The sequence below is a fragment of the Trichosurus vulpecula genome, chromosome X, assembly GCF_011100635.1.
Source record: "Trichosurus vulpecula isolate mTriVul1 chromosome X, mTriVul1.pri, whole genome shotgun sequence".
Lineage (NCBI taxonomy): Eukaryota > Metazoa > Chordata > Mammalia > Diprotodontia > Phalangeridae > Trichosurus > Trichosurus vulpecula.
Window position 1 is genome coordinate 52,942,597 of NC_050582.1, and position 63,914 is coordinate 53,006,510.

Genomic DNA, 63,914 nt, shown 5'->3' on the forward strand with positions numbered 1-63,914 from the left:
TTTCCACCATTCTGTGATTGAGTAACAATTGAGTAAGCTGTGGGATGTACACCAGGATGCCTGGAAGCATGATAATGCCGTAGGATTTTATGAAGTCTTATCTTGTCCATGGCTAAAAATCCTCTGTGACTTAAAGGGCTTTATGAGAATCTGATAAAATAAATCGCTATAAGCCAAAGAAAGGAATGGTAGAAACGAGCAGAAATAAGAAATGCTGGTGTCTGTGTGTAAGGAGGGAGGTGGACAGAGGCTAGGCAGAGGAAGGAAAGGCACAGTGAGACTTGGTTTATTGAGGAAAAAAAATAATAAAGCATAAAAGTAACCCCCTAAGTTAGATACTTGTTCAACTAGAGTTAAAAGGTAAGGAAATAAAAAGGCTTTTTATTTCATCATTTTTTCTTCTGCAGAGACTGAGGTATAGGTGGTTCAGGAAAGGTGAGGTGTAACAGGATGGATGTTTATTGAGACAACTGGAGTTCAAATACTGGTTCTTAATTACCTTTTCTGGCCTTTTTCAGTATCTTCTTTTTCAAAGTGAGGGAAGAGAACTAGATGGCTCTAGACTAGGTGTTCTTAACTTTTCTTGTGTCATGAACCCTTTTCGAGTCTGGTGAAGCCTCTAGACCCCTTCTCTAGGCAGCTAGGTGGTACAGTGGTTAGAGTACTGAGCCTGGAATGACGAGCTGAATTCAAATCTGGCCTCAGACACCAGCTAGTGTGACCCTGGACAAGTCATTTAATGTCTGTCTGCCTCAGTTTTTTTACCTGAAAAATGGGGAGAATAATAGCACCTACTTTCCCGGGCTGTGGTGAGGATGAAATGAAATAATGCTTATAAAATGCTTAGCACAGTGCCTGACACTTAGTAGGTGCTTAATAAATTAGTATATTCTTCCTTCCTTCTTCTCTCCCTCCCTTCCTTCCTTCCTTCCTTCCTTCCTTCCTTCCTTCTCAGATTAATGGTTGCAAATGCACAAAATAAAAAAATAGATTACAAAGAAAACCAAAGGTTAATGAAAATAGATGCAACTGTGTTTTGCCCCCATCTAAGTTTATGGACCACATTAAAGCTCTCAGTGGGCCCTAGACTGAAATTCAAGACCTATGATCATCTGTGTGACCCTAGATCTCAGGGTGACCCTTGAGGTTGGTCCTGTCCAGCTAAGGCCCAGGATCCTATGAGTGTAAGTACTATTGAAGAACATGGTGGAACTGAACCAGTTGGTTTCTAAGGCCCTTCCAGCTCTAGTCCTAGGGTTTGATGACTAAGGTTTTCTAACGTCTCTTCCAGCTCTAAATGTAACGCTCATTGCCATATTGGTGTTCAGTTGTCTCAGTCATGTCTGACCCTTTGTGACTCCATTTGGGGTTTTCTTTGCAAAGACACTGGAATGGTTTGCCATTTCCTTCTCTTGCTCATTTTACAGATGAGGAAACTGAGGCAAACAAGGTTAAGTGACTTGTCCAGGATCACACAGCTAGTAAGTGTCTGAGGGTGGATTTGAACTCAGGAAGATGAGTCTTCCTGGTTCCCAGCCCTGTGCTCTATCTATTGTGTCACTTAGATGCCCCTTCTCATAGCATAATAGGCCAAATATATCCATTGTCATTAATCATCGAACTCCAACAAAGTGCCCAGAATCAGGTTTTTCATTACGTATAAAAAAGAGGGCTGACGGTCAAGTCTTCACCCTTCTCTGGGACTCAGTTTCCTCCTCTGTAAAATGCAGTAGGAGGGGTGGTTTGGTGGGATACCCTAGCTCTGATTGTCTATGATTCTCAGATGAGCTTCTGAAATAAATCAAACATTGACTGAGGCTTGGAGATGGGTGTGATGTGGAATGGTCATGAGGGGATTGGGGCTGTATTCATGAATCTAGGAGGCTCGAAACCTACATGGGGAAGGGTCAAATGAAGTCATCAGTATCATACGTGTACAGGACCCAATCTGGACCTGAGGGAGGAACCTAAAACTAATCACCAGAATCCTACTTGTGATTGATAGGACTCTTCCTTGGTTTGGTTTAGCCAATAACTAGGCTATCTGGTCCAAGCCCCTTGTTTTACAAATGAAGATGCTGAGGCTCAGAAAGGGAAAGTAACTAGCCTAAGGTCACACAGCTAATAAAGGTCTGAGGTAGAATTTGAACCCAGGCCTTCATTCACCATGTCGACTCTTAGATACATGGCCTTGCCTTCTTCTTTTATTCTGACCAATTCTTGCCAGGGCTCAGGGCCAGTCTCTCACTCCTGCAGCTTGGCTACATACAAAATATATGCACAGCTGGCTTTTGGTTTGATCTCAGTAGTGGGAGGGCTGCTCTGAGCAGGGGAGAGATCCTCCAGACAGGGAGACTGCAGCAGCTTGGCCAGGGTGGAGATCTTCAAAATGATTCGGGTGACTCTGGGAAGTCATTCCCCTCCAAGGCACAGAGTATCATTGTAAGACTGAGGGCAGAGGTAGCAGGTCCCTTCCTTGGTTTCCCCATTTCAAAGCCAACATATTTACTCCAAAAGGGTGGATGTGAGAAATCTCTCCAGAAAAAAGGAGTGCAAAGGGTCCTGCAATGTGAAGACTGTGGTCTGAATGGCTAGCGGTAGAATAGAGAAGGAATACCACTGAGGCCACAGCCTTGTTTGGAGTCACCAGACAGGGAAAAGGACAACCATCCACAACCTCTCTTTCAAGTCCCTTCTTGGCTTCTCCTCCTACCTCCCCTCACCACCAAGAAACTAGAGATGTTTCTATTGATCCCTGAGCAGTTTTTTAGAGAGCAGAGGGGTTAGGGAACATGGCTGACAGATGGAATATCTTTCTCCCTTACTATCTATATGACTTTTGACAAGTTACTTCTCTTTGGGCCTCAGTTTCAGTAAAATGAAGTGATGGGACTAGATAGTCTCAGAGGTTCCTTCTAGTTTCATATCTATGATTCTAGCTGTGTGACCTTGGACAAGTGCCTTGCTCTCCCTGGGCCTCAGTTTCCTTATCTGCAAAGTGAAGGGGTTAGACTAGATGTACTCTGAAGTCCCTCCAGCCTTGGATCTAGGGTCCTCTGTGTGACCTGGGACAAGTCACTTCTGTTCCCTGGATCTTGGTGTCCTACTCGATGAAACAGGGAGCCTGGATTAGATGAGGTGGCCTCGGAGGCCCCTGCCAGCTCAATATCTCAGATCCTATGAATGTAGGTCCTACTGAAGGACAATTCCATAGATGCGAGTTTGTGGATATGTGGTAGATAGAATAGGGACAGGCATGGTCCCTCTGGCAGATGAATGTCTTGGGATTGAAATCAGAGAGAATGATTACTGAACCCCGGGGGTCTGAAAGACAAAGAGGCCTGGACTAAATGATCTCAAAGGTTTCTTTTGGCTCTGGACAGCCGACGGCTCTACTATACTTAATCAGAAAATGGCTTCTAGTGCCCCATTAGAAATAAGTCCAGGAAGGATGAATAACTGAGCCTGACCCAGGGTAGCAATTCCTAAATTCTTATGGGCCTGGAGTTTGGTAGAGAATGGAACAGAGGGCACATGAAAGGGCTCTTCAAGGATTTCAAGTAGCCACATGGAAGATGGATTGAACTGGTTCTGTTTGGTCCCTGATGTAAAGTTACCCACAAGGAGAGAAAGCTCTTTCAGCCAGGAAGTAAATTCTCTTTTCACTGGGTAATGATGATGATGAGGAGGATGAAGAAAAATAACATTTATATAGCGCTTACTATATGCCAGGTACTATGCAATCATTTCAAGAGATCTTCAGGCCTGCCATCACAAGGCACCTTTCCCCAATTAATGACTAAGGTGGGCTGAGGCCTTGGCCCTTTTCTAGCATGGCATCATCACCAACTTCCTCCTCCTGGAGGGGAGGGAGGAGAAGGTGGCTCCCAATAGCATCTGCTTCTGATCATTCACTTACTGAAAGCTAGAATTCTGGGTTAGGAATTGGCCAGCATGCACTGGGGTTTGGAAAAAAAGGTCTGAATATCAGCTGCTACGTAGGTCTTTAAAGGCAAGGGCCTGGAAATTCATAACCTTTGCTGAGAGAATGAAATTTACAGGCATCTTTTAAGCCACTTTTTGTCTTCGAGCCTGAAGATGGATGGGAAGCTGCTCCCTCTGGTGGCAGAAAAATAAAAGGCAGAGGTTTGGCTTCTGTAATACAGGTGAGCATTTGTGACAAAAAGGGTCCCTTTCTCCTCCATTCCTCCTCCCAGCACACACACATACATACACACACACACACACACACACACACACACACTCACATACACACAGATACACTATATAAAAAGGACCATTAAGGAGGAAGTCCTCAGAGATACAGGAGCTCAGTAATCAATGTCATTGTTGAGAAGGGAGGAAATCAACAAAATCCAACATTTATTGAGCATCTGTGTAACAGGTAACTGTGAGAGAGACACTCAGATGAATGATAGACTTGAACCCTGTCTTAATATCAGTGATCTAAAGCTAAAAGGGACCATCTAGTCCAAATTCCTCATCTTACAGAGGAGAAAATGAGAGTTAGGAAAGTGAAGTCACTTATCCGAAGTCTTAGAGCTAGTACTAATGTCTGATTTGAACCCAAGTTATCTTGACTCCAAGTCTATTGCTCTATTTACTACTCCATGCTACCTTCTCAGCCCTAGGAGATCAGGCTTGAGTGAGGGACACCCATGGTGCTGACATAAAGAGCCCTGACTTCAGCTTACAAGGCACTGAGGATCCATCAGAATGTTCCATCAGAATGCTGATCTGCCAGGGGATCAAAATGATCACGTTAGGAAGAGCAATCTGTTAATAGTGTTTGCATATAATCAGCCAGTGAGGCAAGGAGACCAGGTGTGTTACAGTATAGACATGCAATAACTAAGGGCCTGACCGAGGGAGGCAGGAGGAAGAATCATACCGGGAACTAAAGATCATGCCCTAAGAATAGAGGGAGTCAGCCAGAGGCACCTCGAAGGATCAAATGCCAGGGGAAATGGGGTAATGGTAATCCCCATTTGGGGTTTTCTTGGTAAAGATACTGGAGCGGTTTGCCATTTCCTTTTCCAGCTCATTTTACAGATGAGGAAACTGAGGCAAACAGGGTGAAGTGACTTGCCCAAGGTGACATAGCTAGTAAGTGTCTGCGGCTGGATTCGAACTCGGGAAGATGAGTCTTCCTGATTCCAGGCCTGGTGCTCTGTGCACTATGGTACCATCTAGCTGCCCCACGAGATCCTTAGGGGTCCTTAGGCTGTTGTAAGAATGAAGCCCCCTGATTCTGTGGAAGGAGACATTCTCACACACCATCTTCCACCATCACACTTTTAATCAGATTCCACTTTTATTCAACGATGAGCGGCCCAGCCAACAACTTCTACAAAGCAGGAGTCAGATTCTTCCTTCCTTCATTTCCCCCTGGACACTTAGCTCACCGAAGTCACACCATGTGAGAGGGAGCCTGGGGACAAGGGATTCCTGTGGAGTAATACGAAGAAGCCATCGAGAGTACTGTGTGATTGGAACAAGGGAAGTGAGATGATTCATGAGTCTTTTCCGTTGGGGGAAAAAACGCAGCAAGACAGGCTGGCCCACGTGTGCAATCAAGTCAAAGGCTGCTTTTAGACCTCCTGAAAGGGAGCCTTGAGTAAAGGGGGAGCATAATGTTGGTGGGAATGGGGAGCAGGCCAGTTTAAACCTGGAGCCCCTCAAGCAAACATTTCAGGAAGGCCCGCTTTGCCTGGGGCGTGACGGGCAGCCTTCCTTCACAGGCTCCCTTAGTTGGGCACCATCTATGTCAATGGGGGCACTAGAATCCTATAGTTAAGCATGGGATTTTTGGCAGGAGGAGGCTATGGCTTCTGAGACCATGTAGTTCAACTCCTGAATTTTTCAGATGAGGAAACTAGAGAGAGAAAAGTGACTTGGCCAAGGTTACGTAGCCAAACAAATCTGGTACTAGAACCCAAGCCTTCTGGGTTCCTTTTCCAGTCAAAGGCTCCTTCTACTAGATCAGGAGTTCTTAACCTGGGGCCAGAGACCCCCCCCAAGTGACTTATGGATAGATTCTGGGGGGTCATGAACATGGATAGGACAAGGATTACACTTTCATTTTCACTAACCTGTAACTAAAATTTTGCATTTCTTCCAGTTATTTACAACATGATTCTGAGACAGGGTCCACAGGCTACACCAGACTGCCAAATGAGTTCAGAATACAGAAAAAGTTAAAAGCTTCTCCTTGCATTAGACCATACTTACCGATTTTCTTATGATTAGCCTAGCAATTGAAGCAAAGATGATTTTTGAGTGTCTCAGTTGAAATCTAGTTAATTGAGGTTGCATGCTTCATGCTTCAATCTAATCAGAAAAAGGAACAGACTGGCAGAAGAGACTATGATGGTGGAGGCAGAATCAGCCTGGCTCTGGGAAGGTAGAGTCCCACCCACCTCTGCCACCCAAAACCAAACTAACCTTCAAACCACCCAAACCTCTCTTATAGCCAGGGTGATTACAGCTTGGGGATCCTTGGTCTTACTTTGGTGGTAACTCTTAGTGAAGTGACACTGTAAAAAAAATCTCCCATAAAAAACAAAGCATTATAGAAATTGGTATATAAATAACAAATTCAACTTGTGACTAATTTGCAGACCAACCAGATGTCCCACTTAGCTCATTAGGGCTCCAGAGACTGACTACCCATTAGCAACTATTACTTCAAGAAAACAACCCCCCATTTTGACTAATGCAGACATTAAAGTAAAATCTCTAACAGTTTTCACAGCTACAGGCACTACAGGGAGCCTGGCAGAGTGGGCAGGATGTTGGCATTGGGGATCAAAAGGAAAGACCTGGTGGTTCAAGTCGAGCCACTCTATGCCTCAGTTTCCTTATCTGTAAAGGTAGGAGGTCCCTAAGAGACCACTGTAAGACAGTGACTGGGAACATGGTCATTTGTATCTTCATGATAATGCTCATATAAGTACCCTTCTCTTCACTCATATAGCACCCTCCCCAGTTTGTGCCCTGACAATATCTCACTTTAATGCCTGAACTAGCCTTCTTTTTGGGGGGGGGGGCAAGAGGGAACTTTTTTTTAAATTTATTTTTAGTTTTCAACATTCATTTCCACAAGATTTTGAGTTACAAATTTTCTCCCCATCTCTACCCTCCCCCCCACCCCAAGATGTCATATATTCTGATTGCCCAGTTCCCCAGTCATCCCTCCCTTCTGTCACCCCACTCCCCCCCCATCCCTTTTCCCCTTACTTTCTTGTAGAGCAAGATAGATTTCTATATCCCATTGCCTGTACATCTTATTTCTCGGTTGCATGTAAAAACATTTTTTTAACACTTGTTTTTAGAACATTGAGTTCCAAATTCTTTCCCTTCTTCCCTCCCCACCCACCCTCCTTAAGAAGGCAAGCAATTCAATATAGTTATACATGTATCGTTATGCAAAACCCTTCCACAACAGTCATGTTGTGAAAGATTAACTCTATTTCCCTGCATCCTTACCCGCCCCCCATTTATTCAGTTTTTTTCCCTTGACCCTGTCTCTTTTCAAAAGTGTTTGCTTTTGCCTTCCTCCTCCCCCATCTGCCCTGGCTCCCTATTACTCCTTGAATCAAATACAGACTCTTCTCTTTGGCATTTAATGCTCTTTATAACCTGGCCCCTTCCTACTTTTCTAGTCTTACTAGATTTCACTCCCCTCTATGCACTTTCTGATCTGGTGACACTGGACTGTTTGCTGGCCCTCACATAGGACACTCCATCTCCCATCTTCCTGCCTTTGCAAACACTGGCCCCCAATGCTGGCAAACATCCACCCTCTCCGCCCACATCTTGCTTCCGCGAGCTTCCTTCTGAGAGAGGCCTTTCCAGTCCTTCCCTTCTATTCCCCAGCTACTAGTACCTTCTCTCAAATGATCTTCCACCTACTTGGTATATATCATGTATATACCCAGATTAAAATGTGAGGTCTTTGTGGGCAGGGACTATTTTTGTCTTTCTTTGTATCCCAAGCCCTTACCACAGTACCTGGTACTTAAATGCTTGCTGACTGACTATAAGACAGAAGTTAAATACCTGCTTGGATCTGTTTCCTCCTTTATAAAGTGAGAGAATTGTATTAGATAGTCTTTGAGATACATCCTAGCCCTAGCCCTGTGTGACTTTGGATGAGTCCTTTCCCCTCCTTGGGCCTCAGTTTCCTCCTCTGTAAAATGAGGGGCTTGGCCTAGATGGCCTTGGAGGTCCCTGCCAGCTCTAGCTCTGAGTTCCTATGAGTGCTGGCATACCAGTGTGGTTACATTTTTTATTTGTAATCTGCCTCCACAAACATTTGCTACATGTACTTTATGCATCCGAGGAATGATAGCTTGGCCTGAATATTTATTACCTCCTTGATTTACAATGGGGGAAGCTGGAGTTCATGGTTGGCAGTATTTCCCAAGGTAACCTTCACATCCCTCTTTTACATATGGAAAACCCAAAGTGTAGGGGAAAAATGATGGAGTGTCCTAGAATCAGCAGGAGGCTCAGCTATTTAAGGAAAAAGAGGAACCACCTGGCTACTGTGCGTTGGCACACCCAATGTGTGGCATGCATTTTCTTTTGGCAAGAGTTTCCCTGTTACGATACTTAGAAATACGGATCCTGGAGAACGCAGGCTCATGCAGCATTTTGACTGCCTAGGGATTCTGAGGCTTGGCTGGCAGTGAACCTCAGAGTCTCCATCTCTCTCTGAAACTGACACGTCCCTAGTCACTGGACCCCCACTCTGCCCTCCTACTTTCTCCCTGATGTGATCACTGATCATTCTCTGCTTTTTGACAACCCCTCTTCTCCTGTGAGGTCCGTGCATTAGCCAGGAAAAAAAAATAAGGTGGAGGGGTGGAAAAATCTTCACTCCTGGAAACTCCTGCTCAGGGCTGTGGCCAGGACAGATTGTGGCTCCTCTCAGCCAGCCCAGGCCAGGCCAGCTGGTCTACTCAGTGGGGAAAAGGGGTAGCCCTTCTGACAGGTAGCTGACAGAAAGCCTAGCTTCTTTGTCCTTCCATTTTCTGTGGGGTAGCCAACATTTTAAAGCCTGGGGTATAGGTCAGAAGTCATGGTCCTAGGTCCTAGGTCCTAAGGCAGAAGTTAGAGTCAGAAGACCTAGGTCCAAATGCTGCTTCTGATGCTTACTCCCCTCTCTGGTCTTCAGTTTCTTAATATGTAAGATGAGAGGTTAGCCTTTTGTGAATCCCTTCCAGCTGGGAGCTAGGATTATAAAGAGATCAAGGACCTCCACCGGCCTCACAGTGACTCACTATGAGCCTTCATCTGTAAGATGAGGGTTCTTTGCGACCCTAGATAGTGGATCCTATGTGTACCCTTGGGCAAAGTCACTCATTTCATCTCAATTTCCTTGTCTGTAAAATAAAGGGATTGAACCAGATGGTCTCTGAGATCCCTTCCAGCTATGACTATAAAGAAGAGGTGAAGTACGATCCCGGGTCTGTTTGCTCCTCTGTGAAATGAGAAGCAGATGCAGAGGCAGCTAGGTGGTGCAACTGATAGAGCTGTGGGCCGAGAGTCAGGAAGGACTGAGGTAAAATTTGGCTTCAGACACTTACTATGTGACCTAAAGCAAGTCAAGTTACTTAACCTCTGTTTGCCTCAGTTTTCCCCAACTGTAAAATGGGTATAACACAAGTTTGTTGTGACGGTCACGCTTTTAGTCTAGTGCCTAGCGCATAGTAGGCACTTATTACATGCTTATTCCTTTTCTGCCCCGCCCCCATGGCCTGTGAGGTCCGTTTTAGATCTAGGATCGATGTGATCCACGTGCCTCGGTTTTCTCTTCCATAAAATGGAGGAGGTCTGACTAAATGTCCGCCGGCTGCTTTACTGCTTAGGACCCCGAGAAGGGCTGCCCCTGGGATGGAGGAGGGATGAGTGCTGAGCACCTGCCTCGGCTCCAGTCGCCTTCGCTGGGCTGCGCAGGCGCGTGCGTACGTTTCAAGCGCTGCTTGACCGCATCCTTGCCCGGGGTTTGCACTTGCCGGGCCTTGACCAACACCTGGGCCGGGCAGGGCTTGGCCGGGCCGGGGGTTCAGACAGCTCACTCGGCTGCAGTGCAGGAACCCAGGCCCGAGAGGCGGGCTTCGGTCTGCAGGCAGCTGCCAGCCCACCTGCTGCCGCCCGGATCGGAGGGCGTGGCGCACGTTGGCTGCAGTGTAGTGGGCCTGGAAGTGTGCGGGAGGGGAGGAGGGAGCGCTGGAGTAGCGGATCGCGCATCCCTCCGGGACCCTGCAGCTCAGCAGTCCCGAACCTCCTGGGGCATGACAGCTGGAGGCCGGGTTACAGGGGCGCCTTGGCCCCCGGCAGAATTCCACGGTTCTGCCGCGCTCCCTCGGGTCCCGAACAGGCCTACACAATGCCCTTAGGCAGGGAGGGAAAAGGGAGGGGTGGCGGGGAGGGCGGGGCAGGTAGCGTAGCATAGGACGCTGTGTTAGAGCAAGTAAATGACATCTTCATAGGTATCATTAACTCTTCCCTCCGCCTCACCTTCATAGCCGATCGAGTGTCAAGTCTTGTAGACTCCATAATATCTCCCATCTGTCTTTGAACTCCTCTGACACAGCCCCCACCCTGTTACAGGCCCTCATCACCTCACCCTTGCCTGAAGTCTTTCCCCACTCTAGTCCTTCCTCGTCTTAGCTGTCAAAGTGATCTTCCTAAAGGACAGGTTTGGCCACTTCACCCCCGTGCCCAGAAAGTTCCTACTGCCTCTAGGATTAAACACAAAACTTTTTTTACCCTTTAAAATCTTCGCAGAGGTTGACTCCAGCCTATCTTTCCAGGCAGATTACATATTAATCTCCCTTCATCTCCTCTCCTTCTTCAACCCCTTGCAATTTGGCTTTCAACCTTATCAAGCAACTGAAAGAACTCTCTCCAAAACTCCCAAGGATCTTTTTATTGACAAATATCATAGTCTTTTGTCAGTCCTAATTCTTCTTCACCTTTCTGCTACATTTAATACTGTTACTTCCCGGGCTCTCAGTTATTTCATTTGGAAAATGAGGTTAGATTTCTAAGGAAGCATAATACTGTGGAAAGAACACTGGCCCTGGAGTCAGAGACTTGTTCATTCAGTTGTGTCTGACTCTTGTTCCCATTTGGAGTTTTCTTGGCAAAGGTACTGGAGCTGCTTGCCATTTCCTTTTCCAGCTCATTTTACAGATGAGGAAACTGAGGCAAATAGGGGTTAAGTGACTTGTCCTGGGTCACACAGCTAGTCAGTGTCTGGGTCACACTCCCCTCCCAAATCTGCTTTTTAGGTTTTTGGAGGAGGGAGAACAAGCATTTATTAAGCACCTACTATGTGCTAGGCATAGTACTAAGCATTTTACAAATATCTCCTTTGGTAACACCACTCTCTGCTGTTTCTCCTCCTACTTGTATGCCTACTCTTTCTGAGCTTCTTTGCTGGATTATCATAACACCCCATAACTGTAGGTAGTCCCCAAAGTTCTGTCTTCAGTCTTCTTTGCCTCTGAACATTTTCTCTTCTCTTCTCCCTCTTCCTCCTCTTTCTTATTCCCCCCCCTTCTCCGCCTCCTATAGCTTCCATGATTTTAACTATCATCTCAATGCTGATGACTCTCAAATCAATACATCCAGCCCCAGTCTCAACAACCCCCCTCCCAGCTTCAATCCAGCATCACTGATTGCCTACTGGACACTTCAAATTGTATGTCTTAATCATCTCTAAAAGGGAACTCATTTTCTTTTCCCCAAACCCTGCCTCTTTTAAACTTCCCAATTTCTGGCAAAGGCAACAAGCATCCTCTCAATGTCTCAGGTTTGTCATCTTGGTATTATCCTAGGTTCCTCACTCTCCCTCACCCCACATATCCAATCCATTTGCCAAATCTTGTATCTACCTGTATAACATTCTCTCCAAACTAACCCTTTATCTCCATTCACAGAGCTATCACCTTAGTTCAGGCCTTTGTCACCTCTCTAGCCTACATTATTGCAACATCCTTCTAATTGGTCTCCCAGTCTCCAGTGTTTCCCCACTCCAGCCCAGTCCTGCTGAAACAGTTTTCCTTAAGTGCAGATATGACAATGCAATTCCTCTACTCAGTAAGCTCCAGTGGCTTTCTAGGATTAAATAGAAACTCCCCTGATTAGCTTTTAAAATGCTTCACAAACTGGCCTCAACCTCTCCTTCTGGCCTCATTGGCCAACCTTTCCCCTCCCAAATGCTACAATCCAGAAAAATTGGCTTTCTCTCTGTTCCCTCATCTCTTATTTGTGCTTTTGCACTGGCTGTGCCCCATACTTGGAATGTACTCCCTCCTTACCTCAGCCTAATAGAACCCTTCTTTTCCTTTAAGATACAGATCAGGCACCTATCTTTTTAATAGTATTTTATTTTTTCCAATTACATGTAAAGACAATTTTTAACATTGACTTTTAATAAAATTTTGAGTTCCAAATTTTCTCTGCCCCCCCCCCTGCCTCACCCCCAAATAGTAAGCAGTTTGATATAGGTACTATATGAGGCCCTTAATTGGGAAGCTTTTCCTGATGCCCTCAAGTGCTAGTGCCTTGTCTCCCAAACTACTATTTATTTCACTTTTGTGTGTGTATAAACTTTATTTTTATGATAATATGTTTCTATGTGTACTTGTTTACCCCATTAGGATGTGAACCCTTGGTGAGTACGAACTGTTCCATTCTTTGTACACGCACATCTTGTTTTATTGTGTTTTGCTGATATTTGCATTTTTTTTCCACAGCATGTGCTCACATCGTGTTTCTTTGTTGCATTTGGGTGACTCTGCCAATATTTCAAAGTGTTCCTTTATTATTCTATCTGTTACGGTGATCTATGATCTTTGTTTGATGTTACTACTGTTATTGTTTTGAGCCATCACAAACTAGGCCCATATAAGGCAGTGAACTTTATTGATAAATGTTGTATGTGTTCAGACTGTTGGCACCTGGAGTCTTTCTCCCTCTCTTTGGGGCCTCCCCATTTTCTGAGATACAACAATACTGAAATAAAGCCAATTAATAACCTTAAATGGCCTCCAGGTGGGCGAGAGAAAGGAAACTTCATTTTTGTCTTATTTTAAGAAATTGCCACAGTTACTCCAACCTTCAGCAACTACCACCTTGATTGGTCAGCAGCCTCAACACAGCAAGACCCTCCAAAGCAAAAAGATTATGAGTTGCCGAAGGCTCAGATGATAGTTAGCATTTTTAGCATTATTTTTAATTAAGATATATTTTTAAGACACAGTATTACACACTTCATAGACTACAGTATAGTGTAAACATACTTTTATATGCACTGGGAAACAAAAAAATTTGTGTGACTCCCTTTATTGTGATATTTACTTTTTTGTGGTGGTCTGGAACTGAACCTGCATATCTTTGAGGTATGCCTGTACCTCTTTCTCCAGTGCCAAACACAAAGTAGGAAACTAATATTTATTTACTGATTGGTTGGTTGGTTGATTGATACTTCAACTGGCCTATTTATTCTTCCCACAACACAGGTCATATTCCATTTCCCATCTCCCAGTCTTTAGACAGTAAACACTGTCCCCTGTGTCTTCCCCCTGCCTCTCAGAGCCCCTCGATGCCTCTAAAGTACAGCTCAGATACTATCTTCCATATGGGGCCTTTCCTGTCCCCACCCCCAGTTGGTGGTTTTCTTTAGCTTTTGCAATTAATTTTATAACTTTGTAAATAGTTGATGTTTGTTTACTTCGCTGAGTACATGTTGTACATAACCCACAGTAACATAGAAGTTCCTGGAGGCTGAGACTTATTTCATTTTTGTGTTTGTACTCCCAACGTGCTATACACAGTGGGTATTTAATAAATGTTGAATTCAATTTCAGGCGCTTTTGATCTAGTAGAATGACAAGGCATACAGACATCAAATAATTAAGGACCCAATTTTTCATGTAGAAAGAATGGCTTTGAAGTCAGGGTACCTGAATTCAAATGTTGGCTTTGTTACTTTTTGCAAGGTTACCTGTGTAACCTTGGGCATGTTACCCTTACTTCCCTGGCTCTCAGTTTCTTCATTTGGAAAATGAGGTTAGATTTCTAAGGAAGCATGATACTGTGGAAAGAACACTGGCCCTGGAGTCAGAGACTTGTTCATTCAGTCATGTCTGACTCTTCGTATTCCCATTTGGGGTTTTCTTGGCAAAGATACTGGAGCTGCTTGCCATTTTCTTTTCCAGCTCATTTTACAGATGAGGAAACTGAGGCAAATAGGGGTTAAGTGATTTGTCCTGGGTCACACAGCTAGTCAGTGTCTGAAGGCAAATTTAAACTCAGATTTTCCTAACTCCAAGCCCAGTGCTCTATGCAATATGGCGCCACCTACTGTCCCTAGTCAGAGAATCTGGGTTCAAATCCTGCCTCAGCACCATGTACAAGTCCCTTCCTCTCCCTGGGCCTCAGTTTCCTCCTCTTTAAAATGAGGGAGTGGGACTAAGATGACCTTTGAGGTTCCTTTTCAGCTCTAGATGACTTGGGAAAGGAAGTGGTGATGACAAAGCCAGTATGGTTTCATTAAGAACAGGTCATGCTGGTTTTATTTATCTATGAACGCAAGGCAGTATATTTGGTTACTTCAAAGAGTGAGTCATTTCTAGGTCCATGATCAATGGTTGAGACAAGGATAAAGGGATGATCAGGCTGGACTGGGGCGCTTTGAGGGGAGTGGGCCTCGAAGGATTCCTAGACGTAAGCGGAAGGCGGGGCATTCCTGGTGACGTAGAAGGGACGGCAATGAGCCCTTGTTTGTTCATAGAGCAGCCTGTGAACCAACTTTGCGCCTGCTATGTGACAGGCCCTGGGGATCCTGAAGACCAAAATGAAAAAGGAAACCGTGGCAGCCCTCAAGGATCTTACATATTATCACCTTCTTTTCTCCTCCTCTTTCTAACTGCTCTGTATTAACTCTCTGGCCTGGACCGGCCTCCGCTGGTTCTCCAACTTCTAGGTGGCGTTCAGGTTTCTCTCCACCCACCAAAGCAAGGCCTCTGTCCTCGGAACAGCCCAAGCCTCCCGAGTCCCGGCGGTTTGTTTTTCGGTGGCTCGGTCCCTGTATGTTTTGAGTATCAGAGGTCGGGGATCATCTCCTTTTCCGGTTGCTCCTGGAGTAGAGTTACCTGGCCTTGGCCTAGAGCCACCTCCCACGCCCGCCCGGCCGCCGCAGGGCTCAGTTCCTCCTCCAGGCCGGCAGGGGGCAGAGCCCCGCACATGCGCACACAGCGTCCCCTCCAGGCGCCCGCAGCCGCCCGCTCTAGTTAGCAGCGCCTGTGGCGGGCGTGGCGGCGGCGTAGTCGTCGTCGGGCGAGGCGAAGGAGGAGGAGAAAGAGGAGGAGGAGGAGGAGGAGACGGCCAGTGCTGCAGCCTGGGCAGTCTGGGCGGCGGCAGCGGTCGCAGTCTCCTAGCGTCCCGGGCCTCACTGGGCCCCCTCCCCCATGCCCGCGGGCGGCCTATGAGCAGCGCCGCCGGTGCCCGCCCGCCCAGGCCTGCAGAAGACAGCGGCAGCGGCAGCGGCAGCAGCAGCAGCAGCATGGCGGACGACGGGGCCGCGGCGGCTTTGGCCGAGAAGTTCTTGGCGCCCGATGAGCCCTTCCCTCTGCTGGGCCCCCCGCGCGGCCCGGGCACCTGCTTCAGCGAGGAGTCGGGCTGCCTGGACGTCAGCGACTTCGGCTGCCAGCTGTCCTCCTGCCACCGCACCGACCCCCTGCACCGCTTCCACACCAACAGGTATGGCGCCGCCCACCCCCTCCCCCTTCCCGGGGACCCCGACACCTGCTCCTCGCTCCCCCCGCCCCGCGAGCTCTCTGCTCGATTCCCGCCCTTCCCCCGGGACCCCGGCACCTGCTCCTCGCCCCACCCCACCCCCGTCGACTCCCGCCCCTCCCATGCGCACCCCCTTCCCCTGGACCCCCGTACCCCGGCACCTGCTCCTTGACTCCCCCTCTTCTTGATATCAACCCCTGTCTCGGCTCCCACCCCTCCCATGCACCGCCCCCCCCTTCTGAGACCATGGCACCTGCTCATCTCCTCCCCCTCTTCCTAATCCCCCCTACACCCACGCCGGGGGAACCTTTCCTACCCTCCCTCCTCTAAGTCGCCCGAGACCTTGGCTCCTCCCCTCCCCCACTTTGTCTCTCCCTTCCACCCCGACCTCCCCCTTTCCCTTGGTTCCTTTCCCCTACGGTGGGCCCCTTGCCATTCTCTGCTCCTAGCAACCCAACTACTCACTCGCCAGAGCCCTGGCGTCTCTTCTCTGTCCTCGCCCCTCATCCTCCGAGTACCTCATAGGTCCGCAAATCTATAGCTAGGAGGGGTCAGAGGTGGGGAGCTGGAAGGCACCGTGGAGGCCAGGGAATATTGTGTTCAATACTGAAGGCTAGAGGGGAAGAGGACATTTAACATCTGGAAAATGTCCAGAGGGGGCATGAGGAGAATGAGGGCCTGGGAGGTGAAGTTATCCCACCTTTGTTAAAGATCACACCTAGGATCATAGATCGAGGCCTGGAAGGGACCCTGGAAACCATAGTCCAACCCCCTTATTTTTACAGGGGAGGAAACTGAGGCCCAGAAAGGGGAAGTGATTTGCCCAAGGTCACCTATGGGATTTTAGATCTAGAGCTGGAAGGAGCTTTAGGGGCCATCTAAGTCCAACCCCCTCATTTTCCATTCACTGTTCTGCAATTTCCCAGTTGTTAGTCTACCTCCTCCCCAGCAACCATCTTCCACATATTGCATGCTTAGATTCATAGATTTAGAGCTGGAAAGGACCTTAAAATGTTCTAGTCCTACATCCCCATTTACAGATGAAGAGTCCAAGACCCAGAGGCAACATTTCGTGTAATAAGTGATGGAGCCTGGGTTCCAGCCCAACTTCTGTGACTCCAAATCCAGCATTTCCCCCAGCACCAGGCAGGCTGCCTCTCCCCATACTGAGTTTTGTCATTGGCTACCATTCCTTCCTAAGCTCTTTCCACCTCCCAGATCTGCCCAGGCTTATTGTTTACCCTGTTGCATGTATTTTGTTCTTTTTTTCCTTTCTTCCTTCCCTGTTCCCATTTTAAGTAACACCCTTTATCTTTACCAATATCCGTGCTTAGTCCCAAGACCCTACCTTTTGCCATATTTCTTGGTACTTAATCCCTTGAATTCTAAGTCCAGTACATAGAAAATATTCTCTCTGTGCTTTGATTGAGCATCTTCAGTGAATGGTGGGAAATTTACTGCCTAGAAAGCCATGGCTGGACAACTCTAATTGTTAGAAAGTTTTGCCTTATATCGATTTAACTTCTCATTTATTCTAGTTCTATTTTCAGAAGCCACACAGCACACGCCTAATATTTCTTCAACCTGACAGCCTCTTATAAATATTTGAAGATAACTTTCATAAGATTGGTAAGGTAAAAGGGAAGGTATATCTATAGCCGCATCTCCAGGGCTGTAGTCATTCTAAATGCTTTTAACTGAACAACTAAGGGCTCAACATAAATCCTTGTTTCTGCTATAAAATCCCTAACTCTGAAAAGTGAGCCCTTTTGAGTTTAGCTTATGCCTAGGGCCTTATCTTAATCTTCAGTAAAATTCAAAAAACATTTATTAAGTAACCATTTCTCTTGATTGCACCCGGGGAAAATATCCTCCCTTGAATTTCTCAGAGGATTGTGAGTAGTTGCTAGGTTTTTGGAACCAGGTACTAGATTTCAGTCCAGATTTTATTCTTTGAAAAGGAAGCATTATTCTCAAATATACATTTGGTTTTTGGTTTTTTTAACATGTAATTTTACTGATACAAGAAACACCTAGCAATTCAGATTGAAAACTATTCTGCAATTTATAATATAATTTTAGTTGACTGGGGCCCTGAGAGTTTAAATAACTTACCCAAGGTCATGCAGCCAGTGTGTGTCAGAGGCCAGACTTGAGCAAAGATATTCTTGACTGACACTAGCTTCCTATATATTAGGACATGCTGCCTGTCATATATTTCTTCTAAGGGGGCCTTAAAAGCCAAATTAAAGATTTTTTTTTTCAGTTTTGAGAAGGGAAGGATTAGGAAGTTGGGAGGCTGTTATAATAATCCAGGCTAGAAGTGATGGATGAGAGCCTGACCTGTAATCGTAGCCATGTGAGTGGAGAGGAGACTGATTTGAGAAATTTGGAGGTAGAGACAAAAAGATCTGGGGACAACGAAGAGTCACAGGTGACCTTGAGGTTCCATATTTGTGTGACTAGAATGATGATGGAACCCTCAGAAGAAATAGGGACGCTTGGAGGAGGGGTAGGTTACAAAAGGAAAACAAACAAGTTTTATTTTGGAGACATCTAGTTTGAGACATCCAGATAGAGATCTCTACACTGGACAGTGGATGATGTCTGATTGGAGTTCAGAAGAGATAGTAGGGCTGGATATGGATATTTGGGAATCATCTACACAGAGATGGTCCTGTCTGTGGGAGCTGCCAAGCTTGGTGAGAGATTATATAGATAGAGAAGGCACAGGATAGAACCTTGGTGAATACTCTTAGTGGACAGGAGATGGTTGGTGATCTAGCAGTAGACACTGAGAGTGTGTTAGGCAGGTAAGAGAAGAATCGGGAGAGTGCAGTATAGAAGCAGCCAAGGGAGGAGATGTGGGTGGGGAACCTGTGGCCTCGAGGCCACACGTGGTCCTCTAGGTCTTCAAGTGTGGCCCTTTGACTGAATGCAAACTTCACAGAACAAATCCCTTTAATAAAAGGATTTGTTTTCTCAAACTTGAACTCAGTCAAAAGGCTGCGCCCAAGGACCTAAGGGGCCACTTGTGGCCTTGAGGCTGCAGGTTCCCCACCCCTGAGTAGGAAAAGGTGGTTGGCAGTCATAAAAGCTTCGCAGAATTCAAAGGTGAAAGAGAACTGAGAATAGGCCATCAGATTTAGCATTTCAGATCATTGGTAACATTAGTGAGAATAGTACGGTCAGGAACCCAGAGAACAAGGGGTTTGAAAGGTGAGTGGGAGGCATTTAGAAGACACTAGCAAATGACAGAAGAGGTACAAGAAGATAATTTGAGGCGGCAGGATTGAGTGAAGGATTTCAAAGGAAGGGAGAGACCTGGGTGTGTTGGTAGGTGGTAGGAAAGGAGCCAGTAGATAGAGGAGGAAGATGAGAATGAATGATGTAGTGGTGAGACTCAGTGCAGATAGAAGAGGATGTTATCAAGAGCATGAGTGGGAGGTTAGCCAGTTTGGCTACAATGTACAGTACCTGAAGGGGAATGATGTCAGGTTTGTTGAGGGGATCATTTTTCAGGTATGTATTGGATGCTGAAATGCTGAAATTCTGGGATCCAAGGCCAGAGTATATAGTACATTGGGTTTGAACTATGTGATAAAGACAGAGTAAACCTCGAAGGAGGTCACTGATTGTGGCAAAAGGATCATCTGGAAGTGGCAGCGAGGAGCAAGAAATGTGTCTGTTCTTCCTCTTGGCCTACTGTACCAGGGTATGAGAGGAATATCTAGCATTCGAGAGAGGTGCCAGAGGTATTTCTGAGGGAGCCAGGTTTCTGTGAGTGTCAGGAGATAGAACATGAGAAGAGAAGGTCTAGGATGAACAGTTTACTAATGATAAAATGAGTATCCCATAGGGTACAATAGAAGAAGAGGATAGAGGAAATACAGGACTTAAAGGGCATTAGGGATGAGAGTGTGCTGAGTGATAGTAGAGGGAAGAGATGACAGTTCTTTAATAGATGGCATCTTTGAATCAGACACTAGGACAAGAGGAGATGGGAACCAGCAGGGCCCTGGTGAGGATGGAGTGTGGAGTCAGACTATACTCTCCTAAACAACAGACAGGAGTGGTTTGATCCAGCAAGGAGAGTCGGTAAATATGTGGCCAGGTCTCCAGAGGGCCACAGAGGATGATGTATCCTCTCCTGCATGAGGCTCTTTGCTCTTTTTGGGGCCTGGTGGCTGCTGGACAGAGGGCTAAGACAGGGCTGGGGAACCTGTGTCCTCTAGGTCCTCAAGTGCTGCCCTTTGAATACGAACTTAACAGAACAAATCCTTTTATTAAGGGGGGCATGTGTTCTGTGTAATTTGGATTCAGTCAGAGGGCTGCACTTGAGGACCTAGAGGATTACATGTAGCCTTGAGGCTGCAGGTTCCCCACCCTGGGCTAATGTATTGTTGCTTATGCTAGCTTTGTGTACAAAGGTGAAGTCGACATTGTTGGCATATGTGGCAGTGGGTTCCAGGGAGAAGAGGCCTTCAGATACAGTCCCTGGATCTTTAGTAATAATAAAGGGCTATTGCCTTGTTTTCTCAGATGGTTTGGCAGCCCAGGACAGAGCAGAGATTTTTCTACAAGTAGCAGTAAGTTCCAAGGCAAGGAGAACTTCAAAGGAAGAAAAACAGGTACTGGGATAAGAGCCATGTCCAGGCCCCAGCAGTGGAGTCCTACTTGGGCACTTGGCTCATCAAGGCTATTTACTGGCAGGAATACTCAGCCAGCATGTATGGCGGTGAGCCCTTGGTCACCTCTGGGCTCCAGAGTTCCTAATGCTTGGGTACACTAAGCCATGCAGCTAGCAATCTTCTCTGATGTCCACACAGAACCCTCAGTTGAATGTCTGGCAAACACAGTGTTAAATCTCTTATTGGTGTTGCAGCTCTGCCTGGACTGTGCTGTTGGCAGGGAGTCTTCTCTGACCTTGACACAGTTCAGGACCTCTCCCTTCTGCTAAAGATTTACAAAATAAAGACTCCCACTCTTTTTCTCAACCAAATCTTTTCTCTCCAGTACTCTGGGTCCTTCCAGCAACCCGAGGTGTTTCTTCCTCCACCCCCTCCTCCTTCCCCCCTAGTACAAGTTGTTCTTTTAGTAGCATGCCCAGTGGAAGGGAGGCACCAAGAGGATCCTGGGTACATTCCCTCATGGTAACCAGGTTGGGATGCAAAGGACTAAGAAAAATGGAGAGGAAATGAGAAAGTTCGAGATTTTGTTCCTGGTGCAATCGTCAGTTCTCCTTGTGACCGCAGGTGAATGAAGCAGTTCGCCACTTTCCCCCAATCAAAGCAACCCACATTTGAGTGCCTCCTCTGTCTCAGCTACTGGGCTGGGTTCTGTGGGGAGCACGCAAAATGGTAGCTGTTCTCAGGGTTCTAGCATTCTAGTTGTGAGAACATGGCACAAATTCTATTGAGTTGAGTAGTCATAATGATAGTTAGCTAACATTTATAGAGCTTATATAACCATAGAAGACAAAAATACAAATGAAATGACAAGTAGTCCCAGCTCTGCTTGCAATTTTTAACACTTGTTGCCTTACAGCAGATACTTATTTTGTTCTTGAGGATTTTCAAAATGCTTTGCATTCATTACTTCATCTTCACTTCATAACAACTCTGGGAGGCAGACATTATTAGTGTGTGATTATCTGCATTTTGAAGACAATTAGATTTTTGAGGCAGCTAAGTGGTGCAGTGGATAGAGTGCTGGGCCTGGAGTCTGGAAGACTTGAGTTCAAATTCAGCTTCAGACACTTACTAATTGTGTGACTTTAGTGCCAAAGCCTTCCTTTTGCTGATATCTCTAGTTTATCCAGTATATATCTTGTTTGCACATAATTGTTTGCATGTTATCTCTCCTATTAGACTATGAACTTGAGAGCAGGCACTCTCCTTGGCCTTTCTTTGAATCCTGATGTGCTTGGCACACAGTGGGTGCTTAATAAGTGCTTGGTGACTGATTAGAACAGGGTAAAGGCATATGGAATTGCAAGTATTGCTGGTATTCCTGAGACTTGGGAAAGGCAAGGCTTTGGGAGACTGTGTGTGTGGGGAAGATCGTGGAAAGGGAGGGGTTTGGGAAGCCACAAACCTGGTTTTGAATCCTAGTTCCATTCCTGACGACCTAGGTGACAGTGGCTTTCCAGCCTTAGTTTTCACACTTGTAAAACTACCTGGATTCTGTTCTCTGAACCTAACCCTCCATTTTGACTCCTCTAGTTTGGAAAGGCAGTGCTCCTCAAGTGCCCCAAATGGGCTTTGAGCATGCCACTTCCCTGACAAAACCAAACCCACCTTTAAGGCTCCCACTGCACAGACTTGTTAGTGCCATGTACAATATGTCCTTATAGGATTCTCTCCATTCTGACCTAAGGGGCTCATCCACCATCTCGTCATCCCCAAATATACTTCATGGGTTAGACTGCTCTCCAGATACAAGTTAAGCGGTCAGACTTTGGCTAGCCTGGTGTCCATCTGGAAAACCCTCCCCCTTCTCATCTCTTCTGCCCCCATCTTTCAAGAGCTGCCAGCTACCCCAAGCCTCTCCTTCTCTGACCAGTCTAAGAATTTAACATTTATTAAGCACCTGTTACTCGCAAGGTAGGTTAAAAGAAGAAACGAAGAGGCCCTGCCTTCAAGCAGCTTACATTCTACTGGGGATATTATAGCGGAGATGTTTAAATACAAAGTAATCTGAGGAAAGAAAGAGCAGTAACTGGGGGAGGGTGATCTGAGAGATCAGAGAAGCCCACAGTTCCTACCTCCTACTCTGAAAGAAGCACAGGATGAAAAAAGTGCTGAACTGAGCAGCAGTTCCGTGAGTGGCACTTTGCAAATGTTATCTCATTGGATCTTCACAATAACCCTGGGAGGTAGGTGTTATTATTGTCCCCATTTTGCAGATGAAACTGAGGCGGGTTAAATGTCTTGCCCAGGATCACATAGCCAGGAAGTTTCTGAGGCTAGATTTTAACTTGGGTCTTTATGACTCCAGTACTAACATTCTGTCTGCTGTACCACCTAACTGCCTCAAAATCTAGTTGTCTTCAAAATATGGGGATAATCACACACTGATAACGTTGGGAACTTAAAAGAAGCCAGGAAGCAGGATGCCTTGGGTGGGGGGGGGGGTGGAGGATAGCCAGTGAAAACTCCTGGAGCCACAAGATAGAATGTCCTGTAATGGCCAGGCAGCGGTGCCACTGGATCACAGAGTATGTGGGGGTGTGAGAAGCTTAGAAAGGTGGGAGGGGTGAGGGACTTGGAAAGCCAAACAGAAGATTCTGCATTTGATCCTGGGGCCAGTAGGGAGCCCCTGCAGTTAATTGAATTGGTGTGTGTAGGTATGTGTGAGAGAGAGAGAGACATAGACTTGTTCAGACCAGTACTTTAGGGAGATCCATTTGACATCTGAGTAGAGGATGAAGTGGAGTGGGGGGAGACTTGTGGCAGGAAAACTGACCACCTGGATGTTGCAGTCGTCCAGGTGTGAGGTGATGACCCTGCACCAGGGTAGGGGCAGTGTCAGGAGAGAAGGGGGCATGTGGGAGAGAAATGTTGAAGGTGGAAATGGCAACTGATTGGATATTGGTGGGGCAGGGTGAAAGAGTGAGGGGTCGAGGATGACAGCTAGGTTGGGAGACTGGCAGGATGGCGGTGGTACCCTCCACACTAATAAGAAAGGAATAGGGGAAGTTTTGTGGGGAAAGAGGATTCGATTTTGGAAATACTGAGTTCAATTAAAGCTACAGGACATCTAGCTTGAGATATCCAGTAGGCAGCTGGGAGATGCAAGCCTGGAGGTAAGAGAGAGGTTAAGGCTGAACAAATAGATCTAAGATTCATTTGTTTAGAGATGAAAATTAAATCTATTTGAGTTGATGGGCAGCTAGGTAGCGCAGTGGATAGAGTGCCAAAGACTCATTGAGTTCAAATCTGGCTTCAGACACTGACTAGCTGTGTGACCCTGGGCAAGTCACTGCACCCAGTTTCCCTCAGTTCCTCATCTATAAAATGAGCTGGCATTTAAAAAAATAAAATGAAATGGCAAACCACTCCAGTATCTTTGTCAAGAAAACCACAAAAGGGTTACAAAGAGTTGGACACAACTGGAATGACTGTGAATAGTAAAAGAGTTGATGAGATTGCCAAGAGAATTAGTTTAGAGGGAGAAGAGGGTCCAGGAAAGATGCCCATAGTTACTGGGCATGACTTGGCTGAAGATCCAGCAGAGGAGACTGGGAAGGAGCACAGTCAGGCGAGTAGGACGACACCCAGGAGAGAGCTAGGGTTATAAAAACTTAGAGAGTGTTGAGAGATGAGTGGCACAGGATTAGGGAGTATGTTAAAGGATTGCCTTGCTTCCTTGAAGGCCCAGTGGAGACTATGTAACATCAATTCGTAGGGGGTCTGGTCATTACTGGTTTTTGATTTCTTTCCAGTTTGATTCAATAGGAGGTGAGTAGGAACAAAAGCAGGGGATGGGGAGGGTAAGCCAGGGCTGGGACTTGGCAAGATAAGGAATCAAGGGACTCCAGAGAAGAGGAAAGAGTGAAGTTGAACTGTTCTCCAAAGGGGTCAAACTAGGGAAGGGAGGAGAGTGGAGCCAGTGGACAGGCAATGGCCTGGGAAAGAACTGAGGGCTAGGAGAATTGGAGGAAGAACAGAGTTAGGGGTTGTCGTAAGGCAGAGGGAGGGGTGCAGTGACAACAGATTATGATCAAATAAAGGGATTTCCAAGTTTGTGAACATGGATATGGAACACTTGGGGTTGCCAGGATCCAAGGTATGGCCAATTCTGTGTGTAGCTCTGGCGAGGTGGAAGAGGGAGTCTTGGGAAATGAGTAAATTGAGGACCTGAGTGATTAGGGCAGGGCTGAGGAACCTGCTGCCTCCAGGCCACATGTGACCCTCTAGGTCCTAGGGTCCAAGTTTGACAGAACAAATTCTTTTATTAAGGGGATTTGTTCTGTGAAGTTTGGATTCAGTCAAAGGGCTGCACTTGAGAGGCAACAGGTTCCCCACCTCTGGGTTAGGGTGTTTGAGGGAGAGTCACTATATATGTTGAAGTCGCCTGGTATGAGGGCAACAGTGGAAGAGGAGAGAGAGATGGGGAGCCAGACACCGAAGAAGGAAGGGCTGTGACCTGGGGGGTGGGAGACAACAGCTCCAAGACTTTCGATTCAGTGACAACTATGGATCAAGTGAACAAACCTCAGGAGTTCCTGGGTGGGGGTGAGAGGGAGAGTCTACAGGTGCCAGTGGGGCAAAGAGTATTCCAGTCCCCCCATCCTGACTCGGAAGGGCAAGGGGGGAGCAGGGCCATGTGTGAAAGCACATCCAGTGCTTGCAACAGGCAGCCCTCTGCTGGCATTCTTGCCATCCCTTTTGGCTGAAGGGGAGCATCCCCTGAAGTTTACAGAGCTCCAAAAAGAGGCACTTGCTGTTCCCTCCAGGATTGGCCTTGTAGCGCTCTCACCCTCAGCCTGCTGTCTGCCCCACCCTCCAGAGTTGCTTATTTTGCTTGGAGACTCCTGTTTTTACTGCATGTAGCTAGCCATCCTGAGTGCCAGAGGCCCTGGTGCTTGGCCCTCCTTTCGTATCTGGGGAATGAAGGACATCGAAAGGTGCTTGGGGACATTCAAGCCTTCCTGGCTTCCCAGTTTTGTCCTGTTTACCTTCAACTGTGTACAGACCGAAGTTGTTTTCAAAGGGATTTGAGGCACTCTCCAGCCGTTATTATTTGTTCCCCCTTCACATATACACTAACACTAAAGAGAAGGGAACATCGCAAGCACCTCAGTGGATTCCCAGGCTCAGGTCCTCCTGCAGACATTCCAGTGGAATATCTCTATTGTTGCATGAATCACCTGATCTGTCTGCATTATTAGTGGCCAGCGCACTGAACTTGAAGCTCTTGATTTCTTCTCTCCCCTCAGCCATCACTGGCTTAAACAGTGGTCTTAAGGGCATATTTGAACTCTGCTTAGTCATTTTAAAGTTTTAAGGTTTACTGATAAGTAAAAGGCATCTAACAACTTCTACAAAATTACCTCCCATTCCCAACAGTTTGGCTTATCAAACTGGCACGGACCACTTTCCTTCTCTACCACCTTTGGCTTCTCACTACCTCAAAATTTGAAGGTTCTCATAAGGCCAGTGGTTTGTAATGATCAAACATGGAATCCCTCATCCGTTATGTGACGTCTGCAATCTGGATTAGCCAATGGAAGCACCATACTAGTATGTGCCCTGTAGAGTCTAGCGTCCTGTAATATGTGCTCATACAGAATGGAGAGGGGCTTGAGGGTTTGTTCCCTAGTCTGTCTCAGCACTGTCAAAGGATCATATTGACAATCCCCTAGGAGCAAATGGGAATGCTTTGAAGAGTATTCTGGGAGCAGCTAGGTGGTACAGTGAGTAGAGCACTGGCCCTGGAGTTAGGAGGACCTGAGTTCAAATTTGACTGCAGATACTTGACACACTGACTAGCTGTGTGACCTTGGGCAAGTCACTTAACCCCAATTGCCCTGCCTTCCCTCCTCCAAAAAAAGAGTATTCTGTTTCTGTTTAGATTTCATGACTGAGCTGAGTTTCTCTCTCCAAGAGTTTAATTTTTGAGGAAGGGATAAGTAACATTTTAGTTATCCAGAAAATATTAGGGTCTTTTTTTCAAATGCTCATATTGCATTTGAGCAATTTGCATTTTGTTTGCCAGGAAAGATTTTCTGATGTAAAAGGATTTCACCCCTAAAAGATTGCGAAAACTGTAGAAGGACTGTACCTTGTGTGTAACTTACACAGAACTATAGCCAAGGTCAGAGACACTTGGCCAGAGCAGTAAGAGCTAAATTTTTTTAAACAACAATTCTGTGCTATAGGTAGTAAAGAATTATTATCCCCATTTTACAGGTGAGGAAATTGAGGCTCAAGAGTGAAGTGACTTGTCTGGTCACATAGCTGGGAATGTCAGGACATCAATCCAGGTTTTTTGAAATTCCATTTTGATTCTACCACATTGCCTCTTTTCTGTGACTTACAAGTTATGGAACTATAGACTGGCAATGATTTCGCACAGGTGTCCACAGAACTCCATGCTTTGCGCACTCCTGTACTTCTACAAGGAAGACATTAGGTCTCAAAGAGCTATTGGTTATACCTGAAAGCATTTGGTGGTCCAGCATGGACCCCTGCTTGGTCATTCCTTCTAAGGTTGCTTCTAAGGTCGTGGAGTCTTGTCTAAAAATGTCTGAAGTAGTTTCATGCTAAACTGCATCCTCACAGTCTTGACTAAGTCTGCCTTTAATGTTTTTGCAGGTGCTAAGAAGATTTGTTTCCTGGTAGCTTAAATTGAGTTAAGCACCATCTCATGGATTTTGCTTTTTCATAAATTTGGAACATTTCCATTTTCAATAACCCTTTTAGCTTTGCCTTTAGAAGCCTGTGGCCCAGTGCTTGGCACATGGTGCCAATTCTCTGTGTGTTAGTGACTGACAGAGCATTGGACCCAGTCACAAACTTTTCCTCAACCCTTTGAGAGGGGAAAAGAAAGGGGCCCTTAAGTGACTCTGGGAAGAGTTGTTTTTGGCCTTGGCTTTATGAAATGTTGGGATTTGTGTTTGATCTTAGGTCTCACAAGCCCCTTGAGGGCAGGGCCTATTCCCTTTTTGTCTTGTATTTCCATTGTCTAGGACTAGGTGCTCAATAAATGCTTATTGTTGCTGCTGCTTGTCCAGATTGTAACAATGATGTGCTTTTCAGTTTTTTAGCTAGTATCGAATGGTTTTGATGATTACCCTTTTTATATTATAGTTTAGATCTGATAATTCTGGGCCTTCATTCCTACTTTTTTCATTATATTCCTCCAAAATTTTTTGTCTAGTTTTAGTTAATATACGTTGGAATTAATATAATGTAATATTTATATAGCATGGTAGTATAATTTTTATTATTAAGCATTTCAGTTTCTTTAATGAGTCATAGTTTTCTAAGTAAACCATTAAGATCTTCTGCAAATAGGGATAGTTTTGTTTTATTTTTGCAAATTTTTGTACTTTTAGTTATTCTTGTGTCTTATTGCTATGTTTAGCATTTCTAGTTCTGTGTCAGATAATGATGGGGTGTGGAGCATTTTTGTATTTATTTTTAACTGGAAAAAGCGGTATGTTTGTCTTGAGCTTGAACAAGTTTTCATACTTACTGGTTTTCCCTCAAAATTCAGTCAGTATTTCTGAGAAGGGGCCTCCTTTGGAATACAGTAACATTTTATAAACTAGCTGTTTAATTCTAGGATTTGAGCCTGTTGCAAATATTAACCTTGCAGCATCCCTACCGGTAGGTGGTAAAAGGAGAGGAATTTGCTGACTTCGCTGTGCCTTGTAGTGAGTCACTCACAGAGCTGTGCTTAGAAATCACAAGGTCTTCCTTAGAATCCCCGTGGCTTCAATCTGACTGCGCCTGTTTTTCATAGAAATTGTTTTTGTACAAAAGTTTTTGGAAACCAGGGGCATGGAATTTATTGTTTTTTTTCTTTAAAATCACATCATATTTAGTGAAACAATGCCTTGGAAGCCAGGAGACTTGGGCTCTAGGCCTAGTCCTGCTACTGACCAATTACTTGGGGTGGGGCTCATCTTTCTCTGATTTGATTTTCTCATTTTTTAAAAGGAGGTGGTTGGACTGAGTGACCTCTAAGGCCCCTTTCTAACTGACAGGCTATGGTTCCATGATTTGCTTGCTTTTAGGCAGAATTCTTAATCACTGCATACCTCTGTTTCCCCTCAATGTATAATGTATACAGTTGTTAAAATGTGGAGATAATAATATTCTGCTGAGTTCATAGGTAGCAAGGAAATTGGGCTCATGTTTAATTGGGTTTATGTTTTTGCATATATGTTTTTGTTTCCTCCTAAACACTTTTAAAAACCATGTTCACTTTTTAGTCATGAACCTTTTATAAAGGAGGTAAATTCTTTTTGTTTGTATTTTTATTATGAATTAAACATCAACAAACACAAATGTTTCTTTATACAAAAAAGGTCAGAAAGAGAATTGTCTATGATTTCACCATGATTAGATTATGTGTAGTCATTTTTAAAGTATCTATTAGATTGAACCCAATAGTTCCATTACTGCCATTCTTGTTTGGGTTGCCCTTTAAAGTCTGAGGTAAAGTTGTCCTTGAATGTGCCTGCCTTAGCCTACGCGTCCAGCCTGTGGCTTCAGTTCATCAAACGTACAAGGCTCTGGCTGTTTGTGAGCATGCACGCACGTGCGCGTGCATGTTGGGTTTGGAATGAAAGTACTGCTCCTTTTGTTGTAAATGTCTGTTGTTACTCATTTACTCTCTGTTGGGTTTTATACAGGTGGAACCTGACTTCCTGTGGAACCAGTGTAGCAAGCTCCGAATGCAGCGAGGAGCTCTTTTCTTCAGTTTCTGTCGGTGACCAGGATGATTGTTATTCCCTGCTAGATGACCAGGAGTTCCCATCTTTTGATTTATTCCCCGAGGGAAGCGTCTGCAGTGATGTTTCTTCGTCCATTAGCACTTACTGGGACTGGTCAGACAGTGAATTTGAGTGGCAGGTAGCGTTTTTCTTTCTTTTTTCTTTCTTAGCAGAAGTACAATATATGATTCCCTTGATGGTACTTTGCTTTTCACCTTAATTTCAACTTGGATTGGCTAACTTAATCTAAAGTTGATAATTCAAGGGTGTAGTAATTGGAATTTTTATATTGGTTGATGCTATAGTTATAGTGATAGGGCCTGATATGGAGTCATTTGGGCTAAGTGGTCCTAATGTCCATAAAGCATATATGCAGTGACAGATGAGTTTGTATTTTTCTTTTGTTCTGATCTATTTTAACCTTGTGTCAATCTTTGCAGCTTCTGATTGGATAAAACTCCTAGCCATCTGCAGTGGCCTGCAAGCTACTCCTGCTGCTGCCTCAGATAGCCAACTCAAACCCTCTCCCAGTTTCTAGTATCAATGAAGAAATGCCCATACCTGAGCCTCACCCGAGCATGGTATCAATAAGTGACCCCAAGAACTTCACCACATCTGGGTCTGATTAGGAATGTCCTCTCCCACATGTGGCACCTATTCTCCACCAAGCCCATTTGGGGGGCTTAAAACTTCCCTACCTAAACCCCAACTTGAAGCATGTATCTTCTCTGATATGACTCCCTCCCTCTAGTGTTTGCAGAGCTTCTTATATCTGTGGGGACAGACCTCTTTCTATATTGCTATTTTGTGAGTGTTGCGTGCTTTTTTTTGTTGTTGTGCCTACTTGCTGCACCTCATAATGATAGTGTTCCTCTTTGTACCAGCTTCCTTAGTACCAATTTCTTACAATTCCCTGAACCCCAGATCTTTGCTTTAACCTGAGCTGTGAGGCCAGATAAAGCAAGGGGAATACTTACTTATCTTACTCCATTTTAGTTAATGGATCTTACACATTTCTGATGCTTGTTGTAGGCATTCTTGCTAATTTGTTATATAATCTAATGACTTATGTGTGTTATATGGGATGAGTCAAAGACCTTGAGGACCATAGATGAGAATTATGCAGAAATAATAATTATAATAGCTCCCATTTTAGGGCATGTTGAGATTTGCTAAATCCTTGACAAGTTATTTCATTCGATCCCCACAGCAAGCCTGGGAAGTGGGTGCTATTATTATCCCTGCTTTACAGATGAGGAAACTGAGGCTGGTTAAGTGAAAGTACATGGGGGCTTTTGGATCAACTAATATGCAAAGAATTATTTGATAGAATTGGAACTAGAAGAGGTCTTAGAGATGAGATGGTGATGATCCTGAGTCACACACATCCTAGGTAGAAGACAGAATTCACAGTCATGTCTTCTGACTCCAGCTACAGCATGCTTGCACAATGCCACACTGCCTTTAGGAGGCTTATCACTTGCTGAGTTTTTTTCCTTTCATTTTTTTCCCTGGTCCTATCCTTGTCCCCAAAACATGCATGTATAAAATGTCTTTTGTTTCAGATTAGATGAAGATGCTGGTACAGCTTGGGTATAGCCTTTGTCAGCAAATGCAAATATATTGTAATGTTGTAGTTTGGGTGCCAATGTCTTCCTGCTGACCACAACTTGTCCCTTGTTCACAGGAAGGGCCTACAAAGGTTCCAAGTAGAACAGTGATACTGAATGCTTCCTGGTTGGTCCCCGAAGAAATGACACATTTTTACCTTGCTTATCTCATGGAGTTTAAGCATTTTCTCGTGTAGTTGTAAGGGAAACCTACCACCAGTATTCGTTGTTGTGTAAATGAGTGTTTACAATATTACACTAGACTCTAATTATATCTATCTGGTAATGCTTTCCATCTTCTGAAATTAGACTATGTGTACTCTCTTAATAATCTGATGGATTTAAGTTTGCTTAAATATGCTTTTTAAACAAATTGGAAAAATTTTTAAAAACCATTCTTTTGTCATTGAGAGATTCTAACTAAATTTGTATAAATATTTCACAAATTTAACTCTTAGAAATTTAGGCTTCTGGGGAGTTGATTCTCTTTTTCACTGAACAAAAGAGAATATCCCCTTCCTTCACAGGATCCTAGATTTAGAACTAGAAGGGCCTTACAGAGTAGTCACAGGGTTGTTACCAGGATCAAATAAGTTGATGTGTGGTAAGTGTCTTACAAACCTGCAAGCACCATCGAAATGTTGGTGATTATGAAGGAGTACTAGAGATGAAATCAAACTTTGACTCAGGTTGAGGCATCTGCCACCATTGGGCCGAACACACACCTCGCCTGATCTTCAGTATCTTCATCTCTGAGAACTTGGGTAAATGATGCTGATCATAGTTACTATCTCAGTAACACTTTAAGGTTTGCAAAGAATTTTACTTCCATTATCTCATTTGATCTTCAAAACACCCTGGGAGGCAGGTTCAGTTATTATCATCATTTCATGGTGCATTAACTTGAGGCTGAAAGGTCAGTGACTTGCCCAGAGTCACACAGCAACCAAGTGTCTTATGGAGGATTCAAACTCAGGTGTTCCTGACTCCAAGTACAGCGCTCTACGTGTTGTGCCATCTGCCTGCTAGAAGTTGACGAATGGTTTTGGTCATAGCACCAATACAGAGGGCCTTAACCTTTGTACCCCTTTGGCAGTGTAGTGAAGCCTCTTCTCAGAATATTTTAAATGCATAAAAGAAAATACATAGAATGCAAAGGATTCCCATTTATAGTGAAATAGTTATCAAAATATTTTAAAAAGCACAAATTCACAGACCTCAGGTTATGAACCCTTGTACTACGGTGTGGAGCAGACAGTGATCTAGGGCAGTGGAAGACATGCCCGCACTGATGAAATTTTACACCCTTAAACTGTTGGCATCCTCTCCGTACCATTTATCTCCTATCTGGAGCATATGGATTGTGGATGGGCATATCCTGTTATGTGAAGTAGTACATGGTTCATTCCTGACTTAGTTTGTATGACCTTAGGCGATTTGATTTACCATTTTTGTCCCTCTTCTGTTCAGAAGATACTGGGTTAGCTATTTTTGATCTCCTTTTTCATAAATCTATGAGAAAAGTGAAGTCCAGATAGGTTAGTTACTTTCCCAAGATCACACGGGGAGTAAGTAGCAGAACTGGGATTTGAAACCAGGTCCTCTGACTTCAAATTCAACTTTTTTTGCTGCATGCCTTTCTTTCTTTAAAAAATTACTTATTTTCAGTTCCAAATTCTGTACCCCCCACCCATTGAGAAGGCAAGAAATACGATACCCATTATACAATGAAGTCATGCAAAACATATTTCTGCATTAGCTATGTTCCAAGGGGGGAAAAAGTAAGAAAAATAAAGGAAAAAATCTGCTTCAATCTGCACTCAGAATCCATCAGTTATCTCTTTGGAGGTGGATAGCATTTTTCATCATGAGTCATTTGGTATTGTCTTCGATCATTGTTTGATCAGAGTAGCTAAATCATTTACAGTTGATCATCTTATAACATTGCTGTTACTGTGTACAGTGTTTTGGTTCTGCTCACTTCACATCGCATCATTTCACATAGGTCTTCTCAGGTTTCTCTGAAACCACCCCCTTGTCATTTCTTACAGCACGATAATATTGCTTTTCTTAATTTTGAAAGAAATACAGTATGCATCTCGTTTTTTAGTCATAGGGCCATCTCTGACAATCAGAACTTAAGTTCTTAAGGTACAGTGTTGTGCTTTTGCACATAATGATAACAATGGGATTATTAAGTGGAGATAAAGAAGGGGCAGGCAGCATTCTTACCTTTAGAACAAATTTTAGTTCTAAGGGTAATCACTCAAACATCGCTTGGTTTTTTTTACTTAGTTTTTAAAAATTCCATGAATGAACTTTTAAAATGAACCGTTAGATCTCTTAATAAATACTTGCATTTGTTAGTACTTAATGAAATGATAACCTAGACTTTAATATTAATAGCTGCTTTTGCAGGTGTACAAAGAATCTTTTTCATCTGCACTAAATTATATTTACTTGACTTAGCTAATCTACTTTTGCAGCAGCCATAATTTTTTATCTCTGGGAATGACCAAGAGATTTCCATGTTCTTCCTGTGGGTCAAACCCAACATGACATCTTTCTCCATTTGCCCCTTCCTATTTGTCTTTTTTTGTCAGCGGTAGATAGAATCATTCTGTTACTTAGAATCTGAAGCACAGATTGTCATTGGCTGCTTCTGCCGGACTACTCCAGTCACCTTTCCCCCTTAGAATCCCACAAGTGTGCCTTTTCACTATATCACTTGATAATCTCGCCTATTTGTTTTGTCCATGTCAATTTCCTTGTGATTTTACCTTGCTCTATAAAAAAGCAGTAGCATTTTGTAATTTCTGTCTACTGTCAGAGGGCTCTCCAAAATGATTCCATAGCTTTCCAATTCTACCAGCAAAGAACCAGCATCTCCACAACCCCTGTTGCTTTTTACTATTATTATTATTGCCAATCTGATGTATATGAGGTGGTATCTCAGAGTTGTTTTCCTTTGCATCTCTTTGATAATCAGTGAAGTTAGGCATTTTTCTAGTGTTTTCTCTTTTGAAAACTGGACTGTTTATCCATTGTGAACTAGGTACTACTGTTGTGATTTTTAAAAAAGTTACTAATATTTTAGATGTCGTCTTTGTGTGTCACATATAATCATAAATATTTTTTCTCAATCTGTTGTGCTTTTTTTCTGAGAACAGAGCAATACCAAATAATTTCTTTACTCTCAAGTTAAAATTCAAAACACTATTCTTTAATTACCATCTCAATCTAATTCTCCAAGAAGTTGGCTCTAATTGTATTTTTTCCTCCCTTTATTTTCTCTCAATTATATGTAAGAAAAACTTTGAACATTTGGTTTTTTTTTTAATTTTGAGATCCAAATTCTTCCCCCCCCCCCTTGAGAAAGTAAGCAATTTGATATAGATTACAAATGTACAATCATGAAAAACATGTTTCCATATTAGCCATGCTGCAAAAGAAAACCCAAACCAAAAAACCCAAGAAAAATAAAGTGAAAATACCCTGCTTCAGTCTGTATTCAGACAGCATTAGTTCTTTCTCTGGAAGCGGGTAGCATTTTCCATCATGAGTCCTTTAATACTGTCTTGGATTATTGTATTTCTGAAAATAGCTAAGTCATTCACACTTCTTCATCATACAATATTGCCGTTACTGTGTACAGTGTTCTGCTGGTTCTGCTGACTTCACTTTGTATAAGTTCATGTAAGTCTTTACAGGTTTTTCTGAAATCCTCTTGCTTGTCATTTCTTACAGCACAGTAGTATTCAATCACAGCTCTGTACTACAACTTGTTTAGCTATTCCCCAGTTGATGGACATCCCCTCAATTTCCAATTATTTGCTACCAAAAAAAGAGCTGACATGAATGTTTTTGTACATATAGGTCCTTTTCCCTTTTCTTTGATCTCTATGAGTTATAGATCTAGTAGCGGTATTGCTGGGTGAAAGGGTATGCACAGTTTTATAGCCCTTTGAGCTTAGTTCCAAATTGCTCTCCAGAATGGTTGGATCACAACTCCAACAGTGCATTAGTCTCTCAATTTTTCTACATCCCCTCCAACATTTGTCATTTTCCTTTTTTGTCATATTAGCCAGTCTCATAGGTGTGAGGTGGTAGAACATTTTTTCATATGACTATAGATAGCTTTGATTTCTTCTGAAGACTATCTGTTTCTTTTGACCATTTAGCAATTGGGGAATGACTTGTATTCTTATCAATTTGACTCAGTTCTCTATATATATGAGAAATGATGCCTTTATCAGAGACACTGCTGTACAATTGCCCCCCCCCCCCCGCCCCGTTTCCTGCTTTTCTTCTGATCTTGGCAACATGGGTTTTGTTTGTACAAAACCTTTTTAAATTAATACAATCAAAATTAACCATTTTATATCCCATAATGCTCTTTATCTCTTGCTTGGTCATACATTTTTTCCTTATCCATAGATCTGACAGCTCATATTTTCCGTGCTCTTCTGATTTACTGATATTTTCCTTTATGTCTAAGTCATGTGCCCATTTTGACCGTATCTTCATATACTATGTGAGATGTTAGTCTGTACCTAGTTTCTGCCAAACTGCTTTCTAGTTTTCCTAGCAGTTTTTTGTCAAATACTGAATTCTTGTCCCAAAACCTTGGATCTTTGGATTTATCAAATACTGGATTACTATGGTCATTTACTATTGTGTATCCAATCTAGCCAGTACCAGATTGTTCTGTTGTTCTTAAAAAAAGTTTATGTTATACTGAGTTTTTATTTTAATTTGGTCAAGTATATCAATTTTGCTTCTATATCAAGACCCTGCTCTTTGTTGAAATGAAATAATTAATCTCTTTTGTACACATCTAGCTAGAATTCACTTGGAGGGAAGTATATTGCGTAGGATGTGGGGTTAAGTCCGTTTCCCACCAAATTGCCAATGAATCTCATTTTTTTTCCTTAAGTTTAGTAGTCTTTTATTTCTCTAGTTGCCCTCTAATTTTCAAGAATTCTTTTTCTCTTGTTTATTTATTTGTTCTGAACTTAACAAACATCAAATTCCTATATACAGAGTAGATCAGAAAAAGAAGATTGTTATACATGAAGCTGTGTACCTCTCAAATGCTTCTTGTCTTTCTATTCAACAGGAGACTTTCAAAGCTGTCCTGGTTGTCTGTGATTCCTTCTAGCCTATTCCTTCTCTTTTGGGCATTTAAATTTTAAAAAAATGCTTCAATGGCTTCCTTTTTTAAAAAAATTTCTTCCAATTTTTTTTGGCAACACCAAGACTGGGTTTCTATTCTTTCCCCCTTCCCTAGCCCCACTGAAAAAAAAAAAAGAAAAAGCCCTTTTAAATAAATACCATGAAGTAAAGCAAATTTCCCCACATTGACTGTGTCTGAAAATGCAGGTCTCATTCTGCACCCGTGGTCCATCACTTCTTTGTCAGGAAGTTTAGGTATCATGTTTTATCAGTCCTCTGGAATCAGGGTTGGTCATTGCATTGATCTGAGTTTTTAAGTCTTTAAAAATTCTAACCACTTTTTAAAAGAATGTTTGTTAAATAATGAATCCTTTGCTGGTTTTTGTTTTCTATAAATAAGTTCACTAAACATAGCAGTATTTTGTAAACATTTGGTTGGCTGCCTGGTGTATCTGTTCTCTTCCATTGTTGTTTGTCTCTCTTTCTCGTCCAGTACCAGATAGTTTTGCTGATAAACCACTCAGTAATGTGTTTGCAAGCCTTGGGGTGTAAGAGCCCTCTTGTTAGCTTTTCTCTTTGTGTATGCCCCTTGGGGTTCTTTCCTATTTGTTTACTTTTTTGTTATTAATTTAGACGTCAAGAAACAGAAACATTTCAGGATACAAAGAACAGAAAAAGGGTTTTACATGAGGCGTGTATGTGAGCTTGTATTTTATACATACACACATAAACACATATAAGTGTATTTAAATTTAATACAATAGTAACAAAACTGCCCTGTTTATCCCCTTTGGACCTTCCCTCTGCTCTCATCTTTGTATTTGGAACATTTTTCATTAATTCTTTTCTTTCTTTTTTCATCGTGATCACTGAATCATCACTCTCCACCATCACTCTCTTTTGTTCTCTGGAACAAAAACTCACTTTTCTTCCATATAGATTTCAATGTTATTTTGTCATGTTCAATAAAGGGAGTTTCTTCATAATTTGTTTGGTATCATATTAAATACAATCCATTCATTTGGGGCATGTTCATTTTCCAATATTAATCGAACCCGTCCATGAATACCCATCTCTTTTTACCATGCTGCCACCCTAATCCAGGCCCCTGAAGGCCTCAGGTTCTGGTTGAGCATTATCACTCATTCCCCAGTCCTTTTATATTAATAAATATTTCATTAAATCTTTCTCCGTAATTAGTCATGTTTCATCTAACCAGTCTTAATGCTTAAATTGTCACCACAATTTTTTAGTTACTCCTTTTAAATTTCCTTCATGATTCTCTGTTTTTTTACTCTTCATTATTTTTTCTCACATGTTGTTTTGTTTTGCTGAACTGCTTTTGTTTTACTTTGTTACAGAGAGGGTTCACTGTGTAGGGGTGAAGAGAAACATTTGGAAGTGAATGTGTTGTAAAAACAAAGGAGTCAACAAAAATAACATTTAAAAACCTTTAATATTGGACATCAATACCTCCAGCTAAACTTTCTCAGCAGTTATTAATATTTAAATTGCTTAATTTTAATGGATAAAGTATCATAACAATTTTTTAGTTACCACCTCTGAGATCCCCGTCGTGGTTCTAGGTTTGTTCACTCCTCTCCTTTCTCCTCTTTGCATTCTTTCAGAAGGGTTTTTCTGGGTATCTTTCCTCCTCAGATATGTTGGTGTTAATTGCCCTATAATATTCATATTCAATATTCATAGAGGTCATCTAATTTAACCTTATTATTTTACAGATAATGAAGCTGCTGTCAGATGAGATTAGGTGTTGCTTAAAGTTACACAGGGAGAAGTAGTATGGCCAGGATTTGAATTCAGCTCACAGGATCCTAGCTCTTGAGCTGGAAGGGACCATAGGATATAGGGAAGAGGGCCATAGAGGCCAACATCCTCATTTTACAAGTGAATATACTGAGTCCTAGAGAGGTGGGGTGGCTTACACAGGATCCCGTAGGGAGTAACAAGTGACTAAGACAAGATGTGGAAGGCAGACACTCCAACTCCGGAGCCTGTCCTCTTTCCACAGCACCAGGCTGTCTCTAAATAGGGCCTCACCCTAATGTGCCACACTTGGTGTGCTTCATCCCCTATCATTGGATGTTTCTGTTGCATCCAGGTTTTTGGCAATTACATGTAATGCTGCTGTGAACATTTTGGGACAGAATATAACTTGTTGATTTTTTTAAAAAGCAACACTTTCAAAGTGTATTCTCAATAATTGAATGATTGGGTTAAAGAGTGGAATTATTTTTTTTTATGACTGATGCTCAGTGCTGCCAGATGGTTCCAAAAAGATGCTGTGGGTTTGAGATTCTACCAGCACTTAACCTGTTTCTTTACATCTCCTGTTTGTCTTCCTTTCTTCTTCCCTCCCTCTCTCCCTCCCTCCCTCTCTCTCTGTTTCATCTTTAGAAAGACTGGATTCTGGTAGTGTGATTTTTTTGTTATATTGATATATTTGTATATTTTTAAGATAGTTACATGTACTTATATATTTATATATACATGTCTTATATACATCTCTTTCCCTCTATCTTGTATATTTTAGGTATCTTATCTTTATCTGACATACATATGTATGTATAAATGGCCATATATATTTTTCCCCATATCTCTTGATTGGAAGAGAGATATGGGGAAAAATTTAGGCCATGGAAAGCAATATTAATAAAATTTTATTATAAGCAGTATAAAATTATTGACCTATATTGTACAAAGTTTATATTTAATATAGTTGAGCTTATATTTTAATATAGTCAAACACATCAGTTTTATTGCTAATATTGACTTTTTATTTATTGAGTTTTTAAAAATTCATCACTTTTACAGTTCAGATAAATACTTCATTATGTATTCTAATAGTAGTTTTTTATCTTTAATTCTACCACTCTGCAGGAATTCAGTAGTATATACTTTGTAAGATATGAATTTAAATCCGTTTCTGACAAAATTGCCAAGGAATTTGCCCAAGTTAAATAATGGATCTTTTTCTCAGTTTTTCTTTTCTACAGGTTCATCAAACGCTAATGTTTTGTAGACATTTGGTTGGCTGTCTGGTGTGTCTAGGCCAGGGGTTCTTAACCTTGTCTGTGTCATGGAGCCCTGTGGTAGTCAGTCTGGTGAAGTCAGTGGACCCTTTCTTTCTCAGAATCATATTTTTAAATAATTGAAAGAAAAACTACCTTTCAGTTAGACGTTGGTGCAAAAAAGATGTCATTTTATTCTCATCCAAGGTTACAGATCCCTGAAATCTGCCCATGGAGCCCTCTGACCTCTGCTCTTGCTTAAGTTCTTGCCCAGACCACATAGTTTCGATGATAACAACTTGGTAATATGTTCTCATGTCTGGAAATGTACAACCACCTTCAGCAGCTTTTCTCTTGTACATACCCTTTGGGTTCTTATTCACTTAAATGGTTTTTTTAAGGTTTTCCTTTTTTCCTTTTTCTTCTGAACATTTTTTATTACAAAAGTAATTGTCAAGAAACATGAATATTTGAGTAGAAAAAGGATTTCATATCAAACTTGCAGATCAACTTTTATTACATAAGTGTCTATTAAATTTAACAAAATTTCCCTGCTTATCTGTGTCTTCTTACGAACTTCCTTATGTTCTCTTTTGTGTATTTTTAAAATATTTAGTTGACAGTCTTTTCTTTTTGTATCTACCAATTCTCCTCCCTTCCTTTATAACAATTACTCACTTGGTTTTTTCCTTTAAATATCATGATGTTTTTTGCCTCATTCTATAAAGAAGTCCCTTCATAATTTGTTTGGTATTGCATTAAAGAGAATCCATTATTTGGGGGTATACTGTCATAGCTTCTATATTAATTTGACCCATTTATAAATGTTGATCCTTTTCTGCTCCTGCTGCCACCCAGCCTAGGCCTTCTTATTATTTGATACCTAACATATTGCAATAGTCTTCTTACTGTTCTCCGAATGTGAAATCTGTCTTATGCACTGCTTCCAGAATAATCTTCCTCAAAGGTGATTTTCATCATGTACCAATAGAAAGGAAGTGTGGCATCATGGGAAAGGCACTGGATTTGGAATCAAGACTTGGATTCAAATCCTGCCTCTACCATTTACTATTCACATGAACTTGGGCAAATCATTTCTCCTACCTGGGCTTCAGATTCCTCCTCTCTAAAATGAGGGGCATGCTCTCGGTGATGTTCTTGCCATCGTTTTGGCACTTAAAGCCTATAGACCTTATAGACCCTTTCTCAGAATAATGTTTTTAAATGCATAAAATAAAAACCCTACAATTACAAGAGACTCTAATTATGTTAGAAGACAGTGGTCAGAATTTTTTTTTAAATAAGCTCATGGACTCTAGGTTAAGAAACCCCCTATATCCATCTCTAATTCTAATCTTTTTGATGTGTATGACATTTCTGGCCAGGACCCGTCCTTCATATATTTTAAACCCCAGACTCCAGAAATCCAAAGCCCTTTATTAAATACCATCTATTTAACCAAATATTTATTGTCCAAATTTGCCTTTCTCTCCTGAAGTTCTTCCCTTATGCTAGAAGCAGTGATAAAAATGCCACATCTGTTCCTAGGATCTTGAGTTTCTTGCCCAAGTCATTATAATCTTTAGCAATGCTCTCTGGGATCCTTCTGGTAGTCTAATTTATTCCCATACTGAATTACTGGAAGTGTATCATTATCATCCAGTTTGGGAGCTCTTGGTAGGTTCTCTGTTGTGTATTGGACTCTTGTTCTAGGAACAGAGCAGATTACGATTATTCGCAAGCTAACAAATAACTCCCTTTGTAACACCTAGCAAGGTTTCCCTGACTATTGCTGCCAGTGTCTTCTTCCTGTGGCCCTTACTGCATGATCTCTCACCTGACAATGGACCCATGCCATCCCTTGAAAGACAGTCAATTTCTTCCTGTCAAGGAAGAGACTCATTTGACTGGTATTACCACCAAGGCATCAGTGGTTTTTCATCCTTTCTTCCTCTATAACATTCTTCCAACATCTTCCTCTGCTGATCCATTTTCTTCTTTTTCACATTACAGCCTTTCTTCCCATATTTTAAAATAACCCCAGAAATAAAATCATTGCAAAACCCGTGCATTTTTCATACTTCCTGGAAAAGAGACCCTTAGCATTTGCCAATAATAGCTTCCCTAAAAATTCAGTGTAAAGCACGAGGATTCTTAACCTTCTTTGTGTCCTGGACCACCTCAGCAGTCTGCTGAAGCCTGTGGACCCCTTCTCAGAAACATATTTTTTATTTTAATTTTTTGTTTAAATATTTTATTTTTCCCAATTATATGTAAAAACAATTTTTAACATTCGTATTTTAAAAATTTTGGTTCCATATTTTCTCCCTCCCTTCCTTTTCATTGAGAGGGCAAGAAATTTGATATAGGGTATACATGTGCAATCATGCAAAACATTTCCGTATTAGTCATTTTGTCATAAAACAAAAAACCAAGAAAAATAAAGTAAAAAAAAAAGTATGCTTCCATCTGCATTCAAACTCCATAGATCTTTTTTTTCTGGATGTGGAGTCTTTTGGAATTCAGACATTGCATTTCAAGGCTTTCTGTGTCCTACCCTTAGGTATTATCCTCTTTTCTCCAAAGTTTTTTTCAAAGGGTAACTTGTCTGGTGATATTAGCAAATCAGACTATATTCACTGGCTCAGTGAATAACTGCGTAGTATTTCTTGTTCAGGTGTCTGAAATTTTGGCTAAAAATTGTATTCTGAGTTCCTTTATTTGCCATTAGGCTTGCCTTGTAACCTCCAATTAGATTGTAAGCTCCCAAACGTCCAGGATTTTCATTTGCCTCTTTGCATTCCTGCCTCTTAGAGAAATATCTGGCACATAGTATGCACTTAATCAATGCTTATTGATTGACTGATTGAACTAATTTTGTTTGCTCAGGCCCTTGGCTCCTACAGAACTGAAAGTTTGGCTCTTTTTTTCTCCTTTTGAAGTTACCAGGCAGTGACATTGCAAGTGGGAGCGATGTGTTCTCTGATGTCATCCCCAGCATTCCCAGCTCACCATGCTTGCTTCCTAAGAAGAAAAACAAACACCGCAACCTAGATGAGCTCCCCTGGAGCGCCATGACAAATGATGAGCAGGTAGAACTCTCTTCTCCATTTATAATTAAAAGGCGAAGGTCAGTGGAATATCTCTTTAAAGCTGGAGTGCACATGTAGGCAATCTGAACTCGAACTCGCCTTTAGAGAGAGCTTTTTGTTGCCCATATAGAGCTTTCGGGCTTTCAAAGTGCTTTGCTCACAACAGCCTTATGAGGTAGGAGAGCCAGCTTTCGGTGGGGGGAAAGGAGTGGGGAGGGGCAAAACATGGCATTGCAAAGTCATTGCAAAGTACTTTTTGGAAATATGTGACACAGTATCTATCCATGGATTATATCCTAAACATTAACAGGTTTTAGTAACAGCACTCTTTTTCATTAAATAGGTTGAATATATTGAGTACTTGAGTCGTAAAGTCAGTACTGAAATGGGTCTTCGGGAACAACTTGATATCATTAAAATTATTGATCCCACTGCACAGATCTCCCCCACAGACAGTGAGTTTATTATAGAACTGAACTGTCTCACAGATGAAAAACTCAAACAGGTACGTGAGGAGAATGTTTGACACTGTGTAAAAGGTCAGATTTCTGTGTAAATAAGCACGAATGATTGAGATAGTAATGGGGACCCAGCTCTTCCTGCTGCTATGTGCTTGATGTCATTTGATCCTCACCCCTAAGACTTTGAAGTAGGCAGCTCACATAGTATTATCCCCTTTTTAAAGATGAGGAAATCGAAGCCCAGAAATGTTGACTTGCCCAAAGAGCTGGAGCTTGCATTTTAATTTGGTACCTTTTCTTTATAGTAATGGTTCTTAATCTTTTTGGTCTCAGGGCCCCTTTACACTCTTAAAAATTTTTGAGGACCCCTCCTCCCTCGTAACTTTTGTTTATGTGAATTTTATCAATGTTTACCACATCAGAAATTAAAATATCTCAGTATCTTTATAAAAATACTTTTTACCTCCAACACCCCCTAAAAAGGTCTCAGAAGACCTCCAGGGGTTTGAGGACTCCACTTTGAAAATTACTACTTTATACTGCAAACATTAGTCTCTGATAATGCTTTTATTTTTTGATGGTGTTACTATGAGTTAGATTTTTTTGAAGCCTCAAGCACTGACATGTTTTTCTTTTTAGTACTTTTTCTGGTTTTAAAAACTCACCTCTTCCTTGGACATATCTACCGCATCTAGCTGTACACATTGGGAGGGAAATCTGATTTGATTTTGTAGTGGATTGCTGAAAGACTATGGAGGGCCCAGACTTGAACCACTTTTCCTGTGTGTTCTTCAAGGTGAGAAACTACATCAAGGAGCATGGGCCTCGCCAGCGGGCCATGAGAGAGCCCTGGAAGAGAAGCAGCTACAACTGTGGGAGCACCAGCGGTGTGAGCGGCGCCAGCAGCAGCAGTGCCAGCATGGTCAGCTCTGCCAGCAGTACTGGTTCCAGTGTGGGCAACTCCGCTTCCAACTCAAGCGCCAACATGAGCCGAGCACACAGTGACAGCAACCTGTCCACCAGTGCAGCGGAGCGGATTCGAGATTCTAAGGTAAAGTGTCCCATTGGTAAGTGCAAGGGGCCTAGTGTGGTTTTGGTAGTTAGTGATAGTACTGCCGTGCCCAAACATGGAACTCACCGAGCTGCTTTCCAAACTAGGTTCTAGGGATGGGGGCTTGGTTGTTTTGTTGCATGAGCTGGATGCAGTGTTGAAAATTGCATGCCCTGAGGGAGCAGGCCTTCATTTGTTCAGTTTGTTTATGACATCTGACAGTGTTGCTTTCTATGAAAGAATCAGGAAAATGATTTTTAAAAATGCATTTGTCCTTAAGGGCTCATTACCTCCCCACCATTGCCATGTTTGTAAAGAGTTGTCTAGAGCAGAGATGTTAAATGTGCTGCATGGGCTATGGCCCACGACACTCCAGAGATCCACCTGAACCAAATTAAAATGTCACTGGAAAATATTTAACAAAATAATTGGAAATACAATAGAACAGGTAATGTTATTGTGGTTTTCTAAGTCACTATGTGGCTTTCAGGGATCCTTATGTACCTTTAGCAGCCACTGTTTCTATTTGAATGTGACACCACAGGGCTGGAACACTGGACAGTTTATTTAAAATAAAATTCCAATTAACAAGTATTTATTCCCCCTCGCTCCCTTCCAATTGAGAAAGAACAACAAAACCTTTGTAACAAATAATTCAGTCAAGCAAAAAACAAAGTCCCGCATTGGTCATGCCCCAAATTCTATGTCTCATTCTGTATTTGGGATCTTTCACTTCTCTGGCAAGTGGTGGGTGTCATCATGGGCCCTCTGGAATTGTGCTTGGTCATTGTATTGTTCAGAGGTCTTAGGTCTTTCAAAATTGTATATCGTGACAATATTCTTATTTCAATTGTTTTCCTGATTCTGCTCACTTCACTCTGCATCAGTTCATTCAAGTCTTCCCAGTATGAGTAGGGGAGTGCTTGGCATGCTGGTGAAATTTGCCTCTCCCCCCCCAACCCCCCATGTGAAAGTGTGCCAGGTGCTCGCGCACAGGGAGCTCTGGGCTCGGTGCCAGGAGCTTCCTGTCTGCTTCTGTCACTTTAGAGCTGGAAAAGAGACCTTTGAGGTCAGCGAAGTAGAGGAGACTAAGGCCTAGGAAGGGAAAAGGACTTGCCCAGGGTCATGTAGCTAGGAAGTGTCTGAGGCTGGATTGGGACCCAGCTCTTCTGAGCTCTGCTCTTCGTCACGCTGCCTAGCTGTGTGATTGTGGGCGAGGCAGTTGACCTCAGCAATACCCAGAGCACCGGGCAGCAAGGAAGCGAATCTGTATGTAAAGTGCTCTAGAAATGTCAGTGCCTGTTACGATGGCCTTAAAGCCACACAGCAGTTTGCAGGTTTGTCTGAATGCAAACTACATAGAAATACATTATCCATTAAGAGTGAGAGAACTGTTGAAAATAGAATTAGTGATTCAGAGGGTTGGACTGTTTCTTAAGGTTCACTGCTGAGTCAGTGGCACTATGGAGCATGAAATGTGGATGGTGCCCTGGCAGAACTGACTGTCCCACACATGGCCTCGCCATTCTCCAAGGGCCCTGTCAGCTCTTAGTTCTGTGTGCTTATACACTTCTCCGCTAAATGCTTGTTCTATGCCAGTTTGCATAGGAGATACTTCCTCTGTTGTGATTTCTGCCTGACAGAATTCTTTTCTTCCTCAGAGATTAAATGTTATATATAGTTTTTCTGGCCTTAACAAACAGAAGTCATGTTAATAGAGTTCTTTGATGTCTCTCAGTGGGGCTTTGGGGTCCTTGCCATGGCAACTGAGCCTTGAGCCTGGTTCATGAGCACAGAGGTGTTCCTCCAACTCTGTGTGAACCAGTAGAGAAGAGCACCATGGTCCTTGGAGGCAGGACTGTGTAGCTAGCTTTGTAGGAGGCGAGAAGTGTCCCTGATTCTTCCCCAGCCTGCATGGTCCAGCTCCAAGGTACTTATTTCTACTTGAATTTAAAAAGCCTCCTTGATGCCCGGGCATCCAGAGCTGTAATGGGACCAAGCCTGCCGTCAGAGCAATGACCTACACTAGGCAATAATAAACCAAGCAGAGCAGGTTGGTAAGGAAGACAGATGTGAGAGGTGTAAAGGGGAGGGCCAGTTGAGTTGCTAAGAATAACTTAGGAGAGCTTTTCTTCAGCTGGGCATAAAGGGAATCTGCAGAGGCTCCTGGAGCAGGGGCTGCCTGATGGGAGCCTGTGTAGAGGGGCAGATGGGTTTATTTAACAAGAGAAATGGGTGATTGGAGCTGGGGAATCCATAGGGACCGGTGGGGAACCATGGTACGGAGATGGGGGACGGCAAGATGGGAACGGAAGATAGGTGATAGTCCCAAAGGGTCATACAGTCTTACCTGGACCTTATGAGCAGCATCAGTCATGTTCATTTGGCCTTGCCACCAGTGGGCCTTAATTACAGTTACAGAGAAGTTAATTTAAACTAGAGTTAACTCAGTCCCTATTACTAGATAAAATCACCTACTTTAAACTCTGCTTGATCTAAAGACAAAAGGATGTCTTGGTCAAATACCATTACGGCATAACCTTGGACCACAGCTGGAAAATGGCTTTTTGGTTTTGGTTTTTTCTTACCTGTCACAACCAGAAAAATAAGTGAACTATATATAATATTATTGTGCTGATTTCAAGTGGGATACCAGATTTTGTCTATTACCCACTGTTTTCATAGGGATCATAGTTTTATAGATCTAAACAAAATTGGATTGAAATGTAGCTGAATTTCCATGGTATTTCACCTGGCATTAGGCAGGGCACAGAGATTCTACTCACCCCAGTGTATTTTGTCCACTATGGGGATTTCTTGTAGGAAACCTTCCCAGGGCCCATCACAGAGCACTGAGGTTTGGGGAGGAAAGCTTCCAAATGGGAATCCAAGAAATACATCTTGAGTGTCACGTTACATTCCATAACTTTATAAGCTTGAGAACATCATTGGCAGTTTCTTGGTAATTTCATGCCCCCTAGTTGCCCAAAAAAGAACACCATTTTGGTCTCTTTTAAAAACAGTCTCCATTTAGTTACTTCAGCTTCTTTCAGTTGTTTTTTTTCTCATTTACTTGTTCTTCAAAAGGTTCATCTTTTATCACTTCCCTTATAGGAGTACCCACACACACATTATCCCCTCATTGATTTTAGCCTCACAGGTTCTTGGAAATTTATTTTTCAGATAAGGAAAACCTGTGTTGTTTGATCCATTTTTCAGTGGACCAAGTTCAAATTTTTAATGATGGTAGGGTAACTTTCCAGACTAGCCACCAGCTAGCTTTTCTTTATCCCTCATTCTTTTTGGGAATCAGTTTTTTTTTCTCTGAGGCCAGTGTTTTTCAATGTATTATGACTTGTTTTTCTGTTTCTCTAGTCCCACTCATAAATAAAGTGGCACTTTCGGAGAGGCACATTGTAGTCCTAACAAGAGAGAGCAGTCCCTTTTAGATGCCCAGAGTGTTCTGTTTTGAACATACTTGGATATCCTCTTTTAGGACATTTCATCCTTTCTTTTAATCTGGAAGCTAAAAGTTCAGCTTGATTTTTGGATGCGTTAATATCCCAGACAGGGTCATTTATGTCTTCTTGAGATGTTAACTGAGGTTTTGAGAACAGAAAGTGATTTCCAGTGAGGGATCAGCTACCACCTGCGTGGTCTGCTGAGCGGCCTCATACTCGTAATCACAATCATCAGGTTCATCTTTTTCCATTCAAGTTTCTACAACAGGTAGTTTGCTGTTTAAAAAAGATCTTATCCTGTTAGATTTGTTTAACAAAAATAATAAACTCTTTTGAATGATGTTTTAGTTTTCGGAACCTTAAAAGGCATGTCCTGAGGTCCAGGCATTCAGCCAGTCATCTATGGGTCTTTAAGGTTTATCTGGAGGGTCCATTTTGTGACCAAAATTGAGTTCCTCTACTTTTCTAGCTTGGGGAGTGGGGAGAGCTTCAATTCTTGAGGCATAATGAGGATTGGAGTAATGCACACAACAGAGCACAGAACATTTGGGGACGAATTAGGAAGAAGAATGAACCATCAGGATATCTTAAGGCATATTGAGAGTTTTACTGCTTGACTAAACATGTGAGTGAACATGGCCTAGCCTGCTTTGCCATCTAGCATGTAAGCTGGGTCTTTTCACCAGTGACTTCTCACTATACCACTCCCCCTCCCCAAACTGTACTTCATTACTGCTTCATATTATATAATTTATATCACAGTTTACTTGTTATTCCATAACAATGGGTGCTAGAGAAATTCTTTATGTATTTTTGATTCAGCATCAAAAATGTATATAAAATAGCAAGACATTTTCACGCGACAAAATGTAGATTCAGTACTATAACCTGTATTTATTAAAACTTTGAAGCCCCAGGCTGTGGCTTCTGTGGAATCTGAACAGTCCCTTAGCATTCTCAATACTGGGGTTTGACTTGTGATATGCTTGCAGAGAGGGAGGAGGGTACACTGGAACTGATACCACTTTTAAAACTTGATTTTTCTTAGAAACGTTCCAAGCAGCGGAAGTTACAGCAGAAGGCCTTCCGCAAGAGGCAGCTGAAGGAGCAGAGGCAGGCCCGCAAAGAGAGGCTGAGTGGGCTCTTCCTCAATGAAGAAGTGCTGTCTTTGAAAGTGACCGAAGAAGATCATGAAGGAGATGTTGATGTTTTAATGTAACCAGGGTGAATTTGGCCGTGGGGTTTCTAAGCCTTAACGTTATCCTCAAAGTTTGTGTGGATTTTTTTTTTAACCAAAATTTCGATTAGAGCTGCGCTGATGATTTAGGTAAATGTTTGACTCCTCAAACTTAAGTGTAGTAATGAAAGTGGCTTTTTGCAAAAAGACAAATGCTTTTCCAAGTTAGAAGACTTCACAGGTTGGTTTGTAGTTAAATCCATTCATGTTGATGTGTAGATTTAAAATCACTCTCCAAGGTAGATTATTCTCTTTGCGCTAATACCAGTTGAGTTTTTCCAAAGGGTTGCTGCTTCTGTGTTTGATGCCCAGCTGAAAACTTTTTTTGTGGTGTTGGGGGCAAGGAGGCAGGGCTGCAGGTGAAGGTACTGTTTGTATATTTTTAGGGAGTATTGTCTTTTGTCTTCACCTGTTACTTATTCATAAAATCGTAGATATAAGATTAGAACCTACTTTTCTTCTCCTTTCCATTCTTTGTGAAGTCAAAATCCCATTGGAATTTGAGCCTGATGATTGTAGGGGAATAGTTGTGCACACAATCACAAGGCGGGGAGCCTAACATCATGCTGAATAGTCATTGGGTGAGAATTTTTGAAAGGGGGAATCACTATCTGATATTTTCTGGACCTTTAGCATCTAGAATTGTTTTTCTCTCCAAGGCTGATTTTTCTTTTCAATTTGACCTAATCATTACAGTTGATTTCCTTTAGCCCAACTCGAGCTTTTAAGTTTAAATAATAGTTTCTGGCTTGCTAAGAGACTCATGTACAAAATTTCCCTGATGATAATCCTGGAAACTCTTCTTGACTTCTGTGTGAAACATTTGATAGTACATAAAAACTTTGAATCATGGGAGTTTTCCATAAGAACCATAATTTCAAGTGTCTGCCATGATTGTGAACTAGGTACATGTTTATATATTGACTAGCTTATCACCACCTTGTAAGATAGTGTGAAATGAGGGCATTCTTTAAAAAGTATTTTCATAGTAGTATGTTTGAGTGAGTATTAGAAATACTGAAATTTTTAAGTAGCTTAAGACAGACTTTGAATCTTTCTATAGGGAAGTTTATGATGGGGACTTTTCATGTTGACAGTTGATGGGCTGCTCTTTAAAATTGTTTGATGATTACATTCTTGGGGGTGAAATGTTTTGGGGTGATTATAGCTCTATAAAAGAAACAAGTCAGAGTAATCATGCCATAGAGTCCACGTTCTTCTCCATTATTTTACTTTTCTGTATTTACTTCTAAAAGCAGGCAATTTATTGAGGAGATAAGTGCTCTAAATTCCTAATTTGTTGTGTTGGGGTTTCTTTATTTTTATTTCACTTTAATACCTAGAGAGTTAAATAATTAAACTGAGGGGAAAGAAAAATGACAAATGAAAAAGAACCAGTGTAGCTTTCGTGACACATGGTCAGAACATTGGAAATGCTACCATGTGACACTTTTGTTAAGTATATTGTGAAAGACCACATTCCTAAGAAATTGCATTGTTTTCTCACAGTAGTTCTGCTTCTCTTCTTCCCTTCCTACTTTTTATACCCTCAGATGGTTCTGTTGCTTCAGAATCAAGAAGGCCAGATGCTAAAATTCTCCAAGAGAGGGTAGGCAAAGCCAGGCTGGTGGACCACATGGCTCTAGGCTGCTAGTGTCAAATTCAAATAGAAACAGATCCCTGAGGCTCCATATTGACTTAAAGCACAACGAAATAACATTATCTATGTTGTGTTGTAAGTTTTTATTTGTTTTGTTAAGTAGTTCCTAATTACATTTTAATCTGGGTCAACCCATGGCATTAAGTTTGACACCTCTGCTTTAGATAATTTAAGTAATAGAAACAGATTTCTTACAGCCGAGCCGTGAAAAAAGTTCAAGCCGGGAAAGAAGTTCAAAGGAGTGATTGGCTGGTCTGTGGAGCTGTTTTTCAAGGAAAATGGGACAGTTGTTAGTTTTTGGTTTGAAAAAAATATTGTTTGTCCATCAGCTAAATAGAAATTTATCCAAATGTGGATTCAGATGCACTTAGTGTTTCTGATTTCAGTGGTAACCTTCAAGACTCATCTGTCAGACTCCATAGTGTCCTGTCTTGGCTGATGTCTTATATCGTACTCATGTGGGCATGTTGGATAATGGATACTTGAGAATTTGTGTTCTCCCCTTGGTCGGATGCCTTTTCCCCATTCAGTGATATCCGTCCCCAGTTTCACCTCACTTCCGTGGATCTGTGATCTTACCAATGTGTGTGCTCCCTGCAGCATTTCAGAGAGTACTCCATCCTGTGTGGCTGTTGTCCATCCTGTGGTTCTTGTCTGTGCTTTTCTGTAACTCCTCCACTAGGGCTTCACCTAGTTCTGGGACCCTTCCTCAAGATCTTGTGATACAGAGAGGATTGGGGATAGTGGAGGAGTGAGTTAATAACCATCAGTTATCCCCTTCTCTATAGAGAACTAGCCCATCCCCTGCATAGGAACTTTCCTTAAACTGTCTAATATTGCAATTGCAACTGACTGCACATGTCACTTTATGCTATTCTTGTTTTCCATTTCTTAACAGAAAGGAAGCATGTTGTAACATTAGTTGTGTGAATTAGCTGTATTTGATTTGAATTTCTGTCCTCATCCGTTAGATAATCACTGTATGTATATTCTTTGCTCTGTGTCACTTCAAACAAATCGCAGATTTCACTGATATCCTCTATACCACTTTTTCTGGGTAGTTTCTCTTTGGTAATCTGTGGCAACCTTTTCACATGTATCTTTCCATTGTTGCCCCCCAACTTGACATCGTAAGAGACTGGGATATTCCATGACTTGGAGCCCTACTATATCACAGGAGGAATCTTAATGCCAAAAATACGGACTTTCATTTTCGGGTGAGATTTGGGGTCATTCAAAGCCCTGCACACACTTTCCCGAAGGCAACCCAATCAGCCCTCTTGCGTCCTACTCAACTCCAGGCTCAGGTCATTGTACATCCCCAGTGTCTGTCAGAAGTAGAAGGGTTTCCATCTCAACTGCATGCTATAGTCTAAACGATGCCCATTCTTCATTCGTTTTCTAGAAATGTTTTAAAAATATTGACATATTTTGTTTTAACAGAGTGATCACTTTGAAAGAAATACCCCCTTCATACTGCCTTTTCTTAAATCGTCTAATATTGCAATTGCAACTGACTGCACATGTCACTTTATGCTCTTAGAGAGTAAAGAAGCATGTTTGAATATTAGCTGTGTGAAATTCTATTAGTCCTGTGAAACCAACATGTCATTGTATTCGGTTTGAACTCTGCTGTCTTCACTTACATTATTGTACTCATTGTGTATCATCTTCTGCTTCTTTCTTTGTTGTGTGTTAGTTCATACAATTCTTCCCATGTTTCTCTGAACTCTTCATATTGTTTCCAACAGCATAATAGCAGGCCGTTGCATTCACATGCACAGTGTATTCTGCCATTCTTCAGTTGTTGGGCAAGTAATTCCTCCCCCCACCCTTTTCTACTACAGAAGTGCTTCTCTGCTATTTTGGTGCACAGAGGACCTTGCTTCCTGTCATTGACCTCCATCAAGTGTGAGTAGTAGGACTAGATCAAAGGATATGAGTAATTTAGTAACATTTCTAAACATAACTCTAAATTGTTTTCTGGAATGGTTGAACCAGTTCATAGTTCTGCCAACAGTGTATCGGTATACCTGTCTCCCACGTTGTCCTCCAACACTATTTTCATCCTTTAAAATATTTGCCAATTTGATGGGTGTCAGGTAATCCCCCAGGAAAATCTCTAAGGTGGCCCATTTTCTAGGTTGGAGGTGTAGTCTGCATTGGTACAAGTGCACTCCCTACTGTGGGAACGTCCCACAAATGGCCCACCCAACTTTTAGTTCAACAAAATTGCCTTCATAGAGAGGATTCATTGGAAAGGAATTGAATGTCTAGTGAGATACAGAAAGGATCACTTGATTTGCTGTATCAACTAGTGTTAAGGTGAGTGCCATCTTCCTTGCCCATGAAATAAAACTTGGTCAGATTCCATAAAGTACAACAGTTCTTTGACCAAGCCTGTATCCTTTGAATAAAGTCAGTATTGCAAAACGAATCTTGAGGTACTGACGTTTCTGATTCCTGCCAGATTTCATGCAGATATTATTTGAATCTGCCTCTTAAAAGTAAAAAAATTCCTCTCAAAGAAATAGCCTGGTAAGTCTCAATTGTGTTTCCTCTTTTTAGGAATAGTTCTGATTCTCAGACTAAGTTCATGTCACATCTCCTTATTGATGACTCAAATGTGCTTTTGAGTTCAGAAATAGTAGGGAAAGCTTCTCTGCAGACCGCATGTGGAAGGAAGATCATCCTGCACCATGTTTGTTCTTCTTCCTCTTAAGGCCCACCTCAGGTTTCTTGCTTCTTTCACTTTCCCTCTTCCATGTTTGTTACTGATCTGTACTTTGTTCTATTCCTTCTGCTTGTTTCATTTCACGTTATTTCAGAAAGGCCTTTCCAGATTTCTTTGTATTCCTCAAACTTTGTCATCCTTAATTACATTATATTAATGTATAACAATTATTTCACCATTTCCCTATTGTTGGACATTTAGGTTCCTTCCAGGTTTTTTTGCAAGTATATTTAATGCCGCTATGAAAATCAAAGGCGTTTTCAAGGCATGATTACATTTTGTAGCTTGTACTGGCCAGATGGCTCTCCAGAAAGGTTTTGTGGGCTTACATTTCTGTCAGTAATAAATGAGTTGTTTCACAGCAACCCCTGTTGCTTTTGGTTATTTTTGACAGTTTGATAGGTGTGGGGTGATGCCTCAAAGTTGGTTTCATCTGGTATTTCTTTTATTATTAGTGAGGTTAAGCAGTTTTCAACTGGTTAGTAACTTGTTTTTCTTTTGAAAATTGTATCCTTTAGCCATTTATCCACTGTGTGTGTGTGGGGGGGGAGGGATTTGAGGTAGTTACCACTGTATTTTTTTCTAATAATTCCTTATATGGTTTAGATGTCAATCTTTATCTGTCATATTTGTCCTTAAATATTTTCCCCAGTCTATTCTTTCTTAAAAGTTATTTTGAGTTTTATTGTACATAAAATTTTTGTCTTAATGTAGTCAAGCACATCAGTTTGTTGTCTTCTATTTGAATGGGGGAAAAATCCATCCCCCTTCTACAATTTAGATAAACACTTTATTACATTTTATTACGTATTTTTATGTTTATGTTTGTGTCTCAGCTGGAACTTCCTGGGGTATGTTGTGTAAAATGTGAGTCAAAATTCCTTTCCCTCCACATTGCCAACCAATTTTCCCAAGTTAGGTAATGAATCCTCTGCTCAGTCTCCTTCTTTTCTCTAAGTTCACCAAACATTTGTCTTTTGTAGATGTTTAGTTGGGTGTCTGGTGTTATCTAGTCTATTCCATTGATAGATTTCTCCTTTCCTTGTACAGTGCCAGATTGTTTTGATAATAACCACTTGGATAATTTGTTTTAAAGTTTCACAGGGCAAGACCACTTTCGTCAGCTTTTTTTTTCTTTAGTGTGCCCTTTGGCAATTTTGCTTCCTCTTTTCCATACAGATTGGTTTTTTTTTTTTTGCCTTGTTCTGTAAAGAAGCCCTTGACATTTTGATTTGCATTGCATTACATAGGTAAGTTAATTTGGAGTACATGGTCATTTTTACTATATTAGGTTGTACCTTATACCAGGCTTGTCCAAATTTGAAAAATGTGATTGTTTTTTGACCTGGGGAAAACAAGTACACATTAGGTGACAAATTAGATCTAAATTTGGAAATGCTTTTTAAATCTCAGATCAAATTAAAGTGTATTGATCCTGCTATTTCAGTATTTTAATTGTACAAATTTAATTATTACACACCAAAGCCTCTAGAGCTAGGTAAGAAATTAAGTAGATAATTCTCTTCTTTTTCTGTCCCACACTTGGCTTTCTCGTTTTCATACCAGCTAAGAACAAACAATATAGTTTGGGCCCATGCAGGAATGGCACATGGTCTGTTGAGTGGTAGTCTGAATGCTTCAAAAATATTTTTTCCCTTTTACCATCATCATCTTTAGCACATTTTTCTCTTAGATTTTTTTGGCAGGTTATTTGAATTTACAGCTTGGTATCTAGAATCAGTAGATTCACACTGCATTGTTGATAATTGTGGAATTTTTAATAGTCTTTTTCGATTACATCTCTAAAACTAAACTATTCTTAATGAGTAAATGAAGCAGCTGAGAGGTACAGGAACTTTGCTAACCTGGGCATTGCTGTCATCCTTGGGCCTGGGACATAAGTGCTTCACTTAGATGATTTAAGATCAGTCTTAGCTTTTACTTCCTTTGGAAATCATTTACCTACTAAAAAGGCTTCAAAGGAACATTGATGAGTGAATTTCAGCTGGATTGTAGTGAAGCGATGGCTCTGAAGTCCAGCTGCCCAGGAAGAGGGCAGAGCAGCTGCTTGGCTCACTTGCCTCTTTCAGGTACCTGTTCTACAGTGCTTTTCAGCCTCTTAGCACCATTATTAAATTCAAGCTTTTAAAACACTTCAGAATGAAGTTCTTACTAAGCATAGTGAGCAAACGAGTTGGTTCTTCACTGAGTTCCATAGGGCGAGTTTGCTTTGGTATAAAATGTATTTGTCTATGATTGTGATGGGTACAACCTTTGGAGATGGAAGTACAGGGCTGTGCGTGGCTTGAGGCCCTGCTCTAGCTGGACATGTGCATCTTAACTATGGAAACAGAGAAAGAATTCCTTGAGTTTGTTTTAAGGTGTCATCTGGATGGCTTGAACTGAGCTGGAAGCCACAGCCCTTCCCTTGTTTCTCAGCAGTACTTGATCCATTAAGCTTCTTAAGCTGACAGGTTGGTATTTGGTTATTTACCTGAAGGTTTTAGAAAGATGGCAGCATATTCCCTTTACTGACGTTGTTTGGTTTCATTTTGATAGTTCACTATTTGCCATTCTGAGCCTTTGTGTGTCTGGAATTCGATAGCTGTGCTGTCAAAATCAATGAAGTAAATGAAAACAGATTTAAAACATTTCATAGCTGGTTAAATTTCAAATCAGTTTTTTTTTCATTTTCAAAGGTCAGTAGTTATACAGTCCAAGATCAGAACCAAAACAAGGATAAAATTGGCTGGTCTGAGTAATTTTCAAGTTCTCTGATTTACTGTATAAGATGGTTAAATCAGAATTTCCCCCTGATCTCTGGTCACTGTATTGTTACATGATAATATTACATTATGATGCACTTTTGTACATACAGCTGTTTTCTGTATAGTCTGTACCTACCACAATGTATATAAAAGCCTTTTTCTGAAGTGAAGGAACTCATAATAGCTGCAATATTCATAGTTTTTGTTACGTTGAGGCCCTTGTATTTAAAAATTGTCATGCAGTTGAGAATGAACACGTACAGGTTGCAGTTCAAACTGACAACATGGCCGAGGTGTCTGTTGAAACTGCATATACAAATGAAGTGTTTGGATTATGAGGCCTTCATGCAGAGATACCATTGATCAGTCATGTTTACATATTGGATTTATACACATCCCACATTTGCTTCATTCTTTCTCTTGCCTAATCTTCCGCTTCTCACTCTACCCAAGAATCTTGACTTACTGTCCAGGAAGGAACATAACAATGGTGCTACCTACCATGGTGCAGTTGAGAAATCAGCACACTGTACACATGGATTACATGGAATGGCATTTTGATGCTTCTTCCCTTGCTCTATTTCCTCCCCCTCTACACACACACACACACACACACACACACACACACACACACACACACGGGAAGATTTTCTTTAGTCCCTGTAAGCTTTTTTGTGGATGTCATTTTCCAGGGTTTATTCATTGGTAATACCAAAATTTGCCCACAGAGATCAGACACTTTCTGATACTTTATGGGCATCATAATTAAGTGCATTTTTTGTCATTTAAAAAAACTAATATAAAACCAGCTTAGAAGGTTTGCATAGCACCTGTAACATAGTATTTTTTTATTCTTTCTCACTTCAGATACTGCCTTTCACAGATTTTTCTATAAAAACTAATAATTATAAACAGAATGTTTCCATTACCGATTAAATTGAAGATTGTCATTGAACCATGGTTAAGAAATATCCAGAGACGAAGACTTCAGTTAGATCTTTAGGAATATCTTTGCCACTAGAGGGAGGGTCATAGTGGAGAATAAGGGTAGCCTTTATCTCCCCCCACCCACACCCACCCTCATGGAAAAGCTGTAGAATTATATAGAAGGAAACTATTTCAGATTGCTTTGGGGAAGAAAAAGTAGGGTTGGGAGAAGCGGCAACTTTTTTGTCAAAGATATAAGGTTCAAGAAAATTTGTTTTTCATGAAAGTCTAATTCATGCTTTTTCTGTAGTCTTAGATTTAAACAATGTGGCTTAGAACATGTAGTGTGTATATATATGCATATACATGTATACATATATATATATATACACACATATATATATGCTTATGCTCTTACCTTTGGTCATGTAAAGCTTTGGATGGGATACAGAACAACTTATTATAGTTTAAAAGTGAGCTTTGGTGATCAAGAAATGGAGGACTTAGGGGTTATATGAAAGGAAAATCGGTGGCTTAAACTTATGAAAAGCTACCATTCAATTTGGGAACTGGGCAGTTTAACACAGCTGAGTGGACAGCTTTCTTGAATCTTAGCTGTTTTCTTTGGCTGAGGGATGATAACTAATGATTAAATAGTGTGGGAAATTCCCTATCTTCATTAATCTAGCTTAGGAATTTCTAGTTCTCTCCCCTGTCCATTGCCACTTAGCTTTTTCTTATTAGCCTCTTTCTCCTTCTCTCCGACAGGAACAATAGGGAAGGAAAGAAATCCATTTTACATTGATATATTACTGTGGTATCAGAAAACCCATTGGCAGTGACGTGAACTACAGATCCACCCTCCATAAAGTGTTCATGGCACATTGTGCAGCATTGGCACATTGCTAGGGGCAGAGAAGCCCTTCCCGTCATGCTTGGGCGGGTACATTTTACTTCATCTTTTGGGGTTTAATGGGAAATGTAGGCAATGTGTTTGAGCCTGTGTGAAAGTGAGTGTGTTCCTGTGTATGTTGTGTGTGTGTGAGATCATAGAATTTTAGTAGGTCGAAAGAGAATAAAGCCGGCTCTGAATTTGTTTTTTTTCCAGTGAGTAAAATTCACCATCTGAATCTCTGTGATTTATGCTGATTTTAGTCGTCAGAATCCAAGAGAGTTCATTTTAAATAAATATGTAGCGTTTGTTGTTCCTTTTCATTTTAAATGCGCTCTTTAAGCTTAAGAGTTAATCATTGTGCATTTGACTATCACCGATAGAGTAAATTGTTTATGCTATTATTGTATGTACTACTGATGGTGTTAGTTTGAACACATTTTCACTGAGCTCAGTGGGTGTTTTTGAGCTAAAAGAAGCCTGTGTCTGTTTTTCTCCTTCCATTTGAGCCATGGAGAATAAAAAACATGGGGATGGGGGAGAGGAGGGAAGGAACTACTGATGAGGAGTAGGACAAAACCAGAAATTATCTAACAACCCCAGGACCTAAATAATCTGAGCCGCTTTTGGCCAGAGTAATCAATAAACATTGTTGAGCACCTACTGTATACAAGTGCACTTTGCTAGTCATTTTAAGGAATTCAAAGAAACATAAAACATAGTCCCTGTCCTCAAGTTTTTCTAGAAATCATAAGAAATTCAAATTTCCAAATATGTGACTATATCAAGATAATTATTTTTTGAAAAAAGAAACCTACCAGAACTTAGATAAAATTAATTTTCGATTTCAAAGGTATATTAGAGTTGATGTTGTTCAATCCCCTCATTTTCTAGAGGAGGACACTGGGAGGAAGTGAGTGAAAGACCCATAGCCAGTTAGTGTCAGAGCCAGGACTTGCACCTTGGTCTCCTAACTCCTGGTCCAGTGCTCTTTCTTCTCTGGCATGTGTTGTCTCCTCCGTAGGTAAGCTGGTGTGGGAACTGCTACATTCTTTGGAGTATGTGCTTATCTTTTTGAGAAAGGATTTGATTTTAGGAAGTAGACCAAAATTATCTGGAGGCAAGGCTAGGTCATCAAGCTGGGATTTGGGGCTTCCAGAATGTTCCCAAAGAGTCCAAAGATGAGCAGAGATAGTGGCTTCATTATAAGAGTGTCACCACCTTTTAGAGACCAGTGCTTACTTCTGTTGAGGTATGTACATCTCCACATGTCTTTGTGAGAAAGTAATGCCTTGTTTATTTAACCTTGTGACGAGGAAGGAATGGCTCAGATTATGGGAATGAATAAATTCGGGGTGAAGTTATACAGAGTCATCCAGCAAATCCTAGAGATAGGGGACATTCCTTGGAGTTTGGCACGAGGAGGTTTTAGGACAGATAAAACTGGATTATATGCCAGGTCATAGTTAAGAGACTCCTTCCAGGAGGTGAGCAAAAGAAGCTGGATTTGAACAGGTTTGAGAACTCTTGTCTAAATGGACATGATTATTCATGCAATCAGGGATATGTGAGGATTTAGCACTGATGATGGTCCGTCATACCCCATTACTGATTGATACTCAACATTTAAGTCACTTGGGTCTTCTCACTGTGCTAAAGTAGGTTGTACCCTTTCCAGCCTTTTCAACTTTTGCTCCTGTTTTGCCCCACCCACCCCAACTATACGTACCTGGAGTGTCTCTTACCTCCTTCCTGCCTATCTAGATCTTAACCATTTTCTGAGGACCCAGACCAAGTGCCACCCCTTCCCTGAGGCCTTCCATATCTGTTCCATTCCATATCTGGTACTACGGCATTTGGGCTCTCAATTCTCTGACTTGCATCGTTACCTGATTGTTGTTTGTGTGTGTTGTGTCTCCTTGTATGAGCTCCTTGAGAGTAGGGACTGCCTTCTGTTTCTTTGTTACACTTCCTCCACTTAGCTCGGTGGGGGAGGACTTTGTCAGAGTTCAATAGCTATTTAATGGATTGAACTGAATTAACACTGGAAGCAAAACGAATTTGGACAACTGTAAGAAAATTGTTTAAACAAATTTCTCCCTCTACTCTACAGTCTCCCTGTTGCTTTAGGGGATCCAAAGATGTACTGTTTCTAAATGTGACTTCGCTTTAGTCACTTGTGAGTATCTGAAGGTATATACTGAAGTGCCGTTATTAGTCACAAGAGCTTTTAGGATTTGTGCAGAAAGAAATATATTTTGATCCCAAATAGAATTTCATAAAGCTCCGGGCACAACATTCTTCCCTTCCTCCTGTTTTAGAGGAGTCCAGTTAATTGAAAGCAGATGTGAAATTCTATGTTTTCTACCAATCCTTGTTCTCTTCAAAGTGGTTTGGAGCTGCACATTGTTGTTGATTGAGCTTGCTACAAGTGCCGGTCGGTCATTGGGAGGGGAAGCAAAGGCTTGATCTTAGGACAAGCCCATTTGCAGGCTGATAAAGTGAGTGTAATTTAGGGTTCTTAAATATTGTATTGACATATGTATTAAAAGTTCTGGAACACTTCTTGCTGTTGCATTAACCCTGATTTGTCTGTGATGCTTGATTGCATTTTATAGCTTTGTCTGTTACAAATGTGCTGACAATGTGTATAAGGGGTCATCACTTCATCATAATTGCACACAAACTTCCTGTACACTCTGATGCTGAGACCAATAACATGACTACCATAGCCAGAAGAAACTCATTCGCCTCTTAATTTAGTGCTTGTACCTGCTTTGTAAGGGGAGAATAGTCTTTAAATGAGCCTAGTAGCATTGATTTGTGATTAATCATTTTACTTAGTGACTCATCTGTGATCATAGTAGAACAACAAGGTTGTGTTTGCTCAGTGGTAGTAGCTCCATGTATTTTGTGTGCATCCAGAAAATGGCCTTGGCCATGAACTGTGCATATGATTAAGAGTTGTTTAAAGATATAAAGGGCTGGGGGTGGGGAGGGTGGGAAGGGGTGAGAAGAGTGTGTTTGCAAACCCCAAAGAAGAATTGGGATTAAATAAGAACCTTGATTTGAAATTGTCAAACTACTCATGGTAGTTGCTTGCAGTTGTTCATTAGGCACCTTGCCCAGTGACCTCAGAGCTTAGGCTCTGAATTGGAAAAAAAAAAAGTTGTCTCGCTTCTATTTTTCCCTTCTTTCCAGTTTCTCCAAGTATTTGTCACATTAACCTCACACTCGGAATGGTAAATTTGGGGGAATTAATAAATTTGTTCTACCACTTCATCCTGTTGTAGGTGCTTAAATTGAAGTTTGTGTTGTGTACAAAGCGTATAAAGAAATGGTCGAAGACGTGAAGAGGACTTTATAGGTCACCTTTCTTGACCTCTGCCTGAATCACCCGTCCCCTCTATCATCAGAAACAAGATTGCTGGGCTGTATAGACCACCATGCTCCCCTAGCATAGAACATAAACAGTTAGCAGGGTAAAACACAAAACATGCACAAGGAGCCTGACTGAGCCATTTGAAGGTATCAGGGCTTAGCGAAAACATAACATGTGAGGCTTAAGAGCCAAGGTTCCCCAGTGCCACTGTGCTGTGGGCATGCTGTGTGAAGCACCTCTTTCCTCTTTGGCTGACCCGGACTTGGTCAGTGTCAATCCCCAGTGGCAGTCTACTGCTGGAGTCAGCTTTAAAAGCACTCTATATTATGGCCTCCTGGGCTAGCATTTCCTGTGGTGGCTTTCCCTCAGATGTCACCATTCCTCATACTTAAGTGCTGCTTATGTCTCCCCCCCTCCCCCATCCTATATAGCAAGGTGTAATTGGCCTTTTCTCTTATATAATGCTGGCATCTGTGAGAACCATTCAGTTGGTCATTGTCACTGGTGCTTCCCCCAGCACAGCTCTTGCATCTATCCCCTTCTCAATAACCACCACTCTAGTTGGGTTCCCATTATCTTTTTGCCTGAAATATTAGGAGACAATAGCTTCCCAAGTGAGCTTCCTGCCTCTGGTCCATCCTCCATATAAGCTGTCAAACTGATGTCCTTAAAGCACAATTCCAACCTTGTCACCCCACCTTTCTCAAGAAATTCTCATGTTGAGCCAGAATCTGCCTCCCTCAAACTTGTGTCCAGTAGCCGTGGTTGTGCCCTTTGGGACCGAATAGAATGCCAAAGCCACCCTAGACACCAGTCAACAAACATTTCTTAGGTGCTTTCCGTGTGTCAGGCTTTTTTTAAGCACTAGGGATACAAAGAAAGGCAAAAACCTAGAAATAGCCCCTGCCTTCCAGGAACTTATAAACTAATGTGGAAAATGACTATAGAGGACAGCTCAAGTCTGGAGGGACCAGGAAGGCCTCCTGCAGAAGAAGGCCTTTGAGCCAAATCTTGAAGCCAGGGATGTCATAAGGCAGAGGTGAGAAGGGATGGCATTCCAGGCATGAGGTATAACCAGTGCAAAGGCTGGGAAATGGAGCACTGTGTACCCCTTCCTACCCTTACACTTTTACTCCCCTCCACATAATCCAGCTAAAGTGAAGCTCCTCACCCTTGACCTTCCATCTCCCATCTCTGGGCGTTTGTACTGGCTGTCCCCATGCCTGGAATGATCTCCATCCTCATCTCCGTTAATTTTCCTGGCTTTCTTCAAATCCCATCTTATGCAAGAGGCCTTTCCCCGTTGTTGCTCTTATCTATTTACTTTGTTTATGTATTAGTTATGTGTTGTCTTCCCCTATTAGAATGTGAGCCAAGTTCAGGGACAGTTTTGGGCCTTTCTTTGTATATCCTCTGCACTTTGCGCAGTTCCCAGCACAGAGTAAGCCTTTACAAATTCTTTTCTGGAGGTGATAGTGAGCCACTGGAGTTTGAGCAGGAGCATGACATAGTTTGACAGTCCAGGAAAAACACTTTGCAACCCTTCAAATATTTGAGAATGATCCTGTGTCCCAGTCCCAACTTGGCATCTGCATGTTTGCTTAATTTCTGAGTCATTGCTTCAAAATATACAACAGGACCAAGAATAGTGCTTCTGGCAGGGAATCACGGTGGGCCCAGTTCTAAATCCACTTAATGGTGGTAGGAGATAATTGCCCAATAGAAGGAACCCTCCCATCCTCCCACTCCTCCACGTTGCCCCTTTTTATCCTACCTACTTCCTTGTCCTCAGCACTCCTCATCCCAAGAAGCGCGTCATAACTACCATTCACCTAGCTGGCAGGGATTGGGCCAGATTTCCACGAAGAACAATTACTGTGGAAGGTTGCCCAACTGATGTGAGGCTATCCGGAACCCAGGTGTCCTGCTTAACCCCCAAGGTGGAGAGGGGATCTGAATGTGCCAGGTCCCAGGGCAGCCTCTTCAGTGGGTCACGTCGGACAGCAGCTGAGCCCCATGATGGCTACCTGAAATCCACATTCAAGACCCCAGCGACCAATCTTACACCCTTTATCGTGCTCCCCTTTTCCCTTTACCTCCCTTTCCCATTCCTCCCTCTAGGTTCTTTAAGTGACGCTGTTATTTAGCAGGTTGTCCCCTAATAAAGATACTGTTTTATGAATTACTAGTCTGCCTGGTTCTTCATGAAAATCTTGTCTCTGTGGTGACTGGACCACCTCCACGTGTCCATCTTGCCCACAGAGTGGAGGGGAGAAGGGAAGAGAACAAGCATTTATTAAGCATTTGCTGTGTACCAGACACTGTGCTAAGCACATTACAAATACCCCATTTGAGCCTCACAACAACCCTGTGAAGTAGGTGCCATTCTGATCCTCCTTTTTACAGTTGAGGAAGGTGAGGCAGACGTTAAGTGACTTGCCCAGGGTCAGTCACTCCAACATTTAAGTGCCTAATATGCGCCAGGCACTGGGGTTACAAAAAGAGTAGAGATTGCCTCTCTTGAGCTCACAGTCAAATAAAAACAAGCTACATGTAGGATAAGTAGGAAGCAAGAAGGATTGGGAAAGGCTTCCTGTGGACAATGGGAGTCTAGTTGACATTTGACACCAGGGAAGCCCATAGGCAGAGATAAGGAGAGAACATTCCAATGTTAGGGACAGCCAGAGAGGATGCCTTGGGCCACGAGATGGAGTGGCTCGTGGAAGAAGGGCAAGCAGGCTGGTGTCATTGGATTGAAGATCACAAGGCCAGAGAGACTAGAGAGGCCCCCATAAGTATCTGAAGGAGAATTTGAACACTGGTCTTCTTAATTCCCAATCTAGCCCTCCATCCATTGTACCACCCAGCCTCCTCAGAAAGGTATTATCAGAGGCTCTGTCAAGAACCCTGCAGCCCCCTGTCAAGAAGCCACATGCAGCCCCCTGGGTCCTCAAGTGCAGCCCCCCAACCAAATTCAAACCTCACAGAACAAATCCCTCTATTAAGGGAAGTCCAGGCCCAGTCAAAAGGCTGCACCTGAGGGCCACACCCCAATTGAAAGATGATCCCAAAGGCTCTTCAGAGTTTTTATCTGACCCTGCCATCCATTAACATATAATAAGGAAGTGTGGGCAGTCCTCTGGACTCC

At 42.2% G+C, this 63,914-nt stretch overlaps 1 protein-coding gene across 2 annotated transcripts; it reads left to right on the plus strand.

Annotated features, from left to right (window-relative positions):
- The first annotated feature begins 15,442 nt into the window (after positions 1-15,442).
- FAM199X (family with sequence similarity 199, X-linked) lies at positions 15,443-53,966 on the plus strand. Of its 2 annotated transcripts, none has more exons than XM_036740282.1 (6): positions 15,443-15,801; positions 29,207-29,426; positions 42,044-42,193; positions 42,537-42,698; positions 43,451-43,705; positions 48,215-53,966. In XM_036740282.1, the coding sequence occupies exons 1-6, from the start codon at positions 15,527-15,529 to the stop codon at positions 48,383-48,385; spliced, it is 1,233 nt and encodes a 410-aa protein (XP_036596177.1). In that variant the 5' UTR covers positions 15,443-15,526; the 3' UTR covers positions 48,386-53,966. The 2 variants fall into 2 exon arrangements, with proteins under 2 accessions (XP_036596177.1, XP_036596178.1); XM_036740283.1 differs by having other exon boundaries at positions 42,633-42,698.
- Positions 53,967-63,914: the final 9,948 nt, after the last annotated feature.

Bases quoted from the DNA above. Each gene is read 5' to 3' on its own strand.
- FAM199X (XM_036740282.1), top strand. From the start codon at position 15,527: ATGAGCAGCGCCGCCGGTGCCCGCCCGCCCAGGCCTGCAGAAGACAGC. The intron at 42,699-43,450 runs GTACGTGAGGAG...GTGTTCTTCAAG, and splicing joins CAGATGAAAAACTCAAACAG to GTGAGAAACTACATCAAGGA. The intron at 43,706-48,214 runs GTAAAGTGTCCC...GATTTTTCTTAG, and splicing joins AGCGGATTCGAGATTCTAAG to AAACGTTCCAAGCAGCGGAA.